At 33.8% G+C, this 72,089-nt stretch overlaps 1 protein-coding gene across 1 annotated transcript; it reads right to left on the reverse strand.

Moving 5' to 3' along the window:
• Positions 1 to 10,041: 10,041 nt before the first annotated feature.
• LOC111058756 (myosin-11-like) lies at positions 10,042 to 48,642 on the reverse strand. Its single transcript, XM_039438631.1, has 15 exons — positions 48,517 to 48,642; positions 47,715 to 47,868; positions 45,217 to 45,415; positions 42,416 to 42,592; positions 41,403 to 41,605; positions 39,662 to 39,784; positions 31,241 to 31,379; positions 28,554 to 28,739; positions 27,549 to 27,728; positions 24,478 to 24,654; positions 21,261 to 21,524; positions 18,418 to 18,618; positions 15,916 to 16,131; positions 13,336 to 13,530; positions 10,042 to 10,287 (listed from the first exon to the last, which is right to left on the reverse strand). Exons 4-15 carry the CDS (start codon positions 42,554 to 42,556, stop codon positions 10,180 to 10,182), a joined length of 2,133 nt encoding a protein of 710 aa, XP_039294565.1. The 5' UTR covers positions 42,557 to 42,592; positions 45,217 to 45,415; positions 47,715 to 47,868; positions 48,517 to 48,642; the 3' UTR covers positions 10,042 to 10,179.
• Between the last annotated feature and the right edge of the window lie 23,447 nt (positions 48,643 to 72,089).

Below are 72,089 nucleotides of genomic sequence, written 5' to 3' on the forward strand. Positions count from 1 at the left end.
TTAGTTATCAGAAATCACTAATAAAATTATTCTTATTTTCTTTGATTGAAGCGCATCAATTTCAATGCTGTATTAATTTTAATAATATTCATCTATTCAGACAATAATTACAATGTGGTTACATAGAATCATTTTTATAGAATCATCAAAGCAAATTAATTATCAAAATCATTTCTCTGCTCCATTCAGTGCTGCAGACATAGACAATGCTCTGAGGGACATGAAACCTGGTAGAGCTCCTGGGTTCGATGGAATTCACCCCGAATTCTTACTCAATGCTGGGAAAAACACCAGGCGATGGTTGAGCCGGTTCTGTTCAGACATACTTGCCACTGGAAAGATCCCACATGCTATGAAAAGGTCAAAAATTGCGATGGTTGAGCCGGTTCTGTTCAGACATACTTGCCACTGGAAAGATCCCACATGCTATGAAAAGGTCAAAAATTGTAGCAATCTTGAAGCCTGGAAAGATGGCTGACCAGGTCGAAAGCTATCGGCCAATAGCTCTGCTTAGCTCAGTTTATAAATTACTAGAAAGACTGCTTCATAGTAGGATAAGCACAGCAATCCTTGAGATAGTCCCTATCGAGCAAGCATGCTTTAGGCCAGAGCGCAGCTGTGAGGACCAGGTCTTGGCACTGACAACATTCATTGAGGCTGGATATCAGAGACAGAAAAAAACAGCTGTAGCTTTTGTCGATTTGAAGGCAGCATATGATACAGTCTGGCGAGAAGGTCTAATATATAAAATGTTGCAAATCATTCCATGTCAACATACAGTAAGACTTGTTAACAATATGCTGAAAAACAGATCCTTCCAGGTGTTGATTGGGCATGAGATGAGTCGAACAAAAAGGCTTGACAATGGTCTGCCACAAGGATCTGTCTTGGCTCCTCTCCTTTTCAACCTTTATGTCTCAGACCTGCCATGAGTCAGGTCCAGAGTATTTGCATATGCAGATGATTTGGCTTTGGCTACACAGAGTAGTGACCTTGAGACTGGAGAGGAGACACTAACAAGTGCCTTGGCTGTACTGACAGACTACTTTTCGAAGTGGAGGCTGTGCCCCAGCCCTGGGAAAACTCAAGTATCAGCCTTCCATCTAAGCAATAAACTAGCAAATGCTGAGCTGAAAGTCTCAATGAATGGTGCTGCCTTGAAACATAATAAGTTTCCGAAATATCTTGGCATCACCCTGGACAGGACCCTCTCTTTTAATGAGCACCTAAGGAATGTAGCAGCCAAGTTGAAGACAAGAAACAACATTATTAGGAAACTATGTGGCACAACTTGGGGCTCATCTTCCTCAACTCTGAGATGCTCTAGTCTGGGCCTGGTGTATGCTGCTGCTGAGTACTGTGCATCTTCCTGGATCAACAGTTGTCACACTCACCTTGTAGATGTGCAACTGAATAATTCAATGCGAATAATTACAGGAGCCTTACGATCCACTCCAGTTTCCTGGCTCCCAGTGCTCAGCAGCATACCCCCACCTCCTCTTCGCAGAGCACAAGCTCTCCTTAGGATCTATGAAAGGATTTCGTCCAATCATCTACTTCCAATCCATCAGGACATTCCGGATTTATATAGAAGGGAGCAGAAGGCCAGCGGTCAGGATGGCAGAGCAATTGAGAGATGAGAGGTTCTCTCTGAACAGAAGATGGAGAGAGGAGGTGCCCCCCGGAATACCGGAGAGCTATTTCTCATGCACTAGGCCTCCTGGCTTTGAGCTCCCCCGGTGCATCTGGGTGACACTCAACAGAATTCGAACCCAGCATGGGAGATGCAATGCATCATTTTTCAAATGGGGACTTGGAGACTCCCCCAGTATGTGACTGTGGGGCGATGGAGCAGACAGTGCACCACATTATATTTGAGTGTGAGAGACGTGCCTACCTGGGCGAGGCTAACGACTTCACTGTAGCAAGTCCCCGGGCAATACAGTATATTTCATCCCTTGACGTGCATTTATAAAAGTGTGAAATTTTAATAATATTGACAAAAAAAATGCCATACGCTAAATATATATAATTATCAAAAGATATTCAAAAATAACCCTACCAGCAAATCTAATCAGTAAGCCAAGTGAAAAAATTATGAATTGGAAAGAAATAAGAATGTCATAAATGTAATAGTATTCAAAATAAAAGCTCAATGTTCAACCAATTGAATTCATCTTACAGTAGTTGTTAATTATAGAAGATAAATAATTAATAATTAACGAGAAGAGAAATAAACTCTATGATCTTATAAAGAAGTCTACTTATAGGTCCATAATGTAATGGCAAGCAAAAACTTGTAATTTATAGCACTTGTGAAATTTAACCTATAATTTAACATGGATATTTAGATGATTTAAATTTGAATTACGGGATGAACTAATGGATAAAAAGTGAAAAATAATATTCTAGTATAATGCGATCTCACCTTGTCCAATATAAAAATGTATTCTGCTATGCCAAATTCGTATGAAGTCGGTTCCAAATACCATAAGTTTATTATGAGCACAATCGTTACAGATCACATTTTACAACCGATAAACTTTAGAATAGAACCACATTTCACCATATTCTATCACTGAATTGAGAATTTTATTGTTAAATTCGACTAAAATGAGCACAAGTTACCACATAAGACCAGCTTCAACACAAACAGTAGGGGACATGTCGAATAATGAAGGTGAAAGATTTTGGGTTAAAGACTATCTATTCCACGAGGACCAATCACAGAAGCCGTCTTTTCAATCAAAGAGAAATCGCCTTCTCTCATTGGTTCCCGAGAATTTGAAGCCTCTTGTGCAACCGGGCCGGGGCCTATCAATGCCAAACTATTCAAAAACCCATTTACAGAAATCACTTAAATTAAACCATAAATTATAGCTAGAAAATCTTCGAAATCCACAAAACAGCATACAAACTAATGAAATTGGTTTATACCAGGGGAAATATTTAATTCAATACGAAAAACAACTCAAGTTGTAACCCCCACCACAACCACTACTGACACGACAGAAGTCACGTAGCCCTTGTTATCAAAAAGATAGGACAACCTGAGTCAAAAATCGAATATGGCTGCCTCCATGCTATCATTATTTTAAATTCCAAATTATAAGAAAATCAAGACCTAAGACTGAAAACGGCGATAGATGTCCTAAAACTTATGAGAAAACACATTTTGTGTATTAGAGGAAATTAATTGTAATTTAATGTCAAATAATAAGGGTAAACGTTATTTGAGTAAGATATAATTGAGTTTAGTTACGGCTTATAACTGAAGAAATCATACTATATTTCAAACACAAAAAATAAAAGCAAGTAGGCCTACATGAAGGAAGATAAAAAGACAGAAATTGCAATGGGAAAAGAATATTAATAAAAAAATAATCTTACCTTGAACAATGAGTGCTTTCAAACGTTCAGTCGCTGTTTCTAATGATACAGAGCTCTCAACAACATTTTGATACTCAACCCTTTTTGACACAAGAATAATTGCAAATGATACTGTAATTTATCAATTGAAATCACTGAATAACGACTAAATTCATTCTTTCATCCGACAACATTCAACAAGTTGACTGGCTTCAACACAAACTGGTCAAATTTGAAGATGAAAGAAAAAGACAAAGGAGAAGCAAGAGCGGTTTTGGGTTTGAGACTCACACCTATTTTGGTATTTTCCACATGTAGTACATTCAAAAACGCAATGATAGAACATAGAAACCTCAAAAACTCGACCTAAAACTATTGCTGAAAATTCTATAAATCTATAGAGATAGCTTTCAAAATAATAAAACTTGTTAAATATCAGCCAAAATATTGAAATCACTTGAAAACAACCCAACCTCGCAACCCTTCAGGTAAATTGAGTCAAGTAAACTCCCAACAGGTCCTTATTTATTTTACAATCAACAGAACTTTGACAAATTCAACCAAAACTATCGGTTTCAAAGTAATTGAAATTTATAACTAAGCTCCCAAGCAAATATAAATTATTAATACGCCTATCTCAAGATTGACAATTCAAAGCACATCACCTACTATCATTAATCATCATTCAAAATCATAATATCTTCAATTCCTTTGTAACTGAATACAGCTTAGCTACATACTAAAACTAAACAAGGAAATTTACAAGACTAATCACAGGGCTGAATGTTGTAAGACAGTCTGCAGATAATGATAACCTGACCAGAACAATGTTCTATAGGCTAGGAAATTAATGCCGCATAAAGAATGAATAGTCTGCAGAGACTATTAGCTAAATTGGCTTCATGGGATAACTTATGAAACAGAATATTATCTCCGCATAAAATAGAGATTTAACAATAAAATACGGACCATATGCAGACGTTTGTTATTGTTAATAATCAAACATTAAACCTAGAACTGACTTCGAATGTTTGTCAATATTATTGAACAACTGCATATCTAATTAATTCAACTAGTCTTGGCCTTGACCCTAAATCTAAATAATGGAAATGTAATTACTTTAATAAATAAAATTAAAACTATTAGAAGTTGTTGAAGCACTTCAACAATATAATTATTAGAAATTGGAAATTGGCAAAATATCAATCTACATTGATTTAGGTTTCGTAAACAAAACTTCAATTATGACTTACGGTGATTCAATAATTGACTGCCACAATAATTATATTTTGTTAATCTCCAAATTGAATACTTTGATACACACGAGAAAAAGTTAATTATTAGAAAGGAAAATCCACACCAAACAACCGGACAGTTTTTAAGTTCAACTGTCAAAATCTGTCATTCATTAAACAATGAAGAAATCAAGTTTGCTTCTTTGAAGATACAGTCAGCAGAGCGTGTGTTTTCTATACTGACCACTTGGTGGCAGCACTAGTAAAGAACTTACAAACGACCGTCTCTCTCAAGGAAATAAAAATGGATTGCGCATGAGCTATTACACTGAACAAAATTATGAGGTCTACGTTATAACGGCAAAGGATAAAGATGAGAGAACAGCGATTCGACATTGTTAAAAACGGAGTTGGCAACGTTACAAAGCTAGAAGAGGATAGTGCTATCTGTTTTGTCAAATATTCGACGCAGATAGCAACACCTATAATCAAACACTGCCACTATAACGTGGACCTCACTATAGGTACCTCATAAGTGAGATATCTCAAACGTGCAATTATTTCAACTTTTCATTGATTATTACCCAAAATAATCAACACATTACAAATAATATTAACATGTTACTATTCAAAAGCCAAAACTCAATGTCACAAACTTTTTTTACCTATAAAACATAATTGAACAGAAACTTTTAGGTTATGTTCACACAATAGAAAAATTGAAATCTCAATTTGAAATTTAATATTCTCTTAGCAAAGTTCGATTATTTATACAATGAAGTAGCTAGTTATAATAATGTACTGAAACTAGCTTACTCTCAAAATTTTCGCAACTCGGTGTGGCTTTATCAGTTGGCTTTCAATGGCCCAAAGGATTTGTCTCCTAATGGCGCAACCACTTCTTTTATTTCAAATTGCCGATTAACGCTTAATTCTACGACAAAATTTCACTAAACACTATTTCTAGATAATAATTTGATCTATAATTCATGTCTCAAACAAAATTTCAATTTGAGCTACCGTTCAGACAGTATTTCAAAAAAACTGGTACACCTGAATTTTTTTTTTGTTTTCCCAAATTCTGCATGTATCTAACAATTAACGGGGAAAGTGAACAGAACATTATTTGTAGATAATATTCCACTCTACAATTGATTTCCTCAACAGTTGTTTGATATGAATCACCGTTGCGACGTTATTTCAAGAAAACTAATGCATCATGTGATGTAATTTCCAATCATTCCCAAATTTCGCCTCTATTTGACATTTTACAAGAAACAATTACTGGACATTATTTGTAGATAATGTTCTGATTTACAATTCAAGTCCTCTACAAGTTTTCGATATGAGCTACTGTTGAGACGTTATTCTTATAAAACTGATGCATCATCTTATAGAATTTTTCATTTTATTCAAATTCTGACTGACATTTTACGAAAACATTTCACTGAACATTTTTAGTACCGTAAATAATGCTCTAATCTAAAATAAATTTACGTTTCCTACATTTTTTTTATATGAGCTATCGTTGAGACAGTATTTCAATATAATTATGACTATAAGGATGGACCAGTGGTCGCCAAACAGTCGATCGCGAGCTACCGGTAGCTCATGGGGTAGAATTTGGTAGCTCACAGAAACGCTTGTGCAAAAGAATGTCGTCCAGTTTGAATATATACACTTTCCCAGTCTAAAGAAAATCAATGACGAGAAATATCCTCCACAGCACCGCAGAAATAACCAAGAATACGGTACAATTCTTTCAGACTTGAGACAACAGTTTGATCAACATTATTTCAATATTTTAAAAGCATATCAAATATGGTACAATTCATCAACTCTCTTTTGTAGAGATCTATGCAGAAGATTTTTCAGCTTGTGTTGTAAAACATTTTGGTGAAGATCAGGCTTCAGTTGAAATGGAATTTGTGGATTTTCGAAATGAACTGTCTCTCAGATAACTTTCTACAACTGGAAATATTTGGCCTCAAATCCCCGAAGAAATGTATCCAAATATTATTCAAGTTGCATTGAGGTTGAAAGCTATGTTCAGCTCTACCTACTTGTTAAGCATCTTTTTCAAGTATGAAATTCATAAAAAATCTATATAGGAACAGACTGACTGATGAACAATTGGACAACTACAACGTACACTCCAAACATCAAGAAAATAATTGATGACCAGAGAAGAGTTCCACTGCTCTTATTGAAATGTACATTTCAACTTTTGTTATACTTTTTGCTATGAGATAAGTAGATTTCAACACTAGAAATGTATCTTTATAGGCAATAAAAGTGTGAAAATTTCATTTTGCATATCGTACTTTCTTCAGTCTTATGTTCCTTGTTAGCTCACTAGAAGATTTATAAATGCTATTCTAGCTCACAGGCTCGTAAGTTTGGCCACCATTGGGATAGACCTTCAGTAAACTGGGTTCCGAATCACTGAAAGATGATTTTCAAGCTCATAAAGCTATATCAGAGACAAGAAATATAGATATGCTTATGCTTATCTATGGCTATATTTACATATTATATCAGTCCCGGCAATGAATGCTCAAGAAAGGGTATAGAAGGAAATGTTTGGAAGACAATTTTTGACCCCACAGTTCTGTTAAGGGTAGTAATAAGGAGGTAAACCTATCAAAAGGCCCCACCCCTACAACCTGTGCTAAGGGGGTGGGGGTGGTTTAAAGGTACCATTTTTTGGTTTCTCGCATAAAACTCATAAACTATGTATCTCAAGGACTTGAATGTCATATAACAAATTAAAGCTTACATTATTTCCTACAGTTTTCATTCTACAACTTTTTTTATATATCTCCTCTAGTTTTCGAGATATCCGCTCTTAAAGGTGTGACATATTTGAAAAAAAAACACGTTTGGCACCAATGTTTCTCTATTTTTGCTCTTATAACTTTTTAAAAATCGATGGGAAAAATCTATGCTGATTATGAGCTTATAGAGCATTGAAATCTCTTCAATTTGATGTATAATTTCACGCTTTTACGAATTTCCCTACACCTTTTGCAGCAGCTTTAGTGTTGAGTGTGAAATCTCCATTTTTGCAACAACAGACCAATTGACAAAGGAATTTGGAGGGAATGTTTTAAACAAAATTTTTGACTTTGCAGCTTTGTTGAGAATAGTTAGGAGGAGAACATATCAAAAGTCCCCATTCCTAACTCATGTGCTAAGGGGATGAGGGTGGTTTAAAAGTTGCATTTTGCAGCGTTTTGCTTCCACGCTCATATCTTGAGAACAATGCGTTCAACCGACATTACTAACTACTCAAAAATGAAGCTTGATAAATTCTCTATACTTTTTGTTTGATGGAATTTTCTGATATTCCCAACAGTTCCCGAGATATTCGCTCTTGAATGTGTGTAATTGTTAAAATAACAGGTTTTATGTTTTGCTCTTTCAGGGCTTATAACTCTCCAACAATGCATCATAAAAACGTATGCTTACTGTAGGTAAGTGGAGTAGGTCAATTTCCACACAGAAAACACTTAACATGTAGGAGACACATTATAAGAAGTTTCTGAAACTAACTATTGTATGTAATTGTAAACTATCTAATATTTTCTGTAAGAAGAAGAAGAAGAAGAAGAGAAGAAGAAGAAGAAGAAGAAGAAGAAGAAGAAGAAGAAGTAGAAATTGATGTAGTAGTTTTACTTTTTGTGTAGTTGAGAAGTTGATATTGTGGTAATTATTCATATTGAATGAAAACGACTAATGGCTGTTGGGGTTGGTGTATCAAAATGCTAACATCTAAAAGTAATCTCCTTTAAGACATACTGGCAACAGGTCAGCCCGAGTTGAAAGCAGAGATAGGTCGAGAGAAAATACTATGTTAATTTCAGTTATTAATTGCATGCGTCATTGCATGTAACTAATAGTCCACACAACAGCTGATTTTTTACTAAGTTACATTGAAATATTAATAATTTTATGCGTCATTGCATGTAATTAATATCCACTCGCCAGCTGATTTAAGGTTCGAACCCACTAGAACGTACCAGACACGGACCGTGTCAGACCATGCCAGGCACGTAAAATAACAACTATGCCCACTACAACGGATCAACAGCGTTCTATGCCAGTACATTACGCGTATGCTACGCGTATGGTACGCGTATGGTACGCGTATGATGCCCGATCAGAAGTTGTTGGGAACGCGTCAGTTAGCAAGAGAATGTAGCGGTGAACTGGTTACCAACGCGGTGCATGCGCGGTTACAACGGGGTTTGCAGGCGTCACGTGCCATGCAAGGAGCGTTCCGTCACAGACAAAATATACTGGCCGACAAATGTTGACCTGGACGTGCATGGCACGCTCCGTGCTTGGCCGGTGACGGAACGGTCTAATGGGTGTATTACATATCAAATGATGCAAAGAATATTTTTTGCATGTGTCGGTACGGGCACGGTCATGGTATGATACGTTCTAGTGGGTTCGAACCTTTATGATGAATAATTCTATAGTCTGATTTTTACGGTAATATTGGCGTTGGAAGGAGACTCCTTTTCCTTTTGTATTATCCTTAAAATGCAAAATTTCAAAACCTTTTTATAAACGTCGACGCACCTTGTTTCAAAGTACTTGTATACCAAATTTTATCCAAATCGGACAATAACTGCGACTGTAACTGCGGTACAAACATATAAAAGCCGATCGAGTCGTAACTAAGACCTTAGCTTCGCTTTGGTCAATATTAATGTAAATCATCGTATTTTATCGGCATCTATCTGGTCAATGTTTGTGTTTCCCCAACTCTGCTAACTTGTTTCTATAGTGAGGTGCACGTTATAATGGCAGTGGAGAAAGATAGGAGAACAACGTTGCCAAACCTCTGTCTTTTCAATGCCTTCTATAGACGGTAGCTGATACAGGTTAATTGATGCAATATTAACTTTTTGTGTAGTTGAGAAGTTGATATTGTGGTAATTATTCATATTAAATGAAAGAGACTAAGAAATTGTCAAAAAACCACAGATTTATGGATACTTTATTGATGATTTATTGTAATAACCGAGACCGGTCTTTCTAAGTATCAATAAATCTGTAGATTCTTGACAATTTCTTAGTCTTTTTCATTTAATGCAATATTAACGGATCATTGTCGTTGAAAATAGTCAATTATATTCTATTAAGCAAGAAATTATATTTTTCATGAATTTTAATGATTAAGATGAAATATTTTGTCAATTAAATATTAATTCTACATTGTTAAAAGACGATCTGACCACAGAGCAAAGCGAGAAAGAGATAGTGCTATTCGCTTTGTTGAATGATAGACAAGGATAGCAATACCATTGCTAATCAAACACTGCCATTATAATGTGGACCTCACTTCAGATGCATATACATTATTTTAATATCCTCATTTATAACGTAATGAATATTAGAATACTGTAATTTTTATTTACCTTGTTTAATGATATTGAATAATTATATGCTCCGTGTCAGTTCATCCTCGAAGCTTCTCGTTCTACGTCAATACTGAATTTCAGGAAGTTCTGAAGAGACCTCAGCAATTTCTTCACATTTTCAATGGAAATCTTGTGCTTTTTCAAGTATCTTCATCTGATTCGTTATTGTAATCGAGACAGCCACAGCTTCTAACTGATCTGCCATCAGTTTTCGGCGAAGACATCTTTCTATTTCTACGATTTCTCATCTAAAATAAATTCAAAAATTATTGGTTTTATTTATTCATTCATCAATACATTCACAAATCATAATCTATAGATATGACTGGGCGAACTTCTTATGAGTAGTTGTGATGCCCACATTATAATGGCAGTGGAGAAAGATAGCAGAACAACGTTGCCGATCCTCTGTCTTGTCAATTCCTTCTATAGACGGTAGCTGATACAGGCATAAAGAAACAATAGCGTAACTTGATATCCCATGGTATAGGGCGTTTATGTCGCAACTTTTACTGTTATCTCAAGTCGATTACTATCGATTATTGTAGATTTTTACTGTCTTGTTGGGGTGAGAGTGTATGAACGGCAGCCGATCCTCTGTCTTGTCAATGCCTTCTATAGACGGTAGCTGATACAGGCATAGAGAAACAATAGCGTAACTTGATATCCCATGGTATAGGGCGTTTATGTCGCAACTTTTACTGTTATCTCAAGTCGATTACTATCGATTATTGTAGATTTTTACTGTCTTGTTGGGGTGAGAGTGTATGAACGGCACAATATGAGAGACATCAGCGTCATAAAGCTTCTCAGGAAAGAAATACGTGGACTATCGGCTTGAGATAACAGTGAAAGTTGCGACATAACGACCTATACCATGGGATATCTACTCAAGCTATTGTTTCTCTATGATACAGGTTTATTGATGTTATATTAACTGTTAATTCTCGTTTAAAATTATCAATTATATTTTATTAAGCAAGAAATTATACTTTTTCAATAATTTCATAATTAATTTTCATTATTAATTCCACATTGTTAAAAGACGATCTGACAACAGAGGAAAGCGAGAAAGAGATAGCGCTATCTGCATTTTTGAATGATAGACAAGGATAGCAATACCATTGCTGATCAAACACTGTCATTATAACGAGGACCTCACTATAGACATTATACAAGGGGAAATGGACATATTGACATTCTGATCAGCAGATTATCCAAGTCGAAGAATAGTTATGTGGATGTTATTAATTTAAGTCTGCCAGGAGCTTGGGCAGAAGCTCCGTTCCACTTGTTCAGAAGAAAATTATATTTTGGGTTGGTCAAAAGTCCTTTTTATTCTATTGTTGAGTATTTAAAAATTGAATTTCACGACCTTTAGCTTTAAATAATGTGAATTATTTAAAATAATAGTATTTAATATTTTATTATGAACTATTATTGACTTGATAATTGACCGAGCGAAGTGAGGTCTCAGATTCAAGTCGACGGTTTGGCATTTCTCTAAATGTTTAAATGTTTATATGATGCGCATTTACGGCGAAACGCGATAATAGATTTTCATGAAATTTGACAGGTATGTTCCTTTTTTAATTGCGCGTCGACGTATATACAAGGTTTTTGAAAATTTTGCATTTCAAGGATAATATAAAAGGAAAAAGGAGCCTCCTTCATACGCCAATATTAGAGTAAAAATCAGACTATAGACTTATTCATCATAATATATGAAATCGACTATATTATCTATAATATTGGAGTAAAAATCAGACTATAGAATATTATTAATCAAAAATCAGCTGTCGAGTGGATTAAAAAACGCATGCAATTCAATATCTCAATGTAACTTGGTAAAAAATCAGCAGCTGTGTAGACTATAAATTGCATGCCTCGTTGCATGCCTCATTGAATGCGATTTTCATGCACTATTAAATAGGATGCACAGAACTTATAAAAGCTTGTCTTGGCGACTAGATATCTTCTGGTTTTCTCGCGCTAAATTTCGGAAAGCGTTATATGATAACTAGTAGTTCTGTGAACAGCAGACCTGACGCAGCATTCTCATCCACAAGTACCTGATTGAAACTATGGACCTTATAGAAAATACAGCAATAGACTGGCTTCTCCACACATCTGTGTAATCACTTGTCAGCTGATTTATGATGAATAATTCTATAGTCTGATTTTTACTCTAATATTGGCGTATGAAGGAGGCTCCTTTTTCCTTTTATATTATCCTTGAAATGCAAAATTTTCAAAAACCTTGTATATACGTCGACGCGCAATTAAAAAAGGAACATACCTGTCAAATTTCATGAAAATCTATTACCGCGTTTCGCCGTAAATACGCAACATATAAACATATACACATCTAAACATTTAAACATTTAAACATTAAGAGAAATGCCAAACCGTCGACTTGAATCTTAGACCTCACTTCGCTTGGTCAATAAATCTCTTAAAATTTGAGGTTTTTTAGCGTTATGAGAAATATCCTTGGCTTGATATTGGATGCTGATAGTTGATGCAGCACACATTTGAAATTTGAATTCAACGAAATGAATTAAAATTGTCTACAGATGGAAATAAATTGGAAGTTGCATTTGTTCAAATGCTAATTAATTAATAATTATTATTAAACGAAAATCCTAATTAAATGCTATAATTCACCCCGAAGACTTCTGCTACTGCAAATATTGACAACAGGGTAAACAGCTAGATGGAAATTCGATGAGCGCTACTATACAAGAAATATTTGTCAGCCCGGGGAATCGAATCCAGTACCTCCTAATTTCCGGTCAGGAATGCTTACCATTACACCAAACTGACAATATCTGGATAGCATTGTCTGAAATCAGAATTCCATCTGTAGACTGGCTGGCCGCTATGGCTTTGTATAAAATGAGTGCTGCTATCCAGAGATAGTCAGTTTGGTGTAAGGGTAAGCATTCCTGACCGGCAATTAGGAGGTACGGGGTTCGATTCCCGGGCTGACAAATAATTTTTGAATAGTAGCGCTCATCGAATTTCATCTAGCTGTTTTCAATATTTGCAGTAGCAGAAGTATTCGGGTTGTTTTGCAGCATTTAATTTGAATAATAATTATCAAAAAATCTCTTAAAACTTGAGCTTCTTTTATCAATAAGAAATATCCTTGGCTTGATATATTCTTTGGATGCTGAATGTTGATGCAGCACACATTCAACAAAATGAATTACAATACTTGTGATGATTTTTGAGGCTTTTTTGGAAGTTCTCTTTCAAAATTTCATTAAAATAAAATAAAATTCAATACAAACCTGTGAACAAGGATCACTTTTTGACTCATCGGGGTCTCGAGGTAAGTTGGAGATGAACTGCTCATAATTATCGAGGGTGCTTTCAATATCAGACCGGGAAGAACACTGCTTGCATTTCTTCGATTTTGCTGACTCTGCTAAATTTTGCCGTTCTTCAAGAGCTAGTGCTACATCTTCTATTGCAAGCTCTGTTATCTGTGAACCATAGAATAAACAATCTATAAATTTATACTCTGCTGTGAGTAGTCAACAATATAATTAACAATAATATGATGAATGAAAATTCGAATTTATTTAAACATTGATAGATATATAATTCTCAACTATGAATGATTGGGGAAGGAACAACAGGCTTAAAGCCCAAAACTGTTCCTTTCCCAAAATTAATAATATCATAGATTTATTGACTCCGGAAATTTCTATATTTGCTATAGTATATAAATATAAGCAACACCAAATTTGCTATAGTGAGATCAACGTTATAAAGTCAGCACCTGATTAACATTGGTTTGCTATTCTGGTCTGTCATTAGACAAATCATATGGGTGACACAGAATAACGGGAACATTTGAAAACGCAATAAAAAAATAGTGGGGAGGGCAAAAATGTGTGTTATGGATTGTGTATTCCAAATTAAGGTTTGAAGCAGTTTTGGGCAAATGCCTGTTGTTTTTACCTGAATTGTATTTCAAAATAAATAAATAAATAAATGAAAAAATGATTTTATTCAAACTAATGTAAAGTTCCAGACTCACCATTTGAGCATTATTAATAACATCCACCACTTTTTGACAATTACTTCTTCAAGTTGTCTTCCTCCTGCACGAATACACTCTTGAAATCTGTGTTGACGATTCCTGAACGATTGCTGCAACATTTCAGCTGAGATATTGTTAATAATTTCATTTTGAATTGTCAGTTATGATTCAACCACAGTTATTGGTCAAGTTGTGCAAACGTTTGATCTGAGACAGAAAATAGCAGGTGGACAGATCATGGGACCAGGTAACGCAGATGTTGCAGCGATCAATGAGGAATCGTCAACACAGATTTCAACAGTGTATTCGTTCAAAAGGAAGCTATCTTAAAGAAGTAATTGTCAAAAAGTGATAGATGTTATTAATAATTCTCAAATGGTAAGTCTTGAACTTTACATTAGTTTGAATAAAATAATTTTTCCCTTCCCACTAATGTTTTATGGCGTTTTCAAAAACTCCCTTTATTCTGTGTCACTCTATATATTGTGAAGTACACGTTATAATGGCATGGATACACATTTCAAAATTGATTATTCTAAACAAGAATAAACGGTTAATATTACATCGGTATCATCTACCTTCTATAGAAGGCATTGGCAAGGCAGAGAATCTGCAACGCTGTTCACCCATCTTTCTCCACTACCATTATAACGTGCACCTCACTATGAATTAAGTTTGTTATTATACACAGAATAATAAAGTTTGTTTTTTTGTCCTGCAAAATTATTACTTTAATATGTGAATATTTCCTATTTTAGTGATAATAATGTGAAATATCTCTTCTATGTTTAGTTTTAAAGCATGTAAAATTTAAAATCTAATTTGTAAAAAATAAGTAAGAACTGAACATTTTGTGAAGTGAACAACAACAAGACTCAACCTATTTCGGACTATGTGTAACTTTATCTAAATTTGGAAGAGGAATAGCACAAGGTTACCTTATTTTTTCTCTCCCTATCATTTTTATGATGTACTTATTGTATGAATCAATAAAAAAATGTGGTGTGGCGCACTCAGACAACTTTCCTTGCCGTTATGAAAACTGATTACCTGATGCTAGTGTTCACGCGCATCTCAAGTCTACTATTCTAAGATCTGAGCCAGCTGGTGACAGGACAATAACGCTGGAGACACACGAGGTATGCTATCTGTTCATAGAGAATGAGTTAATGGAATTAACAGTTGCCAACAGTTTGCAATTGAATAATCACATTTTCTCGAATTTCGAGCTTATTTCCATTTTTAGGTGATAATGATACTGAACATTAATTGTAGAGATTTTTATGCTCAATACTTTCCACTTGAAATTTTTTGTTTAAATTGTATCTGAGGACTGATAATTGGGAATCTAAAATCACACTTTGCATAGATGGGACAAAGCTCCTGAAGTTTTTACAGACATGGGACTTGTGGCAGTTGATAGAGCTTATCAATGACTATTTTAGGTATAAATTTGATCAAAATGGTTGGAGCCGTTTTCGAGAAAATCGCGAAATCCCTGCTTTTGACAACATTTTCACCATTTTAGCCGCCATCTTGAATTGCATTTGATTGAAATTGTTCGTGTCGGATACTTATAGTGTAAGGACCTTAAGTTCCAAATTTCAAGTCATTCCGTTAAGTGGGAGACGAGATATCGTGTACACAGACGCACACACACATACAGACCAATACCATACCCAAAAACCACTTTTTTGGGCTCAGGGGACCTTGAAACGTATAGAAATTGGGATACCTTAATTTTTTTCGGGAAGCAATACTTTCCTTACATATGGTAATAGGGCAAGGAAAGTAATAAAATACAGAATGCAATTATACAAACCTCATCAGTGTAACTTTTGAGTAGTTCATCTTTAGCCTTCAGTTGCATGTGAAGATTGCTGATGACATTTTCAATTTGAGAAACAGTAGACGGATTGGGAACAGGTGCCTTAGAACTGCCCTCAAGCAAACTGGTACAATAACAGTAACAGTTCTTGTAAATGGAAGCATTCTTCTCAGACTCCAAACTCTTCAGACGCTGCTTGAGGGCTTCAATCTGAAATTGTTTCAACATTATTTAACCAACTATTATATTTTTTCACTTTTTGTGTAGTTGAGAAGTTGATATTTTGGTAATTATTCATATTAAATAAAACTACTCAGAAATTGTCAAAAACCACAGATCTATTGATACTTAGAAGAACCGGTACCGGTTGTTACACCATTGTCAATGTCTGATCAACTGGAAGATCTGGGGAACTGGTTTATCAGAGATTGACAATGGTGTAACAACCGAAACCGGTCTTTCTAACTATCAATAAATCTGTGGTTTTTGACAATTTCTAGTATTTTTATTTAACAACTCTTATATCCTTGAAATGCGATTCGTGACTGGTTTATTGAATTGAAAACACATGTTTATATGTATAGAATATAACTCCATAATTTTGTAACTCGCTTACACCATAATTTTTAATGTCTAGATCAATGACCAGGCATTTCTGCATTGAATTGAAAACATCTTTATTCACAATAATGTACAGATACATAGGGAAAGTGTCAATAACTTGAAAATGACCTATGATCGAAACTAGTCGTTGTAATATTTTAAATAATAAAGGGAACTTCAAGTTTCAATATTGTTTTATTAATTTATAAAAGTAGCCAAAACTGATATTATTAATATCATGAAATATATTACAATTTAAAATATTCATTAAGACTAAGAAAATATGGAACAAAAACAATAATTAAGAACAGTCATAATACTTTAAGACAGTCAAATCTGTAAACTCTTGAATGGAGTATAGGGATAATGAAACTAAGTATTCCTTGAGTTTTAATCTCATTGCTTCAACATTTTCTATTTATTGGATCGGGTAGATATCGTCGTAAGCACAAACACTATATACGGTGTCCCACGAAGAGGTTTACACGTTTAATTTTATATTACGTGCATATTAATGCACCGAACGTTTTCAAATTTTACACAGTTTACGAATAAAGTTCTAAAAATATTCTAGGAGAATTTCAGCTCCCTAATTTTTATAGGAACAAAATGGCGGCATATTGAAAATTTTACCAATTCGCTTTCTGAGAAAACTACTGCCGCCATTTTGTTCCTATAAAAATTAGGGAGCTGAAATTTTCCCAGAACATTTTTTACATTATTAGAACCTACTTTGTAAACTGTATAAAATTTAAAAAAGTTCGGTGCATGAATGGGCACGTAATATAAAATTAAACGTGTAAATCTCTTCCTGGGACACCGTGTACTTTGATTAATTGTCTCAAAATACAAATTACTCAGTTAACAAGGTTGGCAAGAGTTAACAAGTTTAAGAGTCTGATTCATAAAAAATCCAGAAATATTATAAAAATGGGGAAAAATCTCTTCCAATCGTAGGGCTTCGTCCACACTATAATATTCTGCTGCTCAATTTTTGAGCATTCAGTTAACTGGAGATTGTTAATGGTGTAATTAACTGAAATTAGTATCTCAAATTGTTTTGATAAACTGCAGTGGATTTGACAATATGAAGCCGTTTTTATTCACAATATTTAAAATTAACTTCTTCAAATTTATTCTTTTTATAAAACGTGACCGCTATAATATATAATATTCTGCTCTCTGCTGCTCAATATACAAGCTTTCATTTTACTAGAGATTGATAATGGTGTATTTGAATAGTATCTCAAATTGTTTTAAAAAACCAGTGGTTTTGCAAATAACAAGTTGTTTCCATTTAATTAAATTATAGTCTAGTACCTATTTGTTGAATCATAGAAAAATAATGCTTTGATTATATTTATTTCTTATTACTGAAGGTCGAATTCAAATTTATTCAATCACCAAAAAGCATATTTACAAAATAATAGTGTGACAATTAGTTAATAAATTAACAGAAGTTAAGAGAGATGACTCATTATCCTTCCATTCCGAAGACTAAGACTCGTTTGCACAAAAGCCGGTTAAATTTTAACCGTGATTAATTTCACGAGAATCAATCAGAGAAGCTGTCTTTTCTTAAAGGCCTTCCCTGATTGGTTCTTGTGAAATCAATCACGGTTAAAATTTAACTGGCTGTTGTGCAACCGGGCCTTACTATTGTATTCCAGAAAACGTGATAATTTAAAACGTTAGACATGTTTGATAAAGTTTGTAGAGTGAATATTTAGTTGTGGAACTTCTCCATAATTGAAGAGACTTTAGATTTTGTCAATATATAATAAAAGTGGAATATTGACAAAATCTCAAGTCTCTACAATATTGTTAGACATGTATTTTTATAAATCAATTCCATTTTTTAAACGTTAATAATTGATGAATAATAAATAATACCTGATCCTCGTAGCCTCGAATTATTTCTTCCTCGTTCTTCAGCAAGTTCTCCATGTCCTCATTAGATGGATAATTTGGATCTTCCTTCTCCATGCCTCGAGGATCAGTAGAGGAAACATTATCAGCCAAATTTCTTCCTTCTAGAATACTGTCTCCCTCATCGCCCGAGTATACATTGCTATTTCTTCTACCTTGTCCATCCTTCAAAAAAAAGAAATTTATTACAATTTGTGAAAATAATTACGTTAAAATTTTCAATAAATAAAGATTAATCTGGATTGCCAAATATCAGTATCACCGTATCCTATGTCATGTATCGTATCAACAGAATAGAATAGAATATTTTATTCGTCATGAAATATACATTCACATGAATACATGAACTTCGTCAATTTTTAACACATAGAAGACAATGTCGTTCAGAGAGTTTTCCCAGGGATGAGACCTAGAGCAATCGAATTTTTATATCATAAACCTATTATGTTTCAAATTTCGTGAAAATCGTTAGAGCTGTTTTCGAGTTCCGTTGGATATAAATAACCAAATATAAAGATATATACAGATATACAGAAATTTCTCGCTTAATATAATAGGATAGGATAAAACTGTATCAGCTACTGTCTATACAAGACAGAGGATCGGCAATGTTGATCTCCTATCTTTCTCCACTCCCATTAAAACGTGGACCTCACTATACCAATGTTCTCACATCTGTGTTGTTTGTTACATAAATAAATGAATGAATTGAGACAAATCCAGAAAATGTTTTACAGTGGAGATTCTCATTTGTATAATAAATAATATTATAAAGTGTATGTAATTATTGAGGTGCGTACAGATATACACGCCGCGAACATGAGCAATTCACATCTAATCAGCTGATGCCAAGCTTTTTATATCTATATCTTACCTTTTCTGTAAAAATACAGATATAGTCAGCTGATTAAAAGTGAATTGCCCATGTTCGCGGCGCTTATATCTGTACGCACCTTTAGAAGAAGCACTAGAAAGAGTCAAAAGTACAACTGAAGGAATTAAGATTGGAGTAAATATGAATATCCTAGCTTTTGCAGACGACATTGTTGTTATAGCTGAGAAAAAAGAAGACTTGATATACCTGACAAATATTTTGATTGAAGAAACTGAATATGTAGCACTAAAAATAAATGAAAATAAAACCAAGCTCATGCAGATAAGTAGAGTTCAAAATATAAACGGACACAATGAACAATCTCTGAAAGTGAGCGACTATAATTTTAAAAAGACAGAAACTTTGACGTACTTGGGAGTGACACTCACGCACAACAACTCAGATGAACTGGAAGTGGCCAACAGAATAAGATCGGTAAATAAAAGCTTTTATGCATGCAATAAACTGCTTAGCTCAAGTCTCCTCTCACATACATCAAAACTAAGAATCTTCCATTAGTATTTATTTATTTAATTCATATCACTTGAAAATTATAATTATAATAAACTAAGAATCTTCCAGTAGTATTTATTTATTTAATTCTTATCACTTGAAAATTATAATTAATAATAAAGAATAATAAAATGGCATAAATGACCGAAACATGTTCATTTTCATTCATTTATTTATTGTATAAAATACTATAATCATAATACAATTATGACATTGGAGGAAAAACTAGGCTAAGCCTGTACTATTTCTCTCCAAAAATTTTGATAAAATGTTAATGTTGTCCAAAAGATAAGGTTATATAGTCACACACTGCTTCGTCACTTGATTTTCGGTCCAGAAATGATGATTTAAAATTTTGAATTTTGAAGGTTGATTTTATACTCTAAATGAATCACAGAATGTATCACAATAAATTAAAAACTTTAGAAATATTGCACTTATTTAAAAAATTTGAATACAAAATCAAAAACCCACTCACTATGTTGTGATAAAATATTTAAAAAAGGGTACTGATATTTTTATTTTCTTTATATTTATATTACAAGTAGCCCTATACAGGAAAGAGATCAAAACTAAGACTATACAAAACCATCATAAGACCAGTGCTACTATATGCTTCAGAAACATGGATACTGAATAAAAAAGAAGAAAAAAGACAATTGTTTTTGAAAACAAGATTCTTCGAAAAATTTTTGGCCAACACTAGAGAACGGAGTTTGGAAAATCAAGCACAACTACGAAAATTGATACGCCAATTATTCAATGAAGCAGACATAGTGGGTGAGATTAAAAGCAGAAGGTTACGGTGGACGGGACACATTCTGAGGAAAGAAGAAAGCGCTCTGACAAGCAGTGTACTGAGGAATAATCCTATAGGAAGGAGACCAACTGGAAGGCCAAGAACTAGATGGTGGGACCAGGTCCGGAAAGATATGAGGAGGATGGGCCTAAAAGAGGAGGACGCGGGTGACCGAAACTTTTGGAGAGGCTTAGTTGATGAAGCCAAGTACCGACTGGGGTACGAGTGGCCACCGCAGAAAGTAAGTAGTATCATAGAGAAACAATAGCGTAAGTAGATATCCCATAGTATAGGGCGTTTATGTCGCAACTTTTGCTGTTATCTCAAGCCGATTACTGTCGATTTTTACTGTTTTGACCGGGTAAGAGTGTATGAACGACACAATATGAGAGACTACCAGCATCATAAAGCTTCACAGGAAAGAACTACACGGACTATCGGCTTGAGATAACAGTAAAAGTTGCGACATAAACGCCCTATACCATGGGTTATCTACTTACGCTATTATTTCTCTATGGTAGTATGTAATTATTGATAACTGTAATACTTAGAATATCCAAAGATCTAATAACAATGTTGTGAGTAACAACAAGATGAAGATAGAAACTCCTCTTTACTCACATAGAAACTCCTATTTTCCCTCTCAGTCAGTCCTGAATTTTGCGAACACAAATCTCCCAATTCCAACTCAGCACAAATATCTTCAATTTTTGTTCTCGCCTCCAGTCTACGCTTTTGTTCAGAGCTTCTGTCCTTCTTTCCGGGTTGTTCAGAGCTTTGTGCGCACAATTCACCCGACTCTAATTCAGCACAAATGTCTTGAACTTTGCTAGCAGATCTGTATTGTAATCCGGATTCAGAGTCATCCGTAGTTGGGCCAAGATCCTAAAAAACGGTGACATTTTTCAAATGATTTGTTTGATCAAAAATCATTTAATATTATTTGAGTCATGTAATATTTAAGTACCGGGTGATTACAAATGAAATAGACAACTTCAATAGCCTGTACAAAATTAAACTGGTGTATTTCAACATAGTAAGTGATATAGGTTTGTAGGGAATTTCTTAAAGTTTATGTTGGTAGAACTGTTGCGGCTATTGTTGGCTGCTCCGTGTTACAACAGCCAGTTTAGTTTAGCAATATGGCCGCTACTCAAGTGGAGAAAGCTTATTGTGTTCTTGAATTAGCCAAAACAAACTCTGTTACTGTTGTGCAGCGTCATTTCAGAACAAAATACGGTAAACCACCACCAACAAGGCAATCAATTTATGACTGGTATGAACGTTTTGAAAGCAGTGGATGTGTGTGTAAGAAGAAGAGTACTGGAAGACCTTCTGTTACAGAAGAAAAAATTGATAGTGTTCGTGATGTTTTTGTACGAAGTCCAGGAAAATCGACTAGATCAGCGAGTTTAGAATTGCAAATTCCTCAACCTACTGTGTGGAAAATTCTGCGGAAACGTTTGAAAATGACACCTTATAAATTGCAGTTAGTATAAAGTTCAAATGACAATGATAAAGTTGTACGTAAAAATTTTTGTCAAGAGATGCAACATTGTCTTGAAAATGACGACACATTGTTTAATCGCCTAATTTTCAGTGATGAATGCACTTTTCACATTAGTGGAAAAGTTAACAGACATAATGTACGAGTATGGGGAACAGAAAACCCAAGAGAGACTGTAAAGCATATACGCGATTCTCCTAAAGTGAACGTGTTTTGCGCTTTATCTTGTGAAAAGGTTTACGCGCCTTTCTTCTTCCAAGAACCATCAGTAACCGGAAGAATTTATCTGGACATGTTAACCGAATGGTTAATGCCTCAACTCCATGAAGATAGTTGTAACTTCATTTTTGTACAAGATGGAGCTCCGCCTCACTGGTACTCAGACATCAGAGGGTATCTGGATGAACATCTTCCTAGACGATGGATCGGCCGTGCAAGTGAGGAAAACGTTGTGTTTCAGCCGTGGCCACCTCGTAGTCCGGACCTAACGCCCTGCGACTTTTTCTTGTGGGGCTATGTAAAAGACAGAGTTTTCGTACCACCGCTTCCTGTTGATATCGATGATCTTAAACAACGAATCACAAATGCTCTTGCTACAGTTAACCGTGAGATGCTTAGTCGTGTGTGGTCAGAATTTGACTACCGTGTCGATATCCGTCGTGTTGCAAATGGTGCACACATTGAACATCTGTAAATTTTCAATAAAAACTTCAAGAATTCTTCTATGTAATCATGTAAGTAATGATCTAAACTTTTAAATAATAAATTCTCTACAAGCTATTCAAACTGTCTATTTCATTTTTAATCACCCGGTATTGTAAAAACATATAAAACATGTAGTACCCTTTTTATTTAAAACATTTCAAAACTTTAAAATATTTCAACAAATGTTTGAAATAAAAAGGGTACTTCGGTACATGGTTTTATATTGTTTTTATTAACTGTAATAAGGTAGCCCATACAAGGGAAGTTTTTTTTTGAGTCATGTAATATTTGAGTCACTCAGTACGGTACATAAGTATTAAACAATATCTCAACTCTTACCATATAATATTGAATGAGAACGATTCTTTACAAAATAGTAACCTTTTTTGAAATTAATATAAAATAATAGATTAAAAACACAAATTAAAACTACTAGTTTCGACGTTTCACATCATCTTCAGGTTTTAAAAATGAATTTCAAATAAACGTTTTATTAATAGTATTGTTATTTTAAATGTAATCTTTGAGTCTTTAAAACTCTTAGACTAAAAGTCCCCCCAATAAGACACACCCCATGCTCATTTATTTCTTACAACATAACATGCATAAGCTGACCAACAAAACATTTCTTTTAGAGTAAAAGTCATAAAGACTTAAAGATGATATTTAAAATGAAAAAAAAAACTATTAATAGTGTAAAACGTTTATTTGAAATTCATTTTTGAAACCTGAAAATGATGTAGAACATAGAAACTAGTACAGTAGTTTTAATTAATGTTTTTAATCTATTATTTTATATTAATTTCTAAAAAGGGTAGGCCTACTGAAATACTATTAAATTTTATAAATAAAAAAAAAGTACCTAGCCTTGAATTTATACATTTTAAGGAGAACGATTCTATATTCTCAACTTATATAGATAAAAAATGGATATCTATCATGAGTTATACTTCTGGGGTAACCAAACACCTTTTTAAAAATATAACTTTATTTTCAAACATTTAATTATAATATAGATAACGAATAAGAGAGAAGTGCTCTCGGTGAAGTTCGACAGCAGACTAACTAAAAGTACTATGAGCATTACAATGGAATACAGAGTCTGCAATAATATTAGGTGTTACCGGATGTAACTATGGATATCTTCATCTTTTAATATTGATATCTACCTCAACATGACCTTCACAACAACACAGAAAGTCTCCCTAATCTATATATTTATATCTATTTATTTAATCTCATATTATTTATATGCTGTGTTGGATAGCTTGACTGTCAAATAAAATAAAATCAAATAGTTCTTTATTTATCATTGCATTTATACAATAAATAGTGTCAAATATAAATATGATGTCAACTGTAAAATAAGAAAAAAGAACTACACTACTGTATCTATAATTAATAGATAATTATAATTAAAGATAAAAAATATAATTCTGATTCATAGTTTTAGATTGAAGATTTGGTGTTGAAATTGCAGTGAACATAACCTACATAACATTTGGACGATTTGTGACAAAATCAGGAAATTGAAGAAGTTTTGGGCAATAGCCTGTTTTTTCTTTTCCGACTATTGTATTGTTTGCTCTATCTAATAAATAAAAATAAAAATAAAGAATAGCTTACTTGGTGATTTCTGTTATCTATCTCCTTTATTTGTTCCAGAAATGAATCCTTCTGCTTTTGCAGTTTATCAGTCAACTGTTGAGCTGATGATAATTTATCTTCAATTGCTTTCTGCTCGTAAAGACTGCAGGCTCGTTTCAGACGGAAAGAATTTAATTCTCGCTGAAGTTTATCAATCTGTGGAACCAACATTATTTTATAGAAAAATCAGATAAAAAATCCTGAACTTAATCACATTTGATATGATAAAATTCATCAGAGAGACGTAGGTATTAATTGTGTTTGGAAGGTAGGAATAACTGTGTTATTAACTGCAGACGAAAAGAATTCAATTCTCGCTGAAGTTTATCAATCTGTGGAAAATTTTATAGAAAATCAGTCAAAAAAATCCTGAACTTAATCACATTTTATGTGATAAAATTCATCAGAGAGGCGTGGGTATTAACTGTGTTCCAGATACAAAAGCCATGTATTAATGACTCTAATTTCTCTACGAGGAAAATTCAACAAAGAGGCGCAAGTATTTACAATGTTGATTGATTGAGTACTTTATTTATGTAGATTACAATATATAGGTACTGGCTTATACACTTATATACAATAGCTTACAATACAGCAAAATTATAGATGAATTTACATAATATAGACTAAGAAAATAATTATTGAACTGTATATGATATGAAAAAGCAATTTGTAATATAATAACTATAGATAATAATCATATTGTTATGCATCTACATAAATTGGCGGAGCTTTGGACATATCAATGTCCATTCTTCGGAAAGAATGTTGGAGAGATGAAAGTCATAAATTTGTAATTTTCTTCATTGTTGCCGAGGATCCATGAATTTATTATTCAACATTACAGTTTTCAATTATTTATTTTTATTTATTAGGTTAGCACAAACAATACAATGATCGGAAAAGAAAAAACTGGCTCTTGCCAAAAACTTTTTCAATTTCCTAATTTAGTTTCAAATTGTCCAAATAGGTTATGTCCATTTCAATATTGTACACCAAATCATAATCTGAGAATATAGATTAGAATAAAACAAACAATTTCAACATTTTTTTCTAAATTTAAAATTTGCATCTCATATTTATTTTTGGACGAAAGTTGAGCTTGAACTTCTTACAGAAGAAACATAACCTATTTTTTGGACATGTAATCAAAATTTGGGAATGGAATAGTTTTGGGCCAAGCCTGTTGTTCCTTCCCAATCATATTTATATGATTTGTTATTGTATCCACGTATAAATAAATAAATAAATTTGCATAGATTGATAGTAAAACTTTCGTAAAAACATGAAACAAACTTTAAATTTACAAAATAAAAAATAAAACCACTTAAATTTTGAGCTCGAAAATATCGCGTTCACGTTATAATAGAATAAACAGACAAGTTTTTAGAGAGCTATTTGAGTAATTTGAATTCGAATTCTGTCAATGATGAGGATCATTATTTATTTATTTATTTATTTATTTATAAGGTTAGCAAAAAAATACAAGAATCGGAAAAGAAAAAACAGGCTATTGCCTAAAACTTCTTCAATTTCCTAATTTAGTTTTAAATTGTCCAAATATTATAGGTTATGTTATTATAGGATTTGAAGATAATAAATCTTCTAATATTGAGGTAGGTAGACCTTCTGGCAGTTTTTAACCAGAGTTTGATTGTAGATCGGAGATCAAACCTGGAGCCTCTTTACAACCCCGGTTTCAATCAATATTCCTAATGAATTGGAGGGAGTTTTAGCTCTATTACTTTCCTTGCCCTATTACCATAGGCAAGGAAAGTATTGCTTTCCAAAAAAAAATTAAGATACCCTAATTTAATGTTTTTTATATGTTTCAAGTTCCGCTGAATTCAAAAACATGATTTTTTTATCCATTACTACAATTTTAACTCCACCGTTTACTTCGAATTTAAAATTTAAATGATGTGTGAGCACACACGAAAGCATGCTCCTGTAAAATATTAATTTTTATTCAATTAAAGTGGATTTTTGACAACATTTTAAGTCTATTCAATTATGGAAAAGTGCCACAAAATCAAAATTCACGCTACAAACTTAATTAAAATTTGAAAGTTATATACTTGAACTTACTATGGAAATGTTAATTGCGATTAGCCTACTATTATTTTAATGTCACATAATATATAAATGTTATAAGTACAGAATACTGCGTGACATTTTTTTACGTTGAAAAGTGGCCATTGCTGCACTGATTACAGAACGCGAAGAATCACTTTTCCGCTCTAGTGCGGGAAAAATTTTTCTGCACTCCAGATTTGCAACATGGCAACGCAAAATACTTAGTAGGTTATATGGAGCAACAGTGCAGCAAAATCAAAATGAAGTTGGTAACAGTGACTGGGCTGCTATAGTGAGCAGAGGTGCAACCAAGCACAACGAGCAAATTATTAGTATTAGATATTATAACCAAGGACAACGAGGACTTTAGGATTTTAGGATTAAGGTTTTTATCAATAAAATTACACAGAAAAACATTTGATGGATTTCAGGCAATTTTACCCATAATTACCCACTTCTCATATTCAATGGTAACTGTAGGAAAAATTAAATGTGAAATACGTGCGCAAAGTTCCTCTGCTGCACTCAACAAACCATTCCGCCCTCGCCTATGGCTCGGGCGTAAACGTTTCTTTCGGTGCAGCAAACTGTCACTTTGCGCACTAGTTGCACAAATAACTATTAATTAATTATTGGTATCTTTACAGGGTAAAAATCGTTTACTTTTGGTGGTATCTCTCAATTACTTCTCCAAGATACAGCCAATATGTTGGCTTCAATATTTTAGTTGATCTAAGATTAACCGGAGTCTAACTGACCTAAGATTAACCAGAGTTTATTATTCATTGTAAATCTTCAACTGTTATTGTTAATATAATGCAGTTCACAGAAGTCATTCCCCACACCCAGTCTTGTTGTCTTTGTGGGGAATATTCATTATGCATATATTGTCTCTGCTGCTGTATTTTTTTTCTTGTGTGAATAAAGATTATTTGAATTTGAACTGACTTAAGATTTACCGGAGTACAACTGACCTGCGCTTCATATTCTTCATTCAAGGAGTTGCTGAGGTTCAGTTTGGAAGTCAAATCGGCTTTGTCAGTTTTCACAGTGTTCAGTCGAGTTTTGACAGCATTCAACTCATTCTTCAACGATGAATTTCTGTCCTCAAGTTGTTTGAAGGAAGTCCGCAACTTTTCTTCCATTTCACAATTCTATCATTCAAATAAATACACGTTAGTGAGTGTATACACTCATCATATACATTTATTTATTCATTTACAGTATGACAAATAGCAAACAATATTAATGTAACTTAAAAATGAGTCTCAAATACGGAAGCTACATACATACACACACTGTACCGTAGGCCTACCAACATATAGGGGCTATAAAATGAATAAATTATCTTGATCATTCTATCATATAGGATCAAAACATAGTGGAGCGGTAACAAACAGTTGTCCAAATAATGCATGAAACCAAATGTCTCATCCAACTTCTACCTTCCACCCACTTCTTTACTTTCGCAGCACCACTATGTTTTGGACCAGAGAATACTGAAAAACAAGACCCAAACTAAATCTGTAGGAAGCATAGAACATAGAACAACATGGAGATGGTGTGAGCACTGATACTAGTTATTATAATTTGTATTTTATTATTTTCAAAAAAGGATACTATAATTCTATTTTATAAACATAGAACATAGATATTCTAGTCTAGATATACTATTCTACAGGCATACTAGTCTAATGAGCAATGTAATATATTCAATCTAATACATATACATTCAACTCCATAAAACTCAATTCATATAAGTTACAAAAACTAAAATTTGAAGTCCATTGATTAGCTTAATATGTTTAAAAAACAAAGTATTTAACAGTGTGACTGTGATGATAGAAAAAACTAATCGATGGATTGATTTCTTTGATAGGGCTACTAATGTATTTTTACTTGAAGATTCGCTCTTTCATCATAAATAAATTTTAAAATTAATTTCAATAGCAATATTCATTTTAAATGTGTGATTTTACCTTCTCAAGTGACTTGATCGAATTCCTTCTCTCTTTCTCCAGTTGATTCTCCAAATCCTTCACCTGCTCTTCTGTGTCATAGAGTATAGTTTTCAGTTTGTCAGCACACTTTTCATTACTGGCCAGAGCCTGTATTTTCTCTTCACATTTTTTCAGTTGTTCACTCAGTTCTTCACAGTCGCATTCCTTGAGAAATTAAAATAAATCAATGATAAGGATAAAAATCAAATTTCTCATTACTGAAAAGTAGACAAAACTATTATTAAGAACTACTACCTATCCTACTAACAGAATAAAATGTATAGATTGCGATAATGCAATCATGAAATAATTGAGTATTCAAAAGCCTGAAGATCAAGCCAACATATTAATTTTTTTGCTGAATTTTTGTCTCTGTTGATATCAGACTTCTTCACTAGAAATACTGATATATTATTAAAGTATATTTATAAGTAATTATAGTATATTTATATAAATAAAATAGTATATTTATATAAATAAAATAGTATTTATCAAGTGGATTCATTTCTAATAATAATTACTATTTATTATGCCAATTTTGATGTATCAATTCCTCTGACATTTCTTATTTGATTTGTATCTCGACGTTTGTCAAAGATAAATCACTTTGTGTTTTATGATGATAAAGGATTTATTGATTGATCAAAATAAATGTATTATGTTCTTGTGTTGAATAAAAATGACAGAGATTATATTCATTTGGTACAGTACTCAAGTAAATTCAAATTAAACCTACACTTTTTTTATACACATTAAAATCAATGAGAGATTAAATTTTAACAAATTCTAATGGATATATATTATTTCCAGTAGCAGAAGTCTTCGGGTTGGTTGACAGCATTTAATTTTTATCTCAATTTTCCAAATTTGTTTTGGCTATAAAGAGATAGAATGAACCGGGTCGATGTCAAACGAGGCAAACGACAGAAGAGTCCTGCGACAGTCGAGACCAGCGACGGTAGAGACCGGCGACATTCGAGGCCAGCGACGGTAGAGGACTCCTGAAAAAGTGGCCTCAAATGTCGCCTGCGTTAGGCGACAGTTGAGGCCACTCTAATTTTTGTACAGCCCCGACAGTCGAGACCTGCGACGGTAGAGGACTCCTGAAAAAGTGGCCTCAAATGTCGCCTGCGTTAGGCGACAGTTGAGGCCTCTCTAATTTCTGTACACTCCCGACAGTCGAGACCTGCGACCGTAGAGGACTCCTGAAAAAGAGGCCTCAACTGTCGCCTGCACTAGGCTCTACAGAATGGTAGACAGCACCAAAAGAATATTATCATTTGATTTGTATGGATTTACCAGCAATATATATCCCATATATATTATATCCCATTATTCCTTCCATATTATGAATAAGTATTGCAACTTTACAACTGTAAATAAAACTTAGTTGCTTCATCATAAAAAAATCACGAAATTTTCAAACTCGTATTGCATTATGCCTCCTTCATTGACAAATCTAAATATTTATCTATCTTCTATCCATCTATAAGACGAGATGGTGTCTGTCTTTCTGTCTGTTTGTATGTGAGCTCATCACACTTGAAATACTTGACTGATTAAGCTGTAATTCTTCACAAAGATGATCGTTCTGAAAATCCTTTAAGGATAAGCCCTATCTACCTTCAAAGTTCATATGCTTTTTTTATGAAGGAAGTTTCCATTATTTGGTTTTCAACAAATCAGAAGTTATAATAATTACAAAATGTATTTTGTCTGGAATCGCAGTAGGATGTGTCCTCAACTGTCGTCTGCTGCAAGCGAGTCTCTAATTTTTGTACAGGCCCGACAGTCGAGACCAGCGACATTCGAGGCCAGCGACGGGAGAGGACTCCTGAAAAAGAGGCCTCAAATGTCGCCTGCGTTAGGCGACAGTTGAGGCCTCTCCAATTTTTGTACAGCCCCGACAGTCGAGACCTACGACGGGAGAGGATACCTGAAAAAGAGGCCTCAAATGTCGCCTGCGTTAGGCGACAGTAGAGGACTCTTCAATATTCGTACACTCCCGACAGTCGAGGCCTACGACCGTAGAGGACTGTAAAACAGTCCTCTACTGTCGCAGGCCTCGACTGTCGTCGGTCTCGACTGTCGCGCCCCCGAATGAACCACAAAAATATTTCTTCTCAATTATGAACATTTATTATAAAATCATGAGAAACATATTTTCTTGACGACTAAAGATAGAGTGTTGATCATTTTCAACAAGAATCAACGAATATTATCACTGTCCGGTTGCAATTTTAAAGAAGCTTCTTGAATTTTAATCATGATTAAATGTCAAGAGAACCAATCAGAGAATAATTCTTCGAAAAGGTGGATTCTCTGATCCGTTCAGGTGGCATTAAATAACGATTAAAATCTAACAGGCCTTTGAGCAACCGGGCCTAAACTAGATATAACAGGATTACGATACTTAAGGTTTAGGTCAGTTTTGGGCAAATGCCTGTTGTTTTTACCTGGATTGTATTCGTATATGAATAAATAAATAAATAAATTACTTGAACCACAGAGCCATCTACTATAGAAGGCGGTGGTAACACAGAGAATTGGCAACTCTGTAGTTGTATCATTTTCACTGACATTATAACGTGAATCTCACTATAGATTCATTACTAAAATGCATGAATTTTCTTCATAAATAGTTAAGAAAACCAATTAAAACCAACCTTTTTATTGACAGCGTTTTCAGCTTCAACAACCTTCTCCTTGAATTTGGCAACACACTTCTCAAGACACTCTATCTCTTCATTGGCAGATTTCAGGTCTTCACAAACTTTGTTGAGTTCTTGTTCAGTTTGTTGTGCTCTGTAATTAATTGCTTTATTACTTAATAAAGTGTAATATACTACATCACTAACCCGAATAATAAACGAAAATGTTGAAAAGAGATGAGTTTTGAAAATTGACAGCTTTTTCAAGATGATTAATTATTGTTTACTACCTTACCCGGCGAACTTCGTACCGCCAAAAAGTCAATGTTTCTCATGTCACACTTGACTTTATTTGGTGAATCATGAAATTTATCTGACAATCAATATTCTCATTTACATCTCAATACGTAGTAATATCTATCAGTAGTGTTGAATTTTGAAAAATTGATAGGTTAAATCAGTGTTTCAAAGATGAATTTAATGTTTTCATAGTTGTTGATTGTCAATATATGGTCCAGGAATTATGCGATGTACGATGAATTACACAGAATTCCTATTCTTTCCATCTTTAATTTTAGGATGAATATAAGCTAAGCTAAATTAAAAAAAAGTCAATTTAGTCTGTCATTTTTCATTAATTAATGATTGCAATATGAACAGCTCTCTTTCATGAGATAAAATAATTATTTTCCAGTTTCTCAATGATAGGGGAGTGATAATTATTTGTATAGGTCTTCTAAGGAACGATTATAGACATTACTACAGATGGTACCAATCAACTACGGTACACTAACTTCAACTCCAAACCAACGTTTTAATACCAGTACACAATAATTGATCACAGGGTGACGTGTTTATTATACAGCTGGTAACTTGAGATGCTAAATTATAAGTAGCCACTCGGCCTAAAATTTCAAAAACATAGGTCTGTAAAATGGATTAATAAATAATAATTACTAATCCCCCTATTAAAATTACTGGTCAGAAACCATCCCCAATATTCACACAACATATTCCCAAAGTTTCATGCCGTTCTGTCAAGTAGTTTTCGAGTCTATAGGGAACAAACAAACTAACAAACCAGCAAGCACACAAACAGACATTCATTTTTATATATAGAGATTACTTTGAGTGATACGAGTTTGATAAGACAAAGCTGGCTTTTTGTTATGAAATCTAAAGAAATTTTGTTTTCACTTCTATTATTGTGAGGCTTTGCAGATGTATAGAAAAGAGAGCTCTTTCTACTATAGAGAATAGAATAGATAATGTTAATTTCACATGTTATTAAAATTATCAAATTGCAAAGACCCACAATATTTCCGTTTTAAGTGTAATTTTTTGAGAAGAACTTTTCAAACTTACTCGTACTTATAGACAGTAGTCTGTCTACTAACTTTGTACTTATTGTATAACCATAGATTGTGAGCTTGCTACAGTTAAAACACCAAATTTCTATTATATTTCTTCTGTCAAGTAAGATAAATCAGTGAATAAGTAAGAATATTTTTTCAACTATAAGATATTTTTAGGGTCTGCAACAACTCCTTCATGCGTACAGGGAAGCCTCCCTTGCATGAGAGTTTTATTGTCAAAGAAATTAAATATATATAATATCCATAATTTTATTAATAGTTTAAGCTCTAGATGATTGATTATTATCATAGAGAAGCAATAGCGTAAGTAGATATCCCATGGTATACGGTTTATGTCGCAACTTTTACTGTTATCTCAAGTCGATTACTATCGATTATTGTAGATTTTTACTGTCTTTTTGGGGTGAGAGTGTATGAACGGCACAGTATGAGAGACTACCAGCGTCACACAGCTTCATGGGAAAGAAATACGTGGACTATCGGCTTGAGATAACAGTAGAAGTTGCGACATAAACGCCCTATACCATGGGATATATACTTACGCTATTGTTTCTCTACGGTATTATTCATACTAACTTATTTTTCATGCACATAAATATATTTCCGTATTTCCTTGCAATAGAAAAGTAAAAGTCTATGTTTGTTTTTAATTCAATGCAGTTGAATTTAGTAGATGAAGATTAGATGAAATTTTTAGAAATTTTAATACTGACTAAATAATGCTATTCTTCATATTAACATCATGAAATTTAGGATTCTATAGTGAGGTCCACGTTATAATGGCAGTGGATAAAGATAGGAGAATAGCGATGCCGATTCTATGCATTAATTAATTATATTCTACACTGTTAAAAACATAATTGGCATCGTTGTGGACTAGAGAAGGATAGTACCACCGGCTTTGTCGAATGATAGACAAGGATAGCAAACCAAGTTGATCAAATACTGTCATTATAACGTGGATCGCACTATAGTGAGATACTGTATCATTTGTGGTTATACTGTATCATATTGGTTTGATACTGTATCAGGTTGTGTTGATACTGTATCATAACGTGGACCTCACTATAACATTCCAGTACATAACTATGTTACTATCAGTTAAAATAGATACTTTAGATACAATGGGAATAATGTTATTATCGATCTAAGAAACTACTATAATAAGCACATGATACCACCATAATGCTGTTAATAATCTAAGAAGCTTAGGCCCGGTTGCAGAAAAGCCGGTTAAATTGATTGATTACATGAGAACCAATCAGAGAAGGCCTATTTTGACCGAAGCGAAGCTGAGGTCTTAGTTTCGACTCGATCGGCTTTTGTCTGTTTGTTTGTTAGTACCGCAGTTACAGTCTCAGTTATTGTCCGATTTGGATGAAATTTGGTATGCAAGTTCTTTGAAACAAGGCACAGAAACGTATGTGTAACGATTTTTGATAAGACCTCCGGTTTTAATATAAATTGAATATAAATTGCGCCGCTCTAAAATGTGCTGTATTGAATGAATGGTATCGTTGGAATGCTATCGATAGAGGACAAGAGTTGTCAGCGGTGAACCTTGAAACGTCTGAGCCGCTCCAAATCATACTGTATTTATTAATTGAAGAAAACTTCTCACTTGATTGTACCATTTCTTCCCTTTTCAACACGATTTCCCTGTTTCATAGATGAATAGTTTCTAGACCTACCGAACCGGCCGAGACATCACAGCTTAGTTATTAGCTCTTGTTTTCGCTTTAGTATGAGATTTGAGATCGGAAACTGACTTGTGAGCATAAACATACTGCATAGGCATAACAAGCCGCCATAACATTGAATCCACTTTTCATGAAAAACATTATTAGCAACCTCCTGTCATCCTGTCATTGTCACCAACATATCCATGTTATTAGAATCATTTCCGTCTCACTATCGTCTGTGAGACGATTCATGGTCTAATTGCCTACTGCATATTCCATTTTTCTGTCAGTGACCGATTTCTTATAATTAATTGTTAAAAATTTGTAGACATTATAAGTCCGTGTCCCTAGAAACAAGTCTTTAGCACTTTCAAGGAGAAAATAATATATGTCATGGATAAATTCACAATATACTGTACTTCTTAATGGCCTTCTTATTAGTTTGAAAGTGTAGGCTATTCAAGAGCGAGTCTACTGTTCGCAGAACTACTAGTGATAGGACGGTTTCTCTGATTGGTTCTCATGGAGTTAATCGGCTTTTGTGTAACCGGCATACTACTAGAATTAGTACATAATACCGTCATGAACTGATGAAGTCAGAAACATTAAAAATTGATCAAAATTGGTCTAAAAACTAGTCAACAAAATGGTCTTAACTAATGAAGCATTAGTTACATTAGCATACATACATTCTCATCAATATTTCAACTGCCCCATTCACTCAACTGAATTGTTTAGGATTAGAAGTGCACATGCCTAGTTTTTCCTCCTAGGTCATAATAAATTATATATTCTATAATATATATTATGATTATAGTGCTTTATACAATAAATGAAATGAAATGTCCATAAATACAAATTGTTCACCAATGCAAAAAAAAAACTGTTTTTATTCACATTGCTGCAAATTCCATCACTTATATGTAAGTATTTATTGATGAATACAGATATTATAAAACACGTTATGGAGTTGAAATTTGTAAAATGTTAACTTATAATGAAATAAATAGTGATTTGTGAAAAAAATGGACATGTGCACTTTCAATTCCAAACAATAGTTTCAATTCTATTTCTACATGTGTTAATGTCAATGTTTTTGAAATAAATTATTGTTTTCCAAGACAACCTCTATCAAATAATTTCAAGCTTAAATAATGGCTCATTTGTAACCTGTTAATAGGTTAATAGAAAACACAATATAAGAACATAAAGTAGTTACCCTTTCATTTGAACTTGAAAATGGCCAAATTCCAAAACTAGTTGTAATATTGTAATATAAACTCATATATATATATATATATATATATATATATATATATATATATATATATATATATATATTACTGGTAATAATATTGTAATATAGACTTTTGAAATATTTTAAATAACGGGTACCGTACTTTATCTTCTTATGTTGTGTTTTTTTCAATAATTGTTAATAGATGTTTGCAAATAGAATATTCCTTTTTCTATTACATTTACTCAACCCAACAACTAAAAACCTTGCTAATAGTGATTTTGTCATGTTTAAATTGTCAGTAGATATTCAATTAACAACAGTGAATTGTTAGATGAATAGCGATTGTTGAAGCAATCCCATAAAAAATCTCAAATTCAATGACTATTGTCAATAAAAATAGAGATGATACCATACTATCAATGTTTAAAATACAATATTCCTATTACATTAATCTAGATTCTATCATGGTCCATTTGCAAAATTGTCAGTAAATGGTTACAAACAATTTCTATCATACTGAGTGCCGGTTGCACAGAAGCCGGTTGAATTTTAAACGTGATTAATTAAAAAAAACCAATAAGAGGTATTTTTGATAAGACGGCTTCTCTGATTGGTTCACGTGGAATTAATGACGGTTAAAATTTAACCGGCTTTTGTGCAACCGGGCCTAAGCTGTACTCAATCACTATTATGTACATGAATATAGAAGGCTGATCTTCAAAACTAGAATGAATGCTTTCAATAAATAATGTCCTATCATATATTCCAATTCAAGCTACGACCATGTTATCAGATCATGGGCTCTATAAATTTTCTATCGAATTAATCCTAACTTAATTATTATTGTTCATGGAAATAGAGACGATCCATGATAAATTCACCATTCAGCAGAGAAACATTAATCTATTATGAGATCGTCTCTATTAGTGACATGGTCACAACTAGTTAGTGGCATATTAGTCAATCAAAGGGTTCAAGCAATTAATTATTATCAATCGAAAATCACAAATAAATGCTGTAAATCACCTCGAAGACTTGTGCTACTGCAAATATTGACAACAGGGTAAAGATCTAGATGGAAATTCGATGAGCGCTACTTTACAAAAATTATTTGTCATTCCCGGGCTGACAAATACTTTTTGTATAGTAGCGCTCATCGAATTTCCATCTAGCTGTTTACCCTGTTGTCAATATTTGCTGTAGCAGAAGCCTTCGGGGTGATTTACAGCATTTAGATTTCCGTTTGATAATAATTATTCATTAATTAGCATTTGAACAAATGCAACTTCAAATTTATTTCCAACTGTAGTTCAAGCAATTCTTATTTTCTACGGAATTGATACTAACTTAATTATTATTGTCCATGGAAATAGAGACGATCTCATAATAAATTCACCGAATTCAGCATTTAGCAGAGAAACATTAGCAGGTTAGTGACATTAGTTAGTCAAATGGTTCAAGCAATTTCTATCACAGATTAGTTCTGATTTAATTTTAACTGTCCTAGAAAATAGAGAGGGTTCAAGCAATTCTTAGCACACATTAATCCTGACTTAATTATAACTGTCCTTGAAAATAGAGACGACCCCTCATCTAGTTGACTATTTAGCAGTGAAATCATCCATAGATATCTGTACTGAAACATGAACTGTGGGAGTATTTGCTCCACTAGCCGAAGATCATGTGGGCGATAAGGATAGAGATGAAGGCGACATCAAAGATCTGCCCAACAAACAATAAAATCGTCAATATTTTCAAGTTTTTTCAAACTTACATAAATTCTAAGACAGAGATGAAGATAAAATGACAATATCACATGCATCAGAGTGGAGGAAGTGGTCAAAAAGAACGACAAAAAGAAATGAAAACCATCTCATCTATGCTATGATAAAGGAAAGAACTGGCTTATACACGTAGGGGGAAGGACAATTATGTTTGACGCATCATCACGTCTCAACTACTGGACTGATTAACTTGAAATTTTGCATATTCTTAATTAACCGTGGATGGTTATAGGCCTATTTTCAATACTTCAAGTTTTCAGTTTGTCTAGTTCTAAAATGGACCCTTGCGGAGCTCGAGTTTAGACTTCACTAAACACAAAAATTAAAATAATTGAAGTCCCCTTCACAACAACACAGATAGTGAAATGGCAGAGATTAGAAGAAAATATATAAAGTAAATTATAGGGAAATATTGGTTGAGGAACGGATATAGTAAAAAAGGAAAGATGCTCGCACGATTATTGAGCTAAACTCATTTCAATGATCTATATAGTGAGGTCCACGTTATAATGACATTGGAGAGAGATAGGAGAACAACTTTGCCGTTCCTCTGTCTTGTCAATGCCTTCTATAGACGGTAGCTGATACAGGTTTATTGATGTAATATTAACTGTTCATTCTCGTTTAAAATAATCAATTATATATTATTAAGCAGGAAAATAATTTTTTTAATAATTTCATAATAAGTATGAAATATTTCGTTTATTATCAATTCTACATTGTTAAAAGACGATCTGGCAACAGAGCAAAGCGAGAAAGAGATAGCGCTATCTGCTTTGTTGGATGATAGCAATAGACAAGGATAGCAATTCCATTGCTAATCAAATACTGCCATTATAACGTGCACCTCACTATAAAGACAATAAATGAGAGAAAATAGAGAAAAATGGTTAAGAAACAGAGATAAGAGAAATGAGATGGTTTTTGAAAAATGTACTAGATTCTGGTACTGGATTCATTGTAATGAGAGTGACCGAAAGAAAATACATAAATTAGAGAAAAATAGTAAAATAATTATTGAGAAACAGAAATTTTCTCTTCAAAGCCTAGTTTATATGATGCCAATTGGCGAGACAGTTATCTTTGGACAATTGTCATCACGTGGTTGCGGAATGTCGGAGGCCAGGCCAGTTAGACGAGATGATGTTTATACGCGGCCAACTATTGGCACGTCCGTTGACAGCTGAACATGTCCGAGTTCCCGTCATCTGTTGTGACTAAACAGCTGAACTGGCAAAACCAAGACAGCGCTACTGGCCTACACCGTTCACACGGCGCCAATTGTCGTGACAACTGAGATTCCGAGTGGTGGGGGGCTCGCTGGGACCAATTGACTGTCCATAGTCTCTACTCCCGGAGACAGTTGAATTTCGGGCCAATTGTCAAGACAATTGGCCTGAAGTGTTTATACGAAGACAATAATTTCATGCCAGTCAGTTGCCTTATGACAATTGTCTCGCCAATTGGCATCGTATAAACTAGGCTTAAGGACAATATGTAGATTGGCTGGCCGCTATGGATTAGTATAAAATGAGTACTGGCATCCAGAGATTGGTTTAAGCATGCCTGACTAGCAATTTTAAGAATAAGAATAAAATATATTTTATTACCAATAAAGATATGCAATGCAGTAATAGGCAAAAGTCACAATACAAACAATACAATAGAAGTAACAAAATCATAACACTGGCGGAAGTAACAATACAATAAAAGATACCAATTTACAAAACAACCAACAACTGAACCAACCGAGTACAATCATACAAAAAAGCAACACACAAAACTGACTAAAACACTTAACACTGTACCACAAGTTTCACTTTTATCACAATTTATAGCTTATTTGTGAACAAGACAAACATACAAACTTTACTCTGCTAGACATTAATAACAATATCACATTCAAGAAACTCTTGCACTGTATAGAAGGACTTGGATGTAACCCACTTGCTAACTACCATCTTGAAACGACCAACTGGAAGCGCTCTAATTTCTAGCGGCAGCCTGTTGAATAGTTTTTTATAAGGAGGTAATGGGTTCGATTCCTGGGCTGGCAAATAATTTATGGATAGTTGCTCTCATAGAATTTCCATCTAGCTGTTGTGATTTCAGCATAAACAATTATGTGCTATTACATAATTAGTAAGAGCCATATTTATTTTAGTTTTTGATCAAACATTGGCATTGGCTAGTTTTATAATTCTTGTAACGTGACACTGTTTACCCTATTGTCAATATTCTTTGCAGTAGCTGAAGACTCCGGGATGATTTACAGAATTTAACTTTGAATTTTTAGTTTGATAATAATTATTTATCAATTCATTTTATAAGTTTACTTTTGAAATTTCACGTACCTTTCGTCAGCTCGAGCTCTCTCAAATCGTTCGTTGGTGACTTCTCGTCTCAAATCGGCCAACTGCTGGTGATAGTCAGCCGTGTCAGCTTGGCATTGTCTCAGAGCGTCGTTGCCGTGGTTTCTGCCAGAAAAACATGGTTATTTAAAAACATTTCTTGTCATTTATCACAATTAAATTCAAAATAATCAATATAGTGAGCTATTATAGTTTGATTATTTGGGATCAAGATGTATGTGTTTAAAACTGCTGAAGAATCATAACCTCTTATGGACTAATATGCAATCAAAATTCGGGAATGGAATAGTAAGGACTATAAAGCCTGTTTTTTCGTTTCCAATCATTTTATGATTTAGTTGATTTGTCATTGTTGTTAAATAAGTAAATTACTACCATACATAACTGTGTATTACATTGGGCATTGTCTCAGAGCAATGATTTCTGTCAGAGAACAAATTTATTTCAAAACAATTCTCTACATTTATAAGAATTAGATTAAAAAATCACAATAGTGTACTATTAATACCATATATAGCTTGGTATTACATCCTACATCGAAATACATGTATTTTGAAATCTCTTGTCTTAAAGCATTTTTATTGCCATGATTAGTTTCAAAACAGTTGAGTTATTTCAAAACATTTCTTGACAATAATCAGATTTGTATTTCAATCACAATTCAATTCCAAATAATCACAATAGTTATCAAGCCATAAAGGCTCCATCATTTTCGAAACAGAGAACTACACACACACACACACACACACACACAAATTGAAATAATTTTGAAAATATGTTGGGAAGAGAATTCTTCCATTCATTCATTTTATAGCCAGGGCTACTCGTATTTATATAAAAATTGTAAAATGACACTGATAGTCGAAACTTGTGAGAAATAAAATAAAGTTGAAAACAGGGTACTTGAATTTTCAATTTTCACGTTCCTCTCCATTCAATATAGCTGCGTTTACATCACATTTGTCAACAAAATGTTGTCCACAAATAATTTTCAACAACAATATTGAAGTCGGCGTGGACTTGTAGAGGGGAACATTTTGTTGGCAACTTTCTCAGTGTTTAAGAATATAAAAATACAATATCATTATTTGCCATAGAATAAAACAACTTTAAAACAGGCATCGACAGTTTAACAATATTTTCATTTTTAAAGTAATTGAGTCAATTTGTCACATCTATAAAATTATTAAATCCACTAACCTTAGGCCATCCAGCAATAGTTCCCATACCGAGTGGGAAACAAAACTTTTATTTTTTTTGTCAGTTTAACAATATTTTCATCTTTAAAATAATTGAATCAATTTGTCACATTTATAAAATTATTAAATCCTCTAACCTCAAGCCATCCAGCAATAGTTCCCATACCGAATGGGAAACAAAACTTTTGTTGATAACAAGGATTTGCTCAAGTTGACGTCAAAATTTTGCTATGTTTTTCAAGAAATTTGCAACAAAAATTTGATTGAAAACAAGGATTTTCACAAGTTTAACGTCAAATGTTGCTGTTTTTTTTCCAATAACTTGGCAACAAATGCCTCAGTTTATTGAAAACTCAGTTGACAACTCTGGTGTAAACGCAAAAGCAGACATAGTCAATTATTCTCAGTACCACACAAGAGAGTTGATTACAAATTCTAAATATTGTTCAATAACATAGTTCAGGCTTCAAGAAATTTTCAGAAGTTTTCAATTTGAAATAAACAGACAAAATTTGAAAACTTACAGTTTTCTCTGAAGTTCGGCGACTTTTTCTTCAAGTTTCTCAACTTGCTGGCGAAGTTCTTTGTTGCTCAACTTTTTCTCCAAAGTTTCTTGACGGGTGGCAGCCAGAACATTCTCCAATGTTGCCGAATTCTTTCGCTCTCTGTTCAATTCTTCCTCGAGATCGTCGTGTCTTGCTTGCACTTTGTGGTATTCTTTCTCAACCTGAACAAAAATTCATTTATTTATTAATTCAATTATATACATTGAAATAGAATAGAATGACTGCCTTTATTTTATACCTGGGAGGGCGAAGGTAGGGCGCAGTCAGCCCTCTCTTACACTTAACCCTCAATGAAATGATTGAGGAAGGATCAATAGGCACAGCCCAAAACTTTTGCCTCCCCGAATTTTGATTCAAACTAATCCAAAACGTTGGTTATGTTTGAATTAAATTTGATAATATAAGGGAAAGAGAATGAAAATAATAAATAACTATTTAATATAACCATAGAGACAATATAGCACAAGGAGATATCTCATTTTGATTCATACTAGTCCAAAAAGTATGTTATGTTTGAATTAAATCTGATAATATAACGAAAAGAGGATGAAAATTATGAAGAACCATTACATATAACCATAGAGAAAACATAAGAAGATATCCCATGGTATAGGGCGTTTATGTTCCAATTTCCACTGTTAACTCAAGCCGATAGTCCTAGTTGTTATTTTTGGTGAAGCTATGTGACGCTGGTAGTCTCTCATACTGTGCCGTTCTTACACTCTTACACTCCCAACAACACACTAATAATTGCCAGTAGTCAACAGTAGTCGGCTTGAATTAACAAAACATTGGAACTTAAACTTCCTATACCATTGGATATTTTTTATGTTATCCTTTCTCTATGGTGATACTGTCAAGCAATACTAAGGTCCAGTTGCACAAAAGCATCTCATACTGTGCCGTTCTTATGCAAATAATGATTTTAAATGTTTGAGTTAACATAATTTTTTTATTGCTTTTTCTGTTACCTTTTTCTTATTAGTTTCTTGGTCAGACACCTGTCTCGCCAACTCCTGCTTCTGGTTGTCCAGTTTGGAGCAGTGCTCTCTCACAGCGGTCAGCTCTCTCTCTAACATTTGGATCTGCTCACTCTCATTGGCCAGTTTCATTTCTAGGCAAGCTATGTGCGTTGTCAACTCAGATATCTGCAACAGAAAATTGAGAATAATCACAATTTGATAAAGATAGTGAAAGAAAATTTAGAAGTTCACAAATGTATATCGCAAAATTGTGAGGTCAACGTTATAATCAATTATTGCAGTATTTGATTTACATTGGTGTTGCTATCCTTGTCCATCATTCATAACAGCAGATAGGGTTATAATTTTCTAGCAACTGTCCTCTCCTATTATTGAGATATGGCTTCACCAAAAATGATCTATTATCGGCTTGAGTTAACAGTGAAATTTGGAACCTTAACGCCTTATACCATGACATATCTTCTTATACAGAGTGACACAGAATAACAGGAACTTTTAAAAACACCATAAAACATTAGTGGGAAGGCAAAAATGATTTTATTCAAACTAATTTAGAGTTCAAGACTTGCCATTTGAGAATTATTAATAACATCTATCACTTTTTTACAATTACTTCTTTAAGATGGCTTCTTTTTGAACGAATACACTCTTGAAATCTGTGTTGACGATTCCTCATTGATCGCTGCAACATCTGCGTTTCCTGGTCCCATGATCTGTCCACCTGCGATTTTCTGTTTGTGGAGCTATCTCAAATCAAACGTTTTCACAACTTGACCAATAACTGTAGTTGAATCATAACAGACAATTCAAAATGAAATTATCAATATCCCAGCTGAAATGTTGCAGCAATCGTTCAGGAATCTCAACACAGATTTCAAGAGTGTATTCGTGCAGGAGGAAGCCATCTTGAAGAAGTAATTGTCAAAAAGTGATAGATGTTATTAATAATACTCAAATGGCAAGTCTTGAACTTTACATTAGTTTGAATAAAATCATTTTTGCCCTTCCCACTAACGTTTTATGGCGTTTTTAAAAGTTCCCGTTATTCTGGGTCACTCTAAGTAATAGGGTAAATTAAGTAATTATCAAAAAGTGATAGATGTTATTAATAATTCTTAAATGACAAGCCTTGAACTTAACATTAGTTTGAATAATTATCAGTTTGAAAATTTATCACAATAAATGATAAATCATCTCAACTTGATACTGTATCAACACAATATAATACAGTATCATCTCAACTTGATATACAACACCAAAATTTGATACAAAACTTCCAAACTTTGAATGAATTCTACAAATCATGGGATATCTTCTAATGCTGTCTATTATCTATACTACAACTATGACGCAGTATCACCACACATGATACAGTATCATGTCAACTTGATACACGACACCAACATTTTTCACAAAACTTCCAAACTTTGAATGAATTCTACAAAATCATGGGATATCTTCTAATGCCATCTTTTCTCTATACTACATCTATGATACAGTATTACCATACATGATACAGTATCATCTCAACTTGATACTGTATCAACACAATATAATACAGTATCATCTCAACTTGATACACAACACCACAATTTGATACAAAACTTCCAAACTTTGAATGAATTCTACAAATCATGGGATATCTTCTAATGCTATCTTTTCTCTATACTACAAGAACTATGATGAAGTATCACCACACATGATACAGTATCATCTCAACTTGATACTGTATCAACACAATATGATACAGTATCATCTCAACTTGATACACAACACCACAATTTGATACAAAACTTCCAAACTTTGAATGAATTCTACAAATCATGGGATATCTTCTAATGCTATCTTTTCTCTATACTACAACTATGATACAGTATCACCACACATGATACAGTATCATCTCAACTTGATACTGTATCAACACATTATAATACAGTATCATCTCAACTTGATACACAACACCAAAAGTTGATACAAAACTTCCAAACTTTGAATGAATTCTACAAATCATGGGATATCTTCTAATGCTGCCTTTTCTCTATACTACAACTATGATACAGTAATCACCACACATGATACAGTATCACCACACATGATACAGTATCACCACACATGATACAGAACCAACACAATGTGATACAGTATCATCTCAACTTGATACACGACACCAACATTTTCCACAAAACTTCCAAACTTTTGTGGCGTGCGTGCGAGCATGACAGTGCTCTCCAGTAGCGCTGCCACCACCAGGTTTTTAGGGTCCTGGGCCCTGCTACTTTTATAGGATATATTATTAAATAAATACGCAAATTCACCAAAAAAATCTCACTCTATTGAAAAAATCCCATAACAAACATCTATACTCTCTCTCTCTAAAAATAATCACTCCTCAATCACATTACTAAAAACTACATCTCACTATCTCACGCACAACCTTTCTCTAGCGCGTCTCGGAACGTTCTCCCTCTAGTTTCGCCTCTACGCGGTCATCACTCTCTCAGCTCACTAGTTCAAAAGTCCAATTTGGTGGCCTGAGTGATGACTCCGCTACTGTATTCAATAATTAATAGCCTATGAGAGCGGGGTGTTTGAATTGTTACACTTTGAATGAATTCTACAAAAATCATGGGATGATTTTAGTCTTTTAACTCTATACTACAACTATGATACAGTATCACCACACATGATACAGTATCATCTCAACTTGATACACAACACCAACATTTGATACAAAACTTACAAGCTTTGAAACCCTGGGTTATCTTCTCACGCTATCTGATGATACGTACCTGTTTCTCATATCCCTCAACCAGCGCATCCTTATCTTCGATGTGGTTCTTGAGATCGCGAATCTCCTGCTCAGCGGCCCTCAACAGAGATTTGCTCGACTTGGCCTGACTCTCCAGGGTGTGGTTGTTCGATTCCAGGGGCACTTGCCTCCTCACTCAAACTCTTGAAGTGGTCCAACATGTCTGAGCGCTCTTTCTCCTTTGAAAAAAGAGAAATAAATTCAATAGGAATAAGTCTTCTATGCTATTATAAAGAAAAGAATTATAAGATAAAATAAGATATCCATTTATTCAACACAGTATATCATACAGTACAATAAAATGAACAGTTAAACATCGTCAAAGAAATAAAATCTAGAATAAGTTATTGAAATAACCATCACATCAATAAAATACAAAATTAGAGAGCAAAATTAAACTGAGATAATAATAATTTCTCTGATTTCCAATGAATTTCAACCAAAGGAGTTTATTGACAAAACATATACATAATCATTTTATTATGCATACAAAAGTTGCTTATATTAAACTTAGTTCTAATTATGATACCCCACTATAATAATATGTGTCGGGGTGATCATAATATTCTTCTAAAACATGTATAAAAAATTTAATATAAGAATTTTATTTTAATAAAGAAAATTAAAACAATGTGCCTATACTTGTATTTATACTACTTTTTTCAAACTTTTAGGTGCCAATATATACTAAGGATTACGGAAATCGTTCACTCTACAGTAGCCTAAGCCTTTGCAGCAAGAAAGCTGTATAAACTCTTTTTGAATAAGCTCTTATACATCTTTATTGTTTCCAAAATATTAGCTTATACACGAACGGGATAGGAAATACACGAATGACGCATCATCACATCTCAACTATTGCACTGATTAAATTGAAATTCTGCATAAGATTTTGCATAAATTTACAGAGGATGGTTATAGGCCCATTTTCAGTTCCTCAAGATTGCAGTGCGTCATGCTTTCAGTTTGTCAGGTTTACTACAATTCTCAGGTTAGCAGAACGCAACCACACTACAGTATCTCCTAATGCGTACAAATAACGATGAGCGCCTTATTATATTGAAGTTAAATTTAACTCAACCTCATTTCAAAAAAATCTAAATCTAAATTTGGGAGAAGAATATTCAAGGGTGCTCCTGTTTTTCCTCGTTATGACCTCTAAAAACAAGTACAAAACATCGTAATATATTTAAGTTACATTTGATTCAACCTCATTTCTAGCTGATCTGATATATCAATCTTTCTCATTTCATGCAAAATTTGTTTTTATTTTATTCATTTAATTTTTCTATTCCATTAAAATCGATTTTACTCCTTTCTTTTATCCTTGTTGTGACTGGGGATGGCCTAACCCACGCTTCGCAGTCAATGCAGCGTCTTTATGGACTCTGTGTAGTAATTATTGACCGAACGAAGTGAGGTCTAAGATTCAAGTCGAGGGTTTGGCATTTCTCTTACTGTAATATTTTAAATGTTTGAATGTTTAAATGTTTATATATTTATATGTTGCGCATTTACGGCGAAACGCGGAAATAGATTTTCATGAAATTTGACAGGTATGTTCCTTTTTTAATTGCGCGTCGACGTATATACAAGGATATTTTTGGAAATTTTGCATTTCAAGGATAATACAAAAGGATAAAGGAGCCTACTTCATACGCCAATATTAGAGTAAAAATCAGACTATAGAATTATTCATCATAAATCAGCTGACAAGTGATTACGCAGATGTGTGGAGAAGCCAGTCTATTGCTGTATTTCCATATAAGGTCTATAGTTTCAATCAGGTACTTGTGGATGAGAATACTGCGTGAAGTCTACTGTTCACAGAACTACTAGTTATGTTTGTTTTCCATTTGAAAATAAGTTATATCATTTGTATAATGTATTATAGGTTAAGGCAGATAAGTTAAGAGATCTTATTATATATCATAATGAGCTCCCTCCTACACACATACCTGTAGTCTTGTAGGGGGTTTCTTTTATATCATTGTACAATAACTCATTTTTGTATGTAACATTCTGGGAAATAAATTTATTTAATTTGAATCTAGATTTGGGAGAGAAATATAAAAGAATTCGCCTGTTTTTGTATCTTCCATAGCATTTCAATGATCAGTGAATATGTATGGTACGAATGTCTAAATTAATGTTTGAATATTAATGAAATGGACTTCTTCAAAGTTTGGACTTTTCCTATTGTTTGTGATGGATTTAATTTATTTTGGAAGTATTTTTCAATTCAAAATCTGTGTTCTATGATAATTTGGCTTGTAAATTGGAGTTCAACTCAAAAATGTGGAAGTGACACACCTTAGCTACATTTGAACAGTTCTATAAGTTAGAATTGGAACCGTTTTGGTCCTAGGCCTGTGTTACTTTTCTTAAAGTTGTGTGGTTCTGAATGATTGAACGAATAAATGATGAATGAATGAATAAATGATGAATAAATAAATGAATAGATGAAACTAGGCCTACCTTTTGCTCGAGGATATCCTCAATATGGCGTACTTCGGTGACATATCCTTGGAGCTGCATTTTCAGATCCTCCACCTCTCGTTTGGAGACTTCTAGCGCTCTCGCTTTAGTCAAGTGGTCATTGGTGATAGCTGCTAAGTCGTCTTGGAGTCTCCTGTAAAAAAAATACATAATTCAATATTACTCTACTATATCATAGAGAAAAGAAGATAGCATAACATGGTTTGTAGAATTCATTCAAAGTTTGGAAGTTTTGTATCAAATTTTGGTGTTGCGTATCGAGTTGAGACGATACATTATCAATGATTCATTATTATATTACTAACAATTGGACAGAATGTAATACCATGAAAATGTTTTCAGAAACTCAAATGCCTTAATAATTCTCATATAATATCATTTTTCATATCAATTACATTTTATTATGGTATTTTCATTTTTACAAAAAAAGCATAGAAGAGGAAGCTCGGAAGAGAAAATTTAGGGATAGCCTACCTTGTACTGTTTCTCTCCTAAATTAAGATACTAACATTAAAAGTCCAAAATGGGAGGTTTTCACTTTCACAAAATTTTCAATACCTAACAACATTCAAATGCGCCACAAAAGCAATAGAACTGTTTAAATTTGTCTTCGAAATGTATTTGTGTCAATTAACATACTTTTTATCAATATTATTTTTAAATCATTTTATGTGAAATACCTACCGTATGAATAATTTTCTTTTAGAGCGAATGAACAACACTATTTATAGTTGTATCACAAATATATCTGTTTTAATGAACATATTGAGAATGAACTTACTTATTTTCTTTGAGAGCAGAATCTTTAGCATTCTCCAAAATGACCATTTCCTGTTTCAATCTGTCCAGTTCTTTGCTGCACTGACGGGCGCTCTGCTCACTCTGGCTGGCTGTATCCAGGGCACAACTGCAAGCAAAACATACAAAATTAATAGAAAATAATAACAAATTTAACAGAACAATGATACTGTATCATTTGCTGAATTGTGACATATGATACTGTATCAATGGCTGAAATATGAGCAATGATACTGTATCATTTGCTGAATTGTGACATATGATACTGTATCAATGGCTGAAATATGAGCAATGATACTGTATCAATGATTTAATAGTGGACATTTAAATGTCTGTATCCAGTGCACATCAGCGAAAAAACATACAAAATTAAAAGAGAATGATGAAAAAATTAACAGAATAATGATACTGTATCATTGACTGAATTTTGACGAATGATACTGTATCAAAGGCTGAAATGTGGACAATATGTCTGTATCCAGTGCACAACTGCAAAAAACATACAAAATTAAAAGAGAATGATGAAAAAATTGACATAATAATGATATTGTATCATTGGCTGAATTGTAAAGAATGAAACTGTATCAATTAATGAATCAAGAACAATGATACAGTATCAATGGCTGAATTGTGAACAATGTCTGTATCCAATGAACAATTGCAAAAAAATATAAAGTAACTAGAAAATAAAGAAATTTAAACAGAATAATGATACTGTATCAATTGCTGAATTGTGAACAGTGATACTGTATCAATGACTGAATATTGTGGACAATGTCTACATTAGTGCACAACTGCAAAAACATGTAAAATTAATGGAAAATAATTGAAGAATTAACAGAATAATGATACTGTATCAATCGCTGAATTGTGACAAATGATACTGTATCAATGGCTCAATTGTGGACAATGTCTGTTTACAGTGCGCAACTGCAAAAAACATACAAAATTAAAAGATAATGATGAAAAAATTAACAAATAATGATAATGTATCCTATAATATTAAGCGAGCACTTTCTTTGTATCTGAATATATTTTTATATTTGGTTTTTTATGTTCAACGGATCTCGAAAACGGCTCTAACGATTTTCACGAAATTTGGAACGTAGTAGGTTTATGATATAAAAATTCGATTGCACTAAGTCTCATAAGTCTTTTAGATAATTCTGTTCTGTTTATCAATAAATTGTGTTCTGTTTATCATAATTTATATTTAGTTTTGAAGTGGAAATTGGACTTTTTGAAGTGAAAGTGAAATCTTCACCGTATTCTTTTTGAAACTTTTATTTGTAAAAATTTGGGAGAGGACAGTTTTGGGCTATGCCTGTTGTCTTCTCCCAATCATATTATAATTATGATCTGTAATGCTAATGGAATAAATAGATAGATAAATAAATAAATCCCTGGGAAAACTCGCTGAACGACATAAAAAGGATAATTCATCCTTGGAAAAACAGCCGAGACTTTCGACGTATGTGGATATAAAAGTGCATCTGTGGAAAATCATAATATCGCATCCCCGAGATTCATAAGCTGGCGTATAGCTAGCTGTAAAATATGAACACGATCATTTTAGAGAATTGTGTTCTGTTTATCAATAAATTGTGTTCTGTTTATCAATAAATCTGTTTATCAATAAATTGTTTCTGTCTATCATAATTTATATTTATGTGTCCTGTTTATCAATAAAATAACGAGCGAAGCTCGGTGCCCCGATATTCGATAAATGAAATGTGAACAATGATACATAATAATGTCAAATTCAACAGAACAATGATACTGTATCATTTGCTGAATACTGTGACATATGATACTGTATCAACGGCTGAATTCTGAACAATGATACTGTATCAATGGCTGGATTGTGACACATAATACGGTATCATTGGCTTGTTATTGTGGACAATGTCTGTATTCAGTGCACAACTGCAAAAAAAAACACAAAATGAATGACAAATTTAGCAGTAGAATGATACTGTATCATTTGCTAAATTGTGACATATGATACTGTATCAACGGCTGAATTCTGAACAATGATACTGTATCAATGGCTGGATTGTGACACATAATACGGTATCATTGGCTTGATATTGTGGACAATGTCTGTATCCAGTGCACAACTGCAAAAAAACACAAAATGAATGAAAAAGAATGACAAATTTAGCAGTAGAATGATACTGTATCATTTGCTGAATTGTGACATATGATACTGTATCAACGGCTGAATTCTGAACAATGATACTGTATCAATGGCTGGATTGTGACACATAATACGGTATCATTGGCTTGATATTGTGGACAATGTCTGTATCCAGTGCACAACTGCAAAAAAACAAAATGAATGAAAAATTTAGCAGTAGAATGATACTGTATCATTTGCTAATTGTGACATATGATACTGTATCAACGGCTGAATTCTGAACAATGATACTGTATCAATGGCTGGATTGTGACACATAATACGGTATCATTGGCTTGATATTGTGGACAATGTTTGTATCCAGTGCACAACTGCAAAAAAAAGCACAAAATGAATGACAAATTTAGCAGTAGAATGATACTGTATCATTTGCTGAATTATGACATATGATACTGTATCAACGGCTGAATTCTGAACAATGATACTGTATCAATGGCTGGATTGTGACACAGAATACGGTATCATTGGCTTGATATTGTGGACAATGTCTGTATCCAGTGCATAACTGCAAAAAAAAAAAAACACAAAATGAATGAAAAATTTAGCAGTAGAATGATACTGTATCATTTGCTAAATTGTGACATATGATACTGTATCAACGGCTGAATTCTGAACAATGATACTGTATCAATGGCTGGATTGTGACACATAATACGGTATCATTGGCTTGATATTGTGGACAATGTCTGTATCCAGTGCACAACTGCAAAAAACACAAAATGAATGAAAAATTTAGCAGTAGAATGATACTGTATCATTTGCTAAATTGTGACATATGATACTGTATCAACGGCTGAATTCTGAACAATGATACTGTATCAATGGCTGGATTGTGACACATAATACGGTATCATTGGCTTGATATTGTGGACAATGTCTGTATCCAGTGCATAACTGCAAAAAAAAAAAAACACAAAATGAATGAAAAATTTAGCAGTAGAATGATACTGTATCATTTGCTAAATTGTGACATATGATACTGTATCAACGGCTGAGTTCTGAACAATGATACTGTATCAATGGCTGGATTGGACACATAATACGGTATCATTGGCTTGATATTGTGGACAATGTCTGTATCCAGTGCACAACTGCAAAAAAAAAAAACACAAAATGAATGACAATTTAGCAGTAGAATGATACTGTATCATTCACTGGAATGTGACAAATGATACTGTATCAACGGCTGAATTCTGAACAATGATACTGTATCAATGGCTGGATTGTGACACATAATACGGTATCATTGGCTTGATATTGTGGACAATGTCTGTATCCAGTGCACAACTGCAAAAAAAAGCACAAAATGAATGACAAATTTAGCAGTAGAATGATACTGTATCATTTGCTAAATTGTGACATATGATACTGTATCAACGGCTGAATTCTGAACATGATACTGTATCAATGGCTGGATTGTGACACATAATACGGTATCATTGGCTTGATATTGTGGACAATGTCTGTATCCAGTGCATAACTGCAAAAAAAAAAAAACACAAAATGAATGAAAAATTTAGCAGTAGAATGATACTGTATCATTTGCTAAATTGTGACAAATGATACAGTATCATTGGCTGGAAAAGATACCCCTATATGCTTTGTTGAATGATAGACAAGGATAGCAACACCAATGTTAATCAAATACCGCCATTATAACATGGACCTCGGTACAGTCATAAGGTGCATACAGACTCGCTGGCTTCCGCAACCGAACGTCACCCAGCGAGCGATTGATGATCGACCGGGGAGCAACAGTGGTTCGACCGGGGAACGCGAGAAGATCAAACATCTTCCGTAACGTTCATGATGGGTGCATGGGTGGAGCGACTGTGGTTCGATGGAGGAACGAGGGCGGTACGAGGGCGGAGCGTGCTCGGTACGGGTTGGAAGCGCGGATATGTGTACGCAGCTATACAATAAAAAAATCGTATAAGTTTTCTCTGCTATTTATAGCCAACCATTATTCCTCCCTATATTCAATTCAAGTTGAGATCTGCAGTACAATTCATGAAGTAAGAAAACTCAAAATGGCCAAACTGATTGACCAATAGAAAGTGAGATAAGCAAACAAACAGACGTCGGAACCGCATCAATCAAATAAGAAACAATCGATAGAACAGCATAGAAATCATAGAGAAATTAACGAGAAAGGTCAGGCGATGAAATGAAAAGCAATTCAATGCGAATTCAGTGATGGAAATTTGATGATGCTGATGATATCGTGAAACTGCGTCTGGACAGAAGAAACAATTAAAGACAAAGTAGAAGCAGAAGAAGTTGGAGAAGAAGGAGATGAAACGAAAGAAGAAGAAGAAGAAGAAGAGAAGAGAAGAAGAAAAGAAGAGAAGAAGAAGAAGAAGAAGAAGAAGACGAAGAAGAAGAAGAAGAAGAAGAAGAAGAAAGAAGAAGAAGAAGAAGAAGAAGAAGAAAGAAGAAGAAGAGAAGAAGAAGAAGAAGAAGAAAGAAGAAGAAGAGAAGAAGAAGAAGAAGAGAAGAAGAAGAAGAGAAGAAGAAGAAAGAAGAAGAAGAAGAAGAAAAGAAGAAGAAGAAGAAGAAGAAGAAGAAGAAGAAGAGAAGAAGAAGAAGAAGAAGAAGAAGAAGAAGAAGAAGAAGGTGGAAAAGAAGAAATTGTAGACATGAGGAGGAGAAGAAGAGTAAGAAATTGATGACAGGACTCCAAAGAACACAAGAGAAGAAAGCAAAGAACGAAGGAGATGGAGAAGAAAGAGAATAAGAAGGAGAAGACGATGAAAAGGAAGAAGAAGAAGACATTGAAGGCATGAGAAGAAGAGTGAGAAATTGATGACAGGACTCGAAGAAGACAGGAGAAGAAGGCAACGGATGAAGGAGAGGAGGAAAAGAAGAAGGAGAAGAAGAAGGAAACGATAAAAATGAAGAAGAAGAAGAAGAAGAAGAAGAAGAAGAAGAAGAAGAAGTAGATGAATAAGGTAGGGGACGAATTAGGAGAAGAAGAGTGAGAAGAATTAATGACAGGAGACGAAGAAGAAGAAGAAAACAGAAGAAGAGCACAAGGGACGAAGAAGAAGGAAGAGGTGGAGAAGAAAAGGAAAAGAAGGCTGGAGAAGGAGAAGAAAAACAAGAAGAAGAAAAAGAAGAAGATGATAACAGGTTACGAAGTAGAAGATCAAGAAGAAAGTGGAGACAGGAGACGAAGAAGAAGGTATGAAGACAGGAGAAGAAGGTAGGGGACGATGAAGGAGGAGAAAAGAAAGAAGAAGAGAACATACAGGTAACGAAGTAGAAAGAAATGAAGGTATGAGAAGAAGAGTGAGAAGAATTAATGACAGGAGACGAAGAAGAAGAAGAAGAGAGAAGAAGAAGAAGACATTGAAGGCATGAGAAGAAGAGTGAGAAGAATTAATGACAGGAGACGAAGAAGAAGAAGAAACAGAAGAAGAGCACAAGGGACGAAGAAGAAGGAAGAGGTGGAGAAGAAAAGGAAAAGAAGGCTGGAGAAGGAGAAGAAAAACAAGAAGAAGAAAAAGAAGAAGATGATAACAGGTTACGAAGTAGAAGATCAAGAAGAAAGTGGAGACAGGAGACGAAGAAGAAGGTATGAAGACAGGAGAAGAAGGTAGGGGACGATGAAGGAGGAGAAAAGAAAGAAGAAGAGAACATACAGGTAACGAAGTAGAAAGAAATGAAGGCATGAGAAGAAGAGTGAGAAGAATTAATGACAGGAGACGAAGAAGAAGAAGAAGAGAACATACAGGTGACGAAGTAGAAGGAAATGAAGGCATGAGAAGAAGAGTGAGAAGAATTAATGACAGGAGACGAAGAAGAAGAAGAAGAAAGAAGAAGAGAACATACAGGTAACGAAGTAGAAAGAAATGAAGGTATGAGAAGATTGCAGGGGACGAAGAAGGAGAAGGAGTGGAAGAAGGAGAAGGAGAGGAAGAAGAAGAAGGAGTGGAAGAAGGAGAAGGAGTGGAAGAAGGAGAAGGAGTGGAAGAAGGAGAAGGAGAGGAAGAAGAAGAAGACGACGATGACAATGATGATGATGAAGTAAACAGATAAGAGATCAGAAAACTATGAAGAGAAGATGAGAATAAATGATAGCCTTTGGATGGTGATTAGCAGAGAATTGACCGGTCGTTTGATTTTGTAAGATATGTCATTAGAAAGCAGTCGGCTTTGTTGGCTGACTGACTGCAAGTTTGGAGGATTTCCTTGAGCAGCTCTATTGAAATCTAACAATACAATAACAAACCACTGATCTGCAGTATCATCCACGGTCATATAGAAGAAGAAAAATACATCAGTATAATTAATAAAAAATAATTTATAACAAAAATTTCATCTAAATACCGTGGTATCATCTACAACAATCTGCTAATCTCTGTAGTTGATCAGTATGTGTCTAGTTGAAGTTAGAGCTGCAGCTTGAATATGAGATCAATATTTACACAGTGAATAATATTGAAGAGCTCCATTCCAAAACCTGCTAAGTCAATTTCTTCCGATTTCTGTTTTTAAGGTTATATCCCATCAAAACATATTACTTCATTAGGCCCGTGTTATCGGATGGACACGTTAAACTGTCGGTCCCGGCTGAAGTATGACAGTCGTAAGGCCCATTGACGGCTCAAATTATATATTCAGGCGGTGGGACCTTCCCGCAAGGGACTCCCCACCAACAAAAAGCCATACGAATTTACTTTTACTTCATTAGAATTATTCTAATAGATTTTGGTTCTCAATAAATCGGTTCAGAATCCTTGAATTGTTGATCAGCTGTTTTAAATCGTTCAGTGTGAGCAGCTAAGGTGCGTACAGATATACGCGCCGCGAACATGAGCAATTCACTTTTAATCAGCTGACTATATCTGTATTTTTACAGAAACGGTATAAGATATTGATATAAAAAGCTTGGCATCAGCTGATTAAAAGTGAATTGCTCATGTTTGCGGCGCGTAAATCTGTACGCACCTTTACATACAAGTCACATCATGTTCCAATCGCTCTTCCCAGATTTTTGTTTTTCGGCTTGTGCCGGGCACTCTCCTTAATTCAGGCCTTTTCCCAAGTTATAATAGTAAATTTAATACGCAATAGACTAGAGCCATTATTGTAAGTGAGTTAGCGAAATAAATTATTTTCTCCCTCTATTATGAACGGCCATGACTTCGAGTTTCCCATGATAGATATTTAAAAATTGTGGCTCCGAGTCGTCGAGGAATGTAGATTATGGAATTATCTCTAAAACTTAGCCTTCTTGTCGCGACATAAAATGCGATAAGTTGGAAAACAGCAAGCATTGAAATTATAACAAACTACCGATTTTGCAGTTACTATTTGGTCCAAAGGCTGTAGAAGCCACGCGACGATTGGTCAAATTGATTCCATTCGCCCAATAGGAGACCTGTTTCTAAATACAGTAGTGGGGCGATTCCCCAGCCGACAGACCAGATTACGTTCCGGAGGACACTTTGCTAGGAGCACTACGAGAGTAAAGATGTAGTCATTATGTTTCGCCCTTTTTGGGCAGGTTTAAAGGTTTATTTTATTAGTTAATGTAGGAGCTAGTTTTATTTTTTATTAATGTTTAAATTTACTAGTAGTGCCATGTCCTGAAAGGTTTAATTGTGTTTCTTCATCATGTACGAATAATTGTTTCTTCAAATAACCGCTAAGGTACGTAAACTAAGGTTAAAATATAATTTAGGGAAATTAATTAAGTGAAACTTCAATCAAAAGATTTTATCAACAAAGCCTGTTATTTTTCAAGTTAATAATATTGATTGAGAATAATCCTTTTGATTTTATTAGTGATGGAAGATACTTATAATTTTTTTCTACAGAAGTATAGAAAGTTTTCAGTTACGTTACATTTGAGTTATTGTTCCTGGAGATATATTATCGTAGAGTATTGCTGAAAGTCAGGAAGATAGCCTTTAAATTGAAATGAAACTTTTAAGAATTGTTCATATTGAGTTTATGACATTTTTTAATTTATATTTTTCAGACTCTGTTTTCTTATGTCATTAAGGCTTTTGAATGATTTAGTAAATTTTTTATGATAGAAATCTTAATAGATGAAGAAGAAAGTTTTTCTTCTCCAGGAAATTAATATTAATGAATGTTCAAATTTTAATACAATTTAAATTATTTTCTATGTGTCTACTAATTTTATTTAATTAAAGGTGAATCTTATAAGGCAAACATTATCTTTCCTTAAAGTGAAATTTTCAATATTTTTTTCTTTTATTGTGTTATAAAGTGTCTTGTTTTATTAGGTGATAAATTCATAATTTCAGTTGATACTAGTTTTTGGACTTGTATTTGTAGGTAAATCAAATCATAAACTCTGGAATGTTCATTTTTAATTAAGGTTCTGAGCAGTTTTGGGCGAATGCCCGTTATTTACACTTGGATTGCGTCCTATAGTTCATAAATAATAAATAAAATAAATGTTGGCTGGCGCACAAGTTTCCAACAATACTAGCCGAGCTACTATATGAAAAATTATATTTGATTTCGCAAACCAAACGAAAAATATCATATAAGTTAGCATCATTTCAATTTGAATTATTTGTGAAGAAAGATCCATTAATTCTGATAAAAAGAATCAGTAGTTTAAAGATAAAAATCTATATAAAATGAGGATTCAAAGAATGAGAGAATTTAATTAATTGTAATCAATAGATAACTCCTGTTTTAGCTTTTGATGAATTGTAGGAAGAGTTAGAAATTAATGCTGTAATACATTTATTTACAGCGGTTCATGTGTGTCCCCAAACCAACTTCTTGTACTACCACCCCTTTGGTTCCGCAACTTTATGTAAAGCCGCTTCAAGACACCCGTTCAGACGACAGGTCTAGGGACGTAAGAGGACGTCGCCGTCAAGCCAAATTCAACCGGTAAAAGCTCACCGCCAAAAACAAGGTACTGTAACCCCGACGATAAAGCAACGTACAAACCAACGAAAGTGCAGTGTAGTGAAACAAAGGTTCATTCGAGAATGTCAATCAAAAGTGGGGATTCAAAATTATTATGAAATGGGTTATATGGGTTACTATCGACGAAACTTGGGTTCAACGGGCTTTTCTTTCTAGAGTAATTTTATGTTGAAGTTAATTATTTGTTATTTGATGACTGATATTGTTTGGTTTTGTGACGTATTGCTATCTAAACGGGGATAGTAATGCCCCACCGAATCAGATGAAGAATGTCAACAAAGTAACATGAAACTGTTGTTTCTGTTGTTCGATTTTAGTTGCCAATGTTTATTGAAACTGTTTGTATTTTTCACTTATTTCAAATTGTAGTGATTTTCTATAGTATAAACCTATTAAATCAGGCATGGCAAGATTAATTGAAGTTTTCTTGACTCTAGCCCGTTCACCTGCATGAATTAGGTATAGACTCAGGTATTTTCTAGATGTGTCGGCCTATTTCTAAATTCTAAATTTTATTCAAAATTATCTTATCTATTATCTTTTAAAAAGTGCAGGCACACAACTGCGCCACTCTGCTGTCTAGAGATATTTAAATCTCTGGAATTCAAATTTTCTAAAAAATTAAATTTTTCATAACTTACTCTAATAATACTAGATCAATTTTTCTGAGTCTATACTTAATAATTCATTCTGTGAACGTGTTAACTGTCAATATTTTGGGTTTGGAGTTGAATGAATAATTTATTGTTGCTACTCCAATTTTTCTGAAGTTTAAATAATTGTAGATGAAACAGGAAAGTTATTCAGTTATGTTAAACCATTAAAATGATAATCTTTTGAAGTGCTTAAAGATAAAGTCAAGTATCATTGATGCTTAAGTTGAAAGTATTCTGAAACTTCATATTGAAATTGATCATTGATATTGAAATGTTTAACGGTAGAACAAAAATTAGTAGAAGAAACTAGCATAGGTGAAAATAACTGATTCTAAGTGCTGAATAAATTTTTGTATTCTGTAATTCCGTGAATGATGATAGAAATTATTGTAATGTCAACGTACGTATTCTGGTCTCACGTCTGGTAGTTGAATATCAGTATAGTAGTAGTGAAAGTGAATATTGAGATTTTAAAGGTCAACCCAAGTAAATTAGGAAAATTCGGAAATTATTATGGGAGAATGTTTGAGGAAAATAGAAAATTTTTTTGATAAGTTTAGGTAGATCAAAGGTAATCAGGGAATAAATAGGAAACTGTTTTATTAGTTATTGTTGATATGTAGTTTTGAAAAGTTGATGAGTATTTTTGGCCTTGAGATGTTTAAACTAAATAATTAGATATTGAAGATTAAAGTTGAAACGATAATCAAATCCTTGGGAATTTGTATGAAAATAAGTTGATTCAGATGAGGTTGTTAAGTCCCTTTATCAGTAATGTTTATTCTCGAAAAGGTGAATCAGTTTTATTATTGGAAATATTTTTTTTTAGGTGTGATTTTTGCGGTAGGCATGCATAGTGATAGTGTAAAGATCCGTTGTGTTGGTAACGTTTCCTGTAGACTGTGGGGAATTTTTTTTGTTTGTTTAGTTGAGACTCAAGATTTAGAGGAGGACAAGGGGATGTCCTGCCTGTGTGTGTTGTTGTTGAATTTAGGTAATCGGCGCGAGTGTAGGTCCGTGTCCAGAGAGAACGGAGCACTGCCCGAAAGTTGTCCATGTAACAAATCAAGGAATCTAGCTGTGACTAACCTTGCAAATTTGTACGGTGGAATTGTATAATTTTAGCGAAAGGCACCGAAGATGGTGTGAGCTAAGATTTAATTGTATCTAGTAAACGGTCTGGTTCATTCGAGAGTTATGGGGCTCGTCAGTAGAATAACGTAAACCGAAATCTAGAATATTTAGTGAGTCTTCGTAGTGATTGTAAGGAAAACAATCGACGTAATGCAGTTTAGGGAAGCCCAGTCAAAAGGTTCGTTAATGTTTGGTAGGAAAGTCAGCCGCAAAAACACAAGTAATAATTGGTAAAAAAAGGGGATATTATTGAGTTTAAAGTTGCTTAGAAATTTGGTATGGGAACGAAAATTGAAGGTTTTAGACAATGAATATTTAAAGTGATTAGTTAAGGTATACTAATAAAATAACAGAGCAACTTTTTCGAGTACCTAGGTAATGTTAAAATGGTTATCAGTGAAAGTAGAAATAAATATTGGAACACTAATGAACGGGTTAAATTAAAATAAAATTAACAGTGAAATTCTTCTAGTTGAATTTGAAATGAAAAGGGAAAATCTCTTGAGTTAAGCATGAGTTTAAATTATTCTGTAGTTGAGAGTTGAAAGGTTGATTAAAAATTTAATTGGGGATATGAAAGTAGAAATATGTAGGAAAATTCGTGTCAAAAGGAAATAGAATTTTTGTTGGGAAAATTAAATTGAGGTAATTAACAGTAGTAGGACCCTTTAGAGATAAGTAGTCAAAAAGAATTAATAAATAAAAAAAAATAGGAAAATCTTTAATGAAATGATAAATTTTTTTACCTGATGAATAGTAAAATTGCAATCAAGTTTTCCATTTGAATAAGTTGAGATATTTTGAGACCTAGTAGAGTAATTGAAACTAGTTGGATATGAAGTTTATTGTTGAGAAATAATTATGTGAGGCTCCAGTAAGGTTGAAAATGTCAGTGAACTTGAGAATCAGTAATAGTGTATTAGTAGCCTATTAATGTGTTAATGTGTTGGTAAATTCAATAATGTTGGTAATCAGAAGTCAAGCAGTAGCAGTCCAATGCTAAGATAGTTTGTTACAGTTGAATTTTCATATTATTAAATCATGCCTTGAGAATTATTCTTCCAGTGTTTAGAGAAAATGTCACGTACTTTGAGTTTGCGATAAATAATAGCCTGGCACTCGATCATAGTTTTGTTTTGACTAGCATTCTGTCGTAAAGATTTCCTACTGGAATATTATAATGAAAAGTGTTTTTCTCATGATTGTGGAATGCAAAATCGCGCTTGTGTCATATAGCTCTCGCGTTGATCTAATAATGCAATTTCAATCATTGTTATCTTTGAATCGTAGTCTATGTAGAATAGTATTGCCTACTGAATTGCTTTATATTGTTAAAAATATGTTGCACTCTCAACTCTATAGTAATGATAGTTAGATTTCAATACATTCAGCTGAGTGAAAAAGTTTCATCCTTTACTATTATGATCAAACGTACTTCATATTTTACAACAGCAGAGTAACATAGAACCAATTAAAACTATGATGTCTTTTAAACGTTTTCCCTTGTTAGAGTTTGCCAAGAAAATAACCAGGGACTCAATAAAGTGATTGAAGTATTCAAGATTATTATACTCGGTCCGTCTTTAGTACCTACTTAAAAGGTGGACACGTCCATATTGTTTTGTCCTGACTCTTGCCACAGTTTTAAAGACTCTTGCCACAAATCTCAATTAGTTATACATTTTGCTGAATTTCGGAATGATTAAAGAGATTTCTTTTGAAGAGGGCCCGCTTCAAATTGGATCCTACTATCAATCCAGAAATTCGACTCTCCAAATCATACAGAATGCCTCTATGGTAACATATCCTGATTAGATTTCTTTTTGCGTGTTTCACACCGGAAGGAAGGGGAGTGTGCCGGGCACTCTCCTTAATTCAGGCCTTTTCCCAAGTTATAATAGTAAATTTAATACGCAATAGACTAGAGCCATTATTGTAAGTGAGTTAGCGAAATAAATTATTTTCTCCCTCTATTATGAACGGCCATGACTTCGAGTTTCCCATGATAGATATTTAAAAATTGTGGCTCCGAGTCGTCGAGGAATGTAGATTATGGAATTATCTCTAAAACTTAGCCTTCTTGTCGCGACATAAAATGCGATAAGTTGGAAAACAGCAAGCATTGAAATTATAACAAACTACCGATTTTGCAGTTACTATTTGGTCCAAAGGCTGTAGAAGCCACGCGACGATTGGTCAAATTGATTCCATTCGCCCAATAGGAGACCTGTTTCTAAATACAGTAGTGGGGCGATTCCCCAGCCGACAGACCAGATTACGTTCCGGAGGACACTTTGCTAGGAGCACTACGAGAGTAAAGATGTAGTCATTATGTTTCGCCCTTTTTGGGCAGGTTTACAGTTTATTTCAGTAGTTAATGTAGGAGCTAGTTTTATTTTTTATTAATGTTTAAATTTACTAGTAGTGCCATGTCCTGAAAGGTTTAATTGTGTTTCTTCATCATGTACGAATAATTGTTTCTTCAAATAACCGCTAAGGTACGTAAACTAAGGTTAAAATATAATTTAGGGAAATTAATTAAGTGAAACTTCAATCAAAAGATTTTATCAACAAAGCCTGTTATTTTTCAAGTTAATAATATTGATTGAGAATAATCCTTTTGATTTTATTAGTGATGGAAGATACTTATAATTTTTTTCTACAGAAGTATAGAAAGTTTTCAGTTACGTTACATTTGAGTTATTGTTCCTGGAGATATATTATCGTAGAGTATTGCTGAAAGTCAGGAAGATAGCCTTTAAATTGAAATGAAACTTTTAAGAATTGTTCATATTGAGTTTATGACATTTTTTAATTTATATTTTTCAGACTCTGTTTTCTTATGTCATTAAGGCTTTTGAATGATTTAGTAAATTTTTTATGATAGAAATCTTAATAGATGAAGAAGAAAGTTTTTCTTCTCCAGGAAATTAATATTAATGAATGTTCAAATTTTAATACAATTTAAATTATTTTCTATGTGTCTACTAATTTTATTTAATTAAAGGTGAATCTTATAAGGCAAACATTATCTTTCCTTAAAGTGAAATTTTCAATATTTTTTTTCTTTTATTGTGTTATAAAGTGTCTTGTTTTATTAGGTGATAAATTCATAATTTCAGTTGATACTAGTTTTTGGACTTGTATTTGTAGGTAAATCAAATCATAAACTCTGGAATGTTCATTTTTAATTAAGGTTCTGAGCAGTTTTGGGCGAATGCCCGTTATTTACACTTGGATTGCGTCCTATAGTTCATAAATAATAAATAAAATAAATGTTGGCTGGCGCACAAGTTTCCAACAATACTAGCCGAGCTACTATATGAAAAATTATATTTGATTTCGCAAACCAAACGAAAAATATCATATAAGTTAGCATCATTTCAATTTGAATTATTTGTGAAGAAAGATCCATTAATTCTGATAAAAAGAATCAGTAGTTTAAAGATAAAAATCTATATAAAATGAGGATTCAAAGAATGAGAGAATTTAATTAATTGTAATCAATAGATAACTCCTGTTTTAGCTTTTGATGAATTGTAGGAAGAGTTAGAAATTAATGCTGTAATACATTTATTTACAGCGGTTCATGTGTGTCCCCAAACCAACTTCTTGTACTACCACCCCTTTGGTTCCGCAACTTTATGTAAACCGCTTCAAGACACCCGTTCAGACGACAGGTCTAGGGACGTAAGAGGACGTCGCCGTCAAGCCAAATTCAACCGGTAAAAGCTCACCGCCAAAAACAAGGTACTGTAACCCCGACGATAAAGCAACGTACAAACCAACGAAAGTGCAGTGTAGTGAAACAAAGGTTCATTCGAGAATGTCAATCAAAAGTGGGGATTCAAAATTATTATGAAATGGGTTATATGGGTTACTATCGACGAAACTTGGGTTCAACGGGCTTTTCTTTCTTGAGTAATTTTATGTTGAAGTTAATTATTTGTTATTTGATGACTGATATTGTTTGGTTTTGTGACGTATTGCTATCTAAACGGGGATAGTAATGCGCCCCCGAATCAGATGAAGAATGTCAACAAAGTAACATGAAATTGTTGTTTCTGTTGTTCGATTTTAGTTGCCAATGTTTATTGAAACTGTTTGTATTTTTCACTTATTTCAAATTGTAGTGATTTTCTATAGTATAAACCTATTAAATCAGGCATGGCAAGATTAATTGAAGTTTTCTTGACTCTAGCCCGTTCACCTGCATGAATTAGGTATAGACTCAGGTATTTTCTAGATGTGTCGGCCTATTTCTAAATTCTAAATTTTATTCAAAATTATCTTATCTATTATCTTTTAAAAAGTGCAGGCACAGGCTCAAGCATGATTCGACATAATACACATATGCACATACACGTAGTCATTGTGATAATACCCTACAAATCAATTTCTTTTCAATAATATTTGTTGCAGTTTTAATCATCAAATTAAAGAAGAAAAATGTAAAAAATAATGTTTTATATCAATAACTCCAAACTCCAAACTAGAATCATGGTCTCAGTTTATGGAAAGACAAAGTTAGTAGAAAACTGTCTACTAACGTTGGTGGAAAGATACATATTTTCAAGATGTTCGATGTTTTTTTTGAATAGGTAGTATTAAAGTCCACTAGACAGCTGATTTATGATGAATATTCTAGTCTAATTTTTACTTTCCTTGCCCTATTACCATAGGTGTAAGGGAAGTATTGCTTTCCGAAAAAAAATTAAGGTACCCCAATTTCTAAATTTCTACACGTTTCAAGGTCCCCGGAGTCCGAAAAACTGGTTTTTGGGTATTGGTCTGTGTGTGTGTGTGTGTGTGTGTGTGTGTGTGTGTGTGTGTGTGTGTGTGTGTGTGTGTGTGTGTGTGTGTGTGTGTGTGTTTGTGTCTATGAGTGTATGTGCGTCTGTGTACACGATATCTCATCTCCCAATTAACGAAATGACTTGAAATTTGGAATTTAAGGTCCTTTCACTATAAGCATCCGACACGAACAATTTCGATCAAATGCAATTCAAGATGGCGGCTAAAATGGCGAAAATGTTGTGAAAAACAGGGTTTTTCGTGATTTTCTCGGAAACGGCTCCAACGATTTTGATCAAATTCATACCTAAAATAGTCATCGATAAGCTCTATCAACTGCCACAAGTCACATATCTGTAAAAATTTCAGGAGCTCCGCCCCATCAATGCAGATAGAATCCCAATTATCAGGCTTCAGATACAATTGAAACAAAAAAAAATCAAGTGGAGTAGATTGCATGAAAATCTCTACAATTAATGTTCAGTAACATTTTCACCTAAAATTGAAAATAAGCTTTAAATTCGAGAAAATGTGATTATTCAATTGCAAATTATTGTTGATTCTATTAAATCATTCACTATGAAGAGATAGCAGACCTCATGTGTGTCTCCAGCGTTATTGCCCTGTCACCAGCTGACTCAAATCTTTGAATAGTAGACTTGAGATGCGCGGGAACACTAGCGTCAGGTGATCAATATTCATAACGGCAAGGAAAGTTGTGTGAATGCGTTACACCAGATTTTTACGGTAATATTGGTGTTCGAAGGAAACTCCTTTTCCTTTTGTATTATCCTTAAAATGCAAAATTTTAAAAAAACCTTATGTATACGTCGACGCGAAATTCAAAAAGGAACATACGTGTCAAATTTCATGAAAATCTATTGCTGCGTTTTGCTGTAAATGCGCAACACATAAACATTTAAACATGAAGAGAAATGCAAAACCGTAGACTTGAATCTTAGACCTCACTTCGCTCGGTCAACTAGATATACTAGATTGTACTGGATTTACTAAAATATTGATGCAGTGAATATCCTACAAATCTTCCACAGTATGTATAGAAACTACTTACTTCACTATAAAGGCCTAGTATATCAGTATCATGATAGGCTACCAAGCAACAATTTACAACAAAATGACAATAATATCCGATCACATAAATTATTCTCGTTTTTGTAAGTGAAACCAGTTACCTTGCGTCAAATTTCAAGTTTATTTTCAAACACCAACCGATTGGAGGACGTCTATTTTTACGATCATGCGATTATACAACAGTTCAGATATAAAGGTATCCAGGTATATCGGTATATAGGTCGTGAGGATTTATATATAGATGAGACTGACAGATATATAGGGTATGAATATAACTAGATATATAGATGAGGCTTGAATTTATAGGACCACCGCAGCTAGAATTATTTCACAATGAATGACTACTTTATTGTCAACTGGAAACCAACTTAATCTATCTTTGTGTCATAAGAGTGTCGTATTTATTTGTGGATTACGAAATTGTTCATGCTTTGAGCGGGAGATCGGTGGCATAAACTGAATATTATGAAAGGATCTAGTAACTTTGAACTATGTTAGTCTATAGTGAGGTCCACGTTATAATGGCAGTATTTGATTAGCATTGGTGTTGCTATCCTTGTCTATCATTTGACAAAGCAGATAGCTAGAAAAGGCTTCGCAACGTTGCCAGATCGTCTCTCAACGACGTAAAAATGTGATAAATTAACAGAATATTCAGAATTTCAATTATCACATTGAGTACAAATACTTTATTAACAAAATTTGTGATTGAATAATTTTGAAAGGTATATTCTCACTACGGATAAATATAATTGATCATTTTAAACGAGCTAATATTTTAGTAATTTCATATCCTAATAACCAACTGGCTACTTCCACTTATTGTGTAGTTGAGAAGTTGATATTGTGGTAATTATTCATATTGAATGAAAAAGACTGAGAAATTGTCAAAAAACCACAGATTTATTGATACTTAGAAAGACCGGTTTCGGTTATTACACCATTGTCAATCTCTGATAAACTCTGTTTAGGGTTTAGAGTTGACAATGGTGTAATAACCGAAACCGTTCTTTCAAAGTATCAATAAATCTGTGGTTTTTTGACAATTTCTCAGTCTTTTTCATTCAAACTGGCTACTTGTTTGAATTTTCCCATGCAATAGACCCGAGAAAGTAGTACATTCTAAATTTCTGTAACAGGGTTATAGACCCTACGGTTGAGAACAGCTGACCCAGACAAAAATATCATAGAGAAGAAAAGATAGCATCAGAAGATATCCCATGGTCGTTCAAGTTCCAAATGTCCAAGTTCCAAGTGTGTGTGTGTGTGTGTGTGTTTGTGTGTGTGTGTGTGTGTGTGTGTGTGTGTGTGTGTGTGTGTGTGTACACGATATCTCATCTCCCAATTAACGGAATGACTTGAAATTTGGAACTTAAGGTCCATCCCCTATAAGGATCCGACACGAACAATTTCGATCAAATGCAATTCAAGATGGCGGCTGAAATGGCGAAAATATTGTCAAAAACAGGGTTTTTCGCGATTTTCTCAAAAACGGCTCCAACGATTTCGATAAAATTTATACCAAAAATAGTAATTGATAAGCTCTATCAACTGCCACAAGTCTCATATCTGTAAAACTTTCAGGAGCTCAGCCCCATCTATGCAAAGTTCGATTTTAGATTCCCAATTATCAGGATTCAGATGAGATTTAAACAAAACATTTGGAGTGGAAAAGATTAAGCATGAAAATCTCTACAATTGATGTTCAGTAACATTTTCACCTAAAATTGAAAATAAGCACAAAATTCTAGAAAATGTTATTATTTCAATTGCAAACTGTTGGCAACTACTGTTGATTCTATTAATTGATTCACTATGAAGAGATAGTAGACCTCGTATGTCTCCAGCGTTATTGTCCTGTCACCAGCTGGCTCAGATCTTTGTTTATAAGTAGACTTAAGATGCGTGTGCACACTAGCGTCAGGTGATCAATTTTCATAACGGCAAGGAAAGTTGTGTGAGTGCGCCACACCAGATTTTTCATTATCACATGCCGATTACTGTCGACTACTGTCTATTATTAGTGTGTTGTTGGGAGTGTAAGAACGGCACAGTATCAGAGACTACCAGCGTCACAAAGCTTCACGAAAAAGGACTACTAGGACTATCGGCTTGAGTTGACAGTGAAATTTGGAACATAAACAACCATGGGATATCTTCTTATGATACCTTTTCTCCATGTTATTATAACTCAATGGCATCGTTGCGGAGCTGGAAAAAGATAGCGCTTTTATACAGAGTGTTTGAAAAAGAACTCTGCCTTGTCGAATGATAGGCTAGCATAGCAACATCAATATTAATCCAACATAATGTTGGAGGAGGTGGAGAAGGGTGAGGAGGAGGAGGAGGAGAATGAGGAGAAGGAGATAGAAGAATAAGAGAAGAGAAGCAAAGATATTATGTAGTATATGACTTAAGCTAGCTCCTCAAATGATCTTGAAAAGCACTCATTTCTAAACTGTTATTAATCCTCTTATCTAGACTTAAACGAATGCGTGATCAGACAAATGCTCACTAAAGACGAATGACTTCATCCTTTTAAACCACGGTTATTCACCCATCAGTTTTCAAATAACACAGCAAACTTCCAGTCATATTACAGAGCTATATTTGCCTGCAGAAAGTTTCATCTTTTAGAAGTACTATAAATGCGAGTATTATCTAGACAGTATAGGAAACATTTTATATAAATTTGGGAGAGGAATAGCACAAGGCTACCTAATTTTTTTCTCTCCCTATCATTTTTGATGATATACTTGTTGTATGAATCAATAAGGAATAAAGAATACTTTCTGGTATTATCCAAGAATAGTGTCAAGCTATTTTCTCGTATAGTAGATTCACTATAGAGAGGTCCACGTTATAATGGCAGTATTTGATCAACATTGGTGTTGCTATCCTTGTCTATCATTCGACAAAACAGTCAGCGCTATCCTTTTCTAGCTTCGCATGGATGCCTGATCGTTTTTCAACAATGCTGTAGAATGTAGAAATATAATCAATCAACAACATATTAAATCTCAAACAAGAATATTCATTATCCAATCCATGAGAGATACATTCCCTTGACAAATAAAATATAAAAGATTATTTGAAAGAAGAATGAACAGTTAATATCAATTTCCGCATGGTTGCCTGATCGTTTTTTAACAATGTAGAAGTTCTATTAATCAACAGAATATCCAATCTAAACTATGAGAAATTACTATTAAATTATTGATAAATATATTTTATTAACAATAAAATAGAATTGATTATTTCAAACTGGAATGAACAGTTGATATTACATCGGATATACCAATATCAGCCTTCCTTCTATATAAGGCAGTGGCAAGGCAGAGAATCGGCAGCGCTGTTCTCCTATCTTTCTCCACAGCCATTATAACGTGGACCTCATTATGCTTTACCTGACCTTACTGTTCCTATAAGTCCGGTTCAATTGATGTTATTATGCAAGCATGGGGCATTGTGAGTTGTAAGAAACATAAAGGTATCTTCGATATCCATTACAAATCAAAAGAATGATTGCATCTCCTGTAGTGAAATGTAATCTAAACGATCAGCATCCTTCATGATTAACCTCATAACTTACCATTCGAGATTCAACCTATTCTGACAATAATTGATGTGTAGGCTATATCACTATAGATCAGAATGGTGTGTCAAGGTCAGTTGTTCTATGACGTAAAAATGATTCACTTTCTTCCAGATCAGAAATGATGTAGGCTACACAATGCTTCACATCTTTAGTGAGGTCCACGTTATAATGGCAGTGGAGAAAGATGGGAAGACAGTGTTGTCGATTGCGTCTACCTTGCCACTGTAATTCTAAGGAGTACACTTGACAACGATGTATCTTATGTAACACTAGCCGTCAGGTTCGCTTCGCTTGCCATATCCGTCTAGCCAATCGGACCCCCGACTGGATCGTCCGAGAATGAGATCAGCAGGCTCGCTTCGATCGCCTGCATTTTTCATTTGAGCTTTTTTATCATATGTTAGGACGATCCAGTCGGGGGTCCAGACTAAACGTCTGGCTAAACGGATATGGCGAGCGAAGCGAGCCTGACGGCTAGTAATATAATATTTCCAGGAATAGCTCTGATTGAAGTAGCAGTGCCCAATCAATTTTTCCGCGATAAATGCATTTCAATCTTCAACTTGGTGCCAACCTAACAAAGTCAACTCAACTTAATGCCAACCTGACAAAATTATTAATTTAGTTACCAGTTAACAACTGTTTCGCAGAGGTACTCTCTCTAGATTATAGTTCTATATTAACATATTGTATGGACATTTTTCAATTATAATTAAGAGAATAAGAAGAATAAACATGCTAAAAGACGAACTTTAAACCCTTAAAAAACACCCTTAGAGTTAAAATATTGCCAAAAGATTTCTTAGTGCGCCTCTAAAGGGCCAACTGAACATACCTACCAAATTTGAACGTTTTTGGTCCGGTAGATTTTTAGTTCTGCAAGTGAATAAGTGAGTGAGTGCCATTTCGCTTTTATGTATATAGATTTAGGCTAGGCGCACACCAGTTAGGTAAGACAAGACACGATTAGTTACAATACTTCACATTATTGCTTATGACCATAGAGAAACAATAGCCTAAGTAGATATCCCATGGTATAGGGCGTTTATGTCGTAGCTTTTACTGTTATATCAAGCCGATTACTCTCGATTATTGTAGATTTTTACTGTTTTGGCCGGGTGAGATTGTATGAACGGCGCAATATGAGAGACTGCCAGCGTCACATAGCTTTATGGGAAAGAACTACGTGGTCTATCGGCGTGAGATAACAGAAAAAGTTACGACAAAACTCCCTATACCATGGGATATCTACTTATGCTATTGTTTCTCTATGTTATGACGCAACACACACTGATTAGTCATTGCAATTAGTCTTCATAAGCCTATGTGAAGTATTGTGACTAAACGTGTCTGATCATGTCTTGTCTTGTCTTGACTAACTGGTGTGCCTAACTGTTCATTCTTGTTTGAAATAATCAATTATATTTTACTGTCAAGAGAATATATTTTTCAATGTTTCAATAGTGAATTGTTATAATTGAGATAAAACATTATGTTGGTTAATTATAATTCTACATAGAAATTGAAAAACAATCTGGCAACGTTGAGGAGGTGGGAGAGAATAGCTCTATCTGCTTTGTCGAATGCTAGACAAGGATAGCAACACCAATGTTAATCAAATATGTCACTGCAGTGAATCTATACTCTACGAGAAAAATAGCTAGACTATCCTATTCTTCTTTAATACCAGAAAGTTTAAAATGTAACACAGTTGCTACTCCAATCAACAGGCAGTCTTTCGAGCGATGTCACTATTGGTTGTTGAGCAATCAGGAGAAAGTAGGGGCGGGGCTTCAAGTCTAGCGATCTGAACACCCAGTAACTGCTGCTACCTAGCGGCACAATTTGGAACTACGACTCAATAATTTGTTTCTATTACTTCCAAAAACATGAACAACAATATATGAATTAATAAATAAATGAATGAACTCTCAATGTGAATTGAACGATATCTCAAATTAATCGATTATTCTCAGTCACAATTGATACTTTTTCAAATTAGATTGGTCGGTTCGATCCCACTATAAAAGGCAGAGGCAAGGCAGAGAATCGGCAACATTGTGCTCCCATCTTTCTCTACTGACATTATAACGTGGACCTCACAATATAGACTAGTCTTCAGACTTTTGCTTCACTCTGGCCCGGTTGCCCAAAAGCCGGTTAAGTTTTAATCGTAATTAATTTCACGAGAACCAACCCCAGGAGGCGTTTTTGAAAAGACGGCTTTTCTGATTGAGTCTCGTGAAATTAATCACGGTTAAGATTAACCAGCTTTTGTGAAATTAATCACGGTTAAAGTTAACCGGCTTTTGTGCAACTGGCACTCTGAATTTCAACTGTATCAGTCAACAATCTTCAACCGAAATGAAAACCTTGTTAGTTGTCAGTTACTCCATCCTAAGGATAATGGTCAAAACTATCATTTTCGGTTTATACCAAAGTCCTCATTTTTCTACCGACTTTTATCCTCTGTGATCATCATTGTGAAGATGGAGAAGAATATTGATAAATGCATAACAAAGAAAACCTTTGTATAGATGGGACGATCATAATCTTCCCATTGTCCACGAGAAAATAAACTGTTTATTCAAAACACTCATGCTCAGTTAATCCCAGAAAGAGATGCATCTAGAATTCAAATCCATCTAGTCCTGCAGTGAGGGCCACGTTTTGATGGTAGTGAAGAAAGATGGAAGAACAACGTTGCCGATTAACCGCCTTCTATAGAGGATATCTGATACCGGTATATCTGATGCAAAATCAACTATTCATTCTTGTTTCAAATATCCAATCATATTTTATCGGCCAGGAAAGTATATTTTTCAATAACAAATTTCCATAATATTGAATATTTTGTTGATAATAAATAACACATCTACATTGTTGAAACCATCTGGCAACATTGCGGAGCTGGAAAAGGATAGCGGTATCAGCTTTTTGGAATGATAGACAAGGATATCAATCTTAACACCAATGTTAATCGAATAATACTGCCATTATAACGTGGACCTCATTATAGAATTCAAATTCATCCAGGCCTGGACAATACTGTTCTCTATGTTCAAATGTTTATAGATCTGTGTGTAGAATAGATTAATACACAATAATAGCCTATTATAGGGGTTTTTTGTTGAGTAGTCTATGTTTAGGATACGCCC

The sequence above is a fragment of the Nilaparvata lugens genome, chromosome 12, assembly GCF_014356525.2.
Source record: "Nilaparvata lugens isolate BPH chromosome 12, ASM1435652v1, whole genome shotgun sequence".
NCBI lineage: Eukaryota > Metazoa > Arthropoda > Insecta > Hemiptera > Delphacidae > Nilaparvata > Nilaparvata lugens.

Coding starts and splice junctions, on each gene's coding strand:
- LOC111058756 (XM_039438631.1), bottom strand. CDS start 42,556: ATGAAACTGGCCAATGAGAGTGAGCAGATCCAAATGTTAGAGAGAGAG. Junction 41,606..42,415: donor AAGAAACTAATAAGAAAAAG/GTAACAGAAAAA, acceptor ATTTTTGTTCAG/GTTGAGAAAGAATACCACAA. Junction 39,785..41,402: donor GCCGAACTTCAGAGAAAACT/GTAAGTTTTCAA, acceptor TTTTTCTGGCAG/AAACCACGGCAACGACGCTC.